The 65,096-nt window shown below is 45.2% G+C and overlaps 4 protein-coding genes across 7 annotated transcripts; 2 read left to right on the plus strand and 2 right to left on the minus strand.

Moving 5' to 3' along the window:
* The first annotated feature begins 2,977 nt into the window (after positions 1-2,977).
* LOC129626033 (putative zinc finger protein 840) lies at positions 2,978-9,747 on the plus strand. Of its 2 annotated transcripts, none has more exons than XM_055545172.1 (5): positions 2,978-3,085; positions 3,290-3,398; positions 4,210-4,336; positions 4,879-4,974; positions 8,649-9,747. In XM_055545172.1, exons 2-5 carry the CDS (start codon positions 3,354-3,356, stop codon positions 8,753-8,755), a joined length of 375 nt encoding a protein of 124 aa, XP_055401147.1. In that variant the 5' UTR covers positions 2,978-3,085; positions 3,290-3,353; the 3' UTR covers positions 8,756-9,747. The 2 variants fall into 2 exon arrangements, 1 of the variants encoding a protein (XP_055401147.1); XR_008701698.1 differs by having other exon boundaries at positions 2,980-3,104.
* Positions 9,748-16,698: 6,951 nt separating this feature from the next.
* On the plus strand, positions 16,699-29,037 carry LOC129626034 (putative zinc finger protein 840). 3 transcript variants are annotated; one of them, XM_055545173.1, is made up of 5 exons: positions 16,699-16,761; positions 17,057-17,152; positions 20,820-20,946; positions 21,351-21,446; positions 26,560-29,037. In XM_055545173.1, the coding sequence occupies exons 2-5, from the start codon at positions 17,096-17,098 to the stop codon at positions 27,813-27,815; spliced, it is 1,536 nt and encodes a 511-aa protein (XP_055401148.1). In that variant the 5' UTR covers positions 16,699-16,761; positions 17,057-17,095; the 3' UTR covers positions 27,816-29,037. The 3 variants fall into 3 exon arrangements, with proteins under 3 accessions (XP_055401148.1, XP_055401149.1, XP_055401150.1); XM_055545174.1 differs by lacking the exon at positions 16,699-16,761 and adding an exon at positions 16,813-16,925; XM_055545175.1 differs by lacking the exon at positions 16,699-16,761 and having other exon boundaries at positions 17,057-17,140.
* A 6,390-nt stretch (positions 29,038-35,427) lies between these two features.
* LOC129625125 (thyrotropin-releasing hormone receptor-like) lies at positions 35,428-40,424 on the minus strand. Its single transcript, XM_055543270.1, has 3 exons — positions 39,693-40,424; positions 36,126-36,493; positions 35,428-35,556 (listed from the first exon to the last, which is right to left on the minus strand). Exons 1-2 carry the CDS (start codon positions 40,422-40,424, stop codon positions 36,179-36,181), a joined length of 1,047 nt encoding a protein of 348 aa, XP_055399245.1. The 3' UTR covers positions 35,428-35,556; positions 36,126-36,178.
* Positions 40,425-51,745: 11,321 nt separating this feature from the next.
* OCSTAMP (osteoclast stimulatory transmembrane protein) lies at positions 51,746-58,365 on the minus strand. The gene is made up of 3 exons (XM_055543271.1): positions 58,322-58,365; positions 54,364-55,369; positions 51,746-52,578 (listed from the first exon to the last, which is right to left on the minus strand). Exons 1-3 carry the CDS (start codon positions 58,363-58,365, stop codon positions 52,213-52,215), a joined length of 1,416 nt encoding a protein of 471 aa, XP_055399246.1. The 3' UTR covers positions 51,746-52,212.
* Positions 58,366-65,096: the final 6,731 nt, after the last annotated feature.

The following is a 65,096-nucleotide window of genomic DNA, read 5'->3' on the forward strand; positions in this document are numbered from 1 at the left end:
CTGTGGACTGCAAATAAAAAATGCAATGGTTTAAATACATTTTTTTGCCTTTACAGTTGGCAAAGATGATAAAGAAAAATGATATCCAGGGGAGCATACATTTGGGGAAATGTTTATTCTCATAAATTTCTCTTTGGAATGTAATTTATAAAACAATTTGGAGGCTACTCTGTACCAAGATTTAAAAATAGCCTGCACTTTAATGGAACAATTCTATTATTAGAAATATGACCTAAGAAAATAATTGTCCAAAGATACACGTATAAATACATTTCTTAAAGTTTATGTTAACAAAAACACACTGTCAAAAGTCTAATGTAGGAAAAAAAAAAGAGAGAAAAGAAATGAGCTTGTAGGAACCTATAAGGTGGGGTATTAGGTAACCATTAAAAATCTTAACAATGAGATATATTAGTTGACATGGGGGAGTTTATATCTTTATTGTATTTTTAAATAAAATGCTCTTTACACAAGAATTTAAGGCATTGATCTTTTTTGTAAAAATCATCAATGTCTCCTAAGAGTATAAAAGCAAATGTAAAAATCAAATGCAGGAACAAAACTGAACCAAAAAAAAATTGGAAATTACCTATATACATGAGAATGGAGCAGTCTAATGTCCCCATAGGAATAGATGGAAGATAGGAAGAATGGATTCTCAGGGAGCATAAATTTACATCCATTGTGGAGTGTTTCTGTTCTAATGCTGTCTTTTTTAATTCTCTCAGCATTAGCTCTGATGTTGTATTGACTGTTCACCACTAAATTAACTGCAGAGTGTGATACGGTGTTTGTTTAAGTGTCTTTGTAGTATAACATCTAATTTCCACTTCAAAGTAATTGGTCTTCATGAATTTTTAAGCCCCCTAAGGGCCCTACCATTTAATGAATATTCGGATGAGACTGGAGTAGTAGTTAAAAGATTTAAAATTTTTCATAACAATGAATGTTAAAATAATAGTCAAAATTATAAAATCATCCAAAATATTCTACAGCATTAGTAAGTGTGCCCACTAGCCAGGACATTAGCAACTCTGACTTGATTATGAAACAGGTATGTTGCAGTTAATGTGCTAGAGTGATACAGCCAAATCTCAACAATTTAAACACAGCTCACAATTAGTGCTTTTTACTGTTTATAAATTTTGTGGTTCCTTACAGTCTGTGGAAACTTTGAAAGACTTGTATTATATTGAAATTTGTACCTAATTTGTACAAACTTTGAAAGTTATGTGGTTATACTGAAATTTGTACTTACTTTGTACAAACTTGGGCTGCCCTGGTGGCTCAGATGGTAAAGAATCTGCCTGCAATACAGGAGACCTGGGTTCGATCCCTGGGTTGGGAAGTTCCCCTGGAGAAGGGAATGGCTGGCTACCCACTCCAGTATTCTTGCCTGGAGAATTCCATGGACAGAGGAGCCTGGCGGGCTACAGTCCATGGGGTCACAAAGAGTCAGACACGACTGAGCAACTAACTTTGCATAATCTTATAAGTTATATGGTTTCTTAGAATCTGTGAAAACTTTGGAAGACTTATATTGAAATTTGTACCTATGAGATATTAGTATACTGGCTGTAGGTTTCTTATTATCAATTACAGGGAATTCTTTCTGTTCCTAGTTTGCTAAGGATTTTGAAAATCATATATTTAAAATAATGAGTAGATTTTGAGTTTTAACAGATGCATTTTCTATATTATTTTCTATATTATTGATAGACCTTTATCTTGCTAATATAACTCACCTCTTAACTCTTGTTTAAGAGTGAAACAAATATTGCATTCCTAGACTAAATCCAACTTGGTTAAGATATTTTACCTTGTAAAAATACTGCTTTTTTTGCTACTTATATGAGATGATGGATAAACTTGCGTGGTAGTCATTTCACATTATATGTGAGTCAGGTCCTATGCGGTACACCTTAAGCTTACACAGTGCTGTGTAGTTTCCATCTCAATAAAACTGGAAAACTACTGCCCAATTTCATTTGCTAATATTTTATTTATAACTCTTATTCAAGAATGAGATTTATTTTTAATTTCATACTTATCTTTTTTTTTTTTAAAGATTTATCTGTTTAGGGCTGTGCTGGGTCTTCATTGCTGCCCAGGCTTTTCTCGAGTTGTGGAGAGTGGGGGCTACTCTCTAGTTTTGGTGCACAGGCTTCTCATGGCAGTGGTTCCTGTTGAGAAGCATGGCCTCTAGGTGCATAGGCTTCAGTAGTTGTGGTTTGTGGGCGCAGAAGTTGTGGGCTCTGGAGCACTGGCTCAGTAGTTGCGGTGCAGGGGTTTAGTTGTTCCAAGGTATGTGGGATCTTCCCAGACCAGGGATTGAACCCATGTCCCCTGCATTGGCAGGCAGATTCCTTACCACTGAGCCATCAGGGAAGCCCCTTCTTTGGTTTTGATATCAAGGTTATGCTAGCAAATAGAATAAGTTGGGGAATGTCTTCTCTTTTACTAGTCTCTAAAACAATTTCAGAAAGATTGGGTTACTTCTTCTTTATGTATTTGGTAGAATTAATCAGTGATGACATCTGGACCCCTAAATTTTCAATTATGGATTCAATCTCAAAAAATAATTTAATATAGTTCAAAGTTACATAAATTTTCCATTTCTTCTGTTGTCAGTTTTGGTAATTGATGTTTTTCTACAAATTCGTTTATTTCACCTAAAAGCACTGGCAGGGGCTTCCTCTCAATTTCTAGTTTTAATTCTGTCACTAACATTATGCATGGTCCTAGACCTACTGATTCGGAAAGTCTGGGGAGGGGACTAGCAGTTGATGTTTTTTTAACAAGCCCTCCAAGGGAGGCTGGTGCAAGCTCAAGTCTGAGAATCACAGCTTTCACTCGCCTCTCCTCACCACACTCTAAGCCAGAAGGCTGGGAGATACACAGGCAAGTGACCGGCCCTGATTGAGGAACCAGAAGATCCTGGGTGTGTTTATCGGAGCTCCATATAAGCAGGTGGGGGGGGGGGCGTGGTTTGCCACAGCAGCTGGATTTCCAGTTGTAAGAAAGAGTGATCACTCCCTCCCTCTCTGTTGGGAGTAGCAGCTTGGTTTTTTTCAAGGCAGATTTGGTGAGGATGGTTCTAGACGGTAAATCATTAGAGCGGCCTGCTCTACCCTAACTCCTGGCTTCCAAGGCAGCCTTGTGGGGCGTCCCTGAGGGCTGATGAAGAGGGGGTGAGGGTCAGAGCTGGGGAGGCTGTTGCAGTTTCCCCTCTGTGTGCTGTGCTGGGGAAAGGGTCGTGGACTCTCATGATTCTGTTTTTGGTTCCAAGGTGTGGTTTCTCAGAGTTCTGCTCTTTGCTAGTGAGAAAACTACAAGAGAAGGGGGAGGATAAAATGACGCTTTCATTTTTAAAAATCATGTCCCAAGTGATGACTCAGGTGAGTTCACTTCTTGTCTCCTTTTCTGAAATGCCGATATTCAGCTCCTAACACATTAGCTTTACACATTAGGTTTTCTAGAATTTCATACTAAGAGGCCACATCTAGTGGCATGATTTCCACATCTGAAACTAGTCAGAAAGCAGAGGGTTTCTTCCCTTGCCTTCTCCTCTAGTCCAATATTCACATGTTTATTCAACAAAGTACTCAAGGAGGTACTAACCAAGGGGTCTCAGAAGATGTACTTTAACCATTTAAAAATTTTATAAATTATTTATTATCTCAAAATCTGAATTATGAATTCAGTTTCCTTACTCTTGTTGTTCAGTTGCTCAGTCATGTCCGACTCTGCAAACCCATAGACTGCAGCACCCAGGCTTCCCTGTCCTTCACTATCTCCTGGAGTTTGCTCAAACTCATGTCCATTGAATTGATGATGCCATCCAACCATCTCATCCTCTGTCACCCTCTTCTCCTCCTGCCCTGTTCAAATGATCTATTTCATATTGGGTGGGCTATAAAAGTTTGTGCTTTTTGAAGTACTGAACCATTTAAGTTGTCTAATGTATGTATGTAGAATTGTTCATACTATTCCCTTATGATCCTTTTGATCTCTGGAGGGTCTTCAGGGATGGCCCCTCTTTTGTTCCTGATATTGACAATATTCTTTACCCTCTGAATCCACCATGGTATCAAGTTTAGACTCACATACAGCCTCCTACTTTTTATATCTCAAATATTAAGACTAGTATTTCTATAGAACTATTCGGCTATATGGGCAGTTGGAGAATCAAAGTACTTGTTTTTTCAGGGGTCAGTAAAATTCAAAGATGTATTTGCTGACTTCTCTTGGGAGCAGTGGGAATGCTTAAACACTGATCAAAAAAACCTGTACAAGAAGGTGATGTTGGACAACTACAAACATACGATGACTTTGGGTAAGAATACATTTTCTCAGTTGATAAGCTGCCTATTTTGAGGCTTTTTCTTGCTATTTTACTGATATCTATAGAACTCGAAGTGCTGACCTAAGTTCCTTAAATTAAGAGCTTTCTGAAGGGAGAAATGAGCACATTCATGCTTCAAACACTCAAGCTTCATGCACCCAATTTCCTCAAATCTTCATACGTTTCTCAAAGACAACTGTCCTAAGGCTCTTGTGGACCCCAGATCACTGGTAGAGCTACTTTTAAAGCACTGGTAAAAAAAAAAAAAAAAAAGCACAGGTGGTTTATGGACTGAACTGTGAAAGAATGCTGCTTCCAGGCTTCCCTGGAGATCTCTTTCCTTACCAGGTATCAATATATAACTTCTCTTCCATCCTAAGTGGTGTTGGAAGTGAAAGAGAATGTTACAAATTATGCTGGGATAACTAAAGCAAACTGAGACCTGTAGACATCTCGCTTATGGCCAAAAGATTGGGTTTAAATTCTCTGGCAGTTAAAGCACTGAAAAGATCATTTTGCTTCCCTATATGCAGGGCAATGGGCTTTTAAAGCAAGAGCAATGTCATCTTTGAAGCAAGAAAGTGATCCCTGGATGCTGAAAAGAGAGGCAACAGATGATCCATGCCCAGGTAATTGACATGCAGTGAGCAAGGTGAAAGTCATCACAATTCCCACCCCAACTGGTCAGAGTAACCTGGGTCCCTGAGGTGATGACAGATGAACTCTGTGCACAGGTTCCCATATAGGACAGAAAAGAATAATCTAGTGGATCTTTTTATCCCATCACTATTTTTCTAGAGCCCTTGTCATCTCTCTCTTTTTAAAGAGGCAAATACTCTTACCTGTCTATGTGTATATATATATTTAAAATTAATTTATTTTAATTGGCTAATTACTTTACAATATTGTAGTGGTTTCTGCCATACATTGACATGAATCAGCCATGGATGTACATGTGTTCCCCATCCTGAACCCCCCCTCCCACCTCCCTCCCCATCCCATCCCTCAGACCTTTGACATAGGTCAGGATCTGGGAAAAATAGACTCTGATATCTGAGATTTGCATGCAGGAGGTTTTGGAGTTCTTTTGGGAGCACATCTGTGAAGAGGGGAAACTAGATTGAGCCAAGGGAGAAACTGAACTACTGTGCTACTGCAACTCAGGCTTCATATCCAATCCTACAGGGACTTGTGAACCTCAGATGGCCCTTCAGAGTGGTTCTGAATTGAGGCAGAGAAGGTGGACTTTTGCACCCCTTACACTTACAGGAGGAGTGTAACTTCGGGTGAGGCGGCCATCTTCATTCAAGCACAGTGGTCCAAAAGTTTACTCAGCTGTGAGCCATAGGCAGCCTATCTCTCAACAGGTGGAACGAGCAGTGACTTAATCATGAAAGAGCATTAGGACTCAGGACTAAGTGATGGGTGATGGACCATCATATCCAAGACCTCCTTAGACGTTGATTTTTTTTCATTTTTAACATTTTTATTTGACTGAAAGAACAGATACATGAATTGCTCAACTGGATAACAGTTTCAGTGGGCAAAAATGAAGGAGAGAAGGATAATCCAAAATCCACCAAATCACAAGTATCACAAATATTTTAACAAATGGTTGTGGAGGAGTTTTAAAAAAATGTTTGTGGTAATGCAGTAAGAAAACTGGAGACTAAAACTTCATAAGTTAACAAGAAGTTTATGTCAAATGGAGGAGACAAGCTATGATCATAAATATCAATGTGGAGGACTTCCCTGGGAGTCCAGTGGTTAAGCACCTACCTGCCAATACGGGGAACACGGGTTTGATCCCTGGTCCGGGAAGATCCCACAGGCATCGGGGTAATTAAGCTCCTGCACCACAGCTTCTGGAGCCATGGTCTGCAACAGGAGAAGCCACTGCAACGAGAAGGCCTTGCTCACTGCAACTAGAGAAAGCCCGTGTGCAGCAAGAAAGATGCAGCACAGCCAAAAATAAAATAAAAAAAACAATGTAGAAGCGAGCAGGATTTCTAATCAGGTAGAATGTAGGTCCAATACAGAGTTCAGAAACAGTAAAATATAATTTCCTCTTAAAGTTTAAAGAATTTTGGAAGAAATAACTGTCCATTAATTCCAAAAAATTAAGGGGAAAATATGGCAGGGGGATATTTTTATTTTGCATCTTAACTAGGTTCAAAGAATAGGAAAGAAATGATCAAATGTAGATAAGCTGTGATCAGTTTGTAATGTGGGCTGGGAACCTAGAAGTAAGTTAAACATAAGAGAATCAGATATAGTAAAAATGTTGAAAAAAAATTTAATGATCTGAGAATCATTCATTGAATTCTAAATAATATCTAGATATTTATTTCCTGGGTTAAAAACTGTTCCCTCAAGGTGACCTTAATAAGCTTCCCATCAATAGTCAAAGTATAAACATGATTGCAAGATAGCAAAATCTGAGTTGGGATCATTTATGTAAAATATGAGAAAATATTCTTTTCCTGAAATATATTTTCAAAAGATTCAACCTACAAAGTTTCAAAAAAGAAAATGTAAGAAATGACTCTAATCTCACCACTCATTTGGAACTGAAGTATTGGGTTGGTCAAAACATTCTTTCATTTTTTAAGTACGAGTCTTGACTATACCATGTCCCTGCCCTTCCTACCCATCTAGTTGTGGCTCCTTCTTGAAATCTTTTAGAAGATCTTTTCCGCTAGTCTTCTGATCTTTCTCATCAATAGTTGCTCTTTAAACAATTGTAATTTTGGTGTGCTCATGGGAGGAAGTGAACTCAGGGTCCTCCTACTCTGCCATCTGGGCCATGCCTCGGTGGTAGAGAGTTTTATATTTACTTTATACTTTTGTAATTTGTTTTATCTCATAAAGCAAAACCCAAATATCTAAGGTTATTAGATAACCTTAGTTATCTAATAAATAATAACCTTCAAAATGAACCTTAGTTCAGTCACTAAGTTGTGTCCGACTCTTTGTGACCCCATGGACTGCAGCACACCAGGCTTCCCTGTCCTTCACTATCTCCTGGAAATAAAAAGATCAGTGATAAAACTAAGTATCTGATTAGCAAAAATATAAAATACCGGTAGAACCCAGGGCTATAGAAAGTGATAGCAATGATTCATACATGTATTAGAGTTCAGAATTCAAACTGGCAACTTACTTGAGTTTTATGCTTTAACATGTGGAACATACATAATTGAGATTCCTCTTTGAAAGAGTAATTCTGTGACTTTAAACATAGTATGCAGGAGACCTGGGCTCGATCCCTGCGTTGGGAAGATCCCCTAGATGAGGCCATGGTAATCCACCCCAGTATTCTTGCCTGGAGAATCCCCATGGACAGAGGAGCCTGGCAGGCTACAGTCCATGGGGTTGCAAAGAGTTGGACATGACTGAGCGACTAAGCACAGACACACATACTGGTGATTAAATTCACAGAGGTCTATACACAAGTTAATGGACCACTCTTTACATTAACAAATGGATACAATGCAAATTCCTTGTAATAAAATCGATGGATAAATCTAGTATGGCACTCTTAGTATTCAAGAAGCATTCAAATGAGTATACTACTTATATTGAGCCACATATTAACTCGGGCTTCTCAGGTGGCTCAATGGTAAAGAATCTGCCTGCTAATGCAGGAGACTCAAGTTCAATCCCTGGGTCAGGATGATCCCCTGGAGGAGGAAATGGCAACCCACTCCAGTATTCTTGCCTAGGAAATTCCATGGACAGAGGAGCCTGCTGGGCTACAGTCCATGGGGTCACAAAGAGTTGGACACGACTGAGTGATGGAACATGCCCGCACACATTAACTCATCAAAATCTATGGCTAAAAGAAAAACATAGGTGTAAAACCCTATGTCTACTGAGTGTAACTTCTTAGGGTACATTTAATAGGCAATTCTTAGAGAAATTATTCCGTTCAAACTATGTCAGTGCCTTATTTTTAAAAATACTGATGTTGCTTTTATTTTTTTAAACTTTATTTATTTATTTGGCCATGCCAAATAAGAGATCTGAGTTCTCCGATTGGGGATTGAACCTGTACCCCGCCCAGCATTGGAAGCACAGAGTCTTAACCCACTGGACCATTAGGGAAGTCTCCTGATACTGCTTTTAAATAATAACCTTTGAAATGCACAGCTGCACTTACTCTTTGCCACTTCCCAATCTGCCACCTTCCAATCACATATTGCCACTGTATCTTTCTATTCCCTGACACATGCACAAACAGCTTGTGATTTATACTGTGTTGTGAGAGTCTAATTTCATTTTCTTTTTGTCTTCCCATTAGCCTGCCAACCAACTTTTTCTCCTGAACTTCATGAATCCATGGGTGCCTTCCGACAGCTCACACTCGAGTGCACAGCAAAGATTTTACACATTAAGGCAAAGCCATGAGTGTGATAACTGGGGAACAGCATTCAGGCATCTCTCACTCTTAATTCAACATAAGGAAATTCATACAGTAGAGAAATCATATGAATATGACGGGCATGCAAAGACCTTTAGACATCCATTTACTACTCATCAAAGCATTCATGCTTTAGAGCAACTCTTTGAATGTCATAACTGTGGCAATACTTCTACTAGAGCTTTAAGGTTTATGCAGCATCAGAAAAAGCATACGGGATCGAAACGATACAAATGTGATGCATGTTACAAGGCCTTTAATTTTTATTCACTCCTTATTCAGCATCAGAGTTCACACTGGAGAGAAACCCTTTCAGTGTGATACGTGTGGAAAGGCCTTTAGCCAAAAGTCAACCATGCAACGACATAAAGAAACTCATACTCTAGGGCAAAGCTTTGAATGTAGCAGATGTGAAGACATCTTTGACAGTCATTCAAAGCTTATGGAACACCAGGCAACGCCCCGGGCAACGCGTACTCATCGGGCTACACATACTCAGTCAACAGCAAACAAATGTGACACCTGTGAAAAGTCCTTAAAGTTTTACTCACACTTTAGGAGACATCAGAGAACTCACAGTGGAGAGAAGCCCTTCAAATGTGGTGTATGTGAAAAGACCTTTAGCCAAGAAGAGGTCTTGAAGCGGCATAAAAAAATCCACACTGGAGAGAAGCCTTTTCATTGTCAACTGTGTGGACATAATTTTATCAGTAACTTTGAGCTTATCCAGCATGCAAGAATTCATACTGGAGAAAAGCCACATAGATGTGCCCAGTGTGGCAAGACCTTCAGAGTTGCATCTGTTCTTAGAATTCATAAAGTAACTCACTTAGAAGTGAAACCTTTTGCTTGTGATCAGTGTGAAAAAACTTTTATGAGGAAAGTTTCAACATACCTTGTTCAACATCAGAAAATTCATAGGAAATAGAATTTCTAAAATCATGGTAATATCGAAAAGGCCTTTGGGTATCACATGGTCTTTATTAAATGTCTGAGAATTTATCCTGAGAAACCCTATTTATAGCTAAATAACTTTCTGTGTTGATTATAAGGTTCCATGCTTGTTCCTCAGAATGCACACTGTGTGAAAAATCTTAGGATAAAACTAGTATATGAAATTTAACATGTTTTTTTTAACATGCAAGGAAACAGCATCATCAGATCAGATCAGATCAGTCGCTCAGTCGTGTCTGACTCTTTGAGACCCCATGAATCGCAGCACGCCAGGCCTCCCTGTCCATCACCAACTCCCGGAGTTCACTCAGACTCACGTCCATCGAGTCAGTGATGCCATCCAGCCATCTCATCCTCTATCGTCCCCTTCTCCTCTTGCCCCCAATCCCTCCCAGCATCAGAGTCTTTTCCAATGAGTCAATTCTTCGCATGATGTGGCCAAAGTACTGGAGTTTCAGCTTTAGCATCATTCCTTCCAAAGAAATCCCAGGGCTGATCTCCTTTAGAATGGACCGGTTGGATCTCCTTGCAGTCCAAGGGACTCTCAAGCGTCTTCTCCAACACCACAGTTCAAAAGCATCAATTCTTCGGGGCTCAGCCTTCTTCACAGTCCAACTCTCACATCCATACGTGACCACAGGAAAAACCATAGCCTTGACTAGACGAACCTTTGTTGGCAAAGTAATGTCTCTGCTTTTGAATATGCTATCTAGGTTAGATTTAATATTTTCTCTTACTTTGACCATGATTCTTGGAAATATCCACTAGAAAAATGACTGAGAAGGTTCAGCCTTGGATTTGAAATAAGCCAAGGCATTGCTTTCATCATAGTCCCTACATTGAGAGTAGAAAGGGAGGAGACTAATGTAATAAGAAAAAATAAATTTAGCTCATAATCTTATTTCAGTGGATGAATAAATTAGGTCAGGAACAAATCTTTAAAAATAGAGGCAACATGGTCAATGATAAAAAGACTTGTGAGAGAAAACTGTATATCGGATCCAAGTGGGCATAAGTGATGTGAACTCTCTTCCTAGGATTAAAACCAAAGAAAATTCCTATCTACAGAGACTAAAAGCCTTAACTGACTTGCTCCTTAATTCTGAAACTAAAATAGGGGTTGGTGATGGGTATTGGCATCTGTAATAAAAATTAAAATACAGAGAGTGACAAAATGTTTCTGCTGTCTTGTCTGAATGGATGTAATGCCTGTGATATCTGGCCTTGTGCAGTTATTTAGAGAAAAATGAAGTATTGCAACAGAAGGCTGTTGGACTTCCATTCTGAACATGGAGAATCTATGGTCATGTTTTACTTGGAAGGAACTACATTTCTTAATGGATTAATAAGTAAACACAAAGCTTTTGAGCATCTGCTGTGTAGCAGATTTCTGACACAAAGTCAGAAACCATCTCACATTGCTCGATGAATTCCTTCAACCATTAATGACAAAGTTCCCCTGTCCAGCTTAAGGCAGAGGGTATGGTTTAATGTTTCCCAGGCCTGTTTCATTGCACAGACAACAGGGGAATATGAGCCTAAGTTATTGTTTCTTCCCTGTCACTCCTCTCTCTGATATTATGATGGCTTTTTCAAGGAAAGGGCTTGCCAGGTGGTGCTAGTGGTAAAGAATCCGCCTGCCAGTGCAGGAGACACCAGAGATTTGAGTTCGATCCCTGGGTCAAGAAGATCCCCTGGAGAAAGAAATGGCAACCCACTCCAGTATTCTCGCCTGGAGAATCCCATGGACAGAGAAGCCTGGTGGGCTACAGTTGATGTGGCTGCAAAGAGTCGGACATGACTGAGCACCCAAACAAAACATAATCTCCAAAGAAAATTTGGCTTCAGGTTTCCAGATGAGCCTTGCATGCCCAATTCACTAATAGCCTAAAGAGTAACATGCATGATTCTCTAAGTCACAGTTGAAACAGATCCTCAATTCTCTTGCCTCTGCAGGACCCATTCCACTTTGATTGAATTCAACTTAGAGGAGCTGAAACTAATTGCACTTGGCTGAAAAATATTAGAGAAATAGCTAAGAACACGGAAATGAGATTATAAACATGGTCATGAAGATAGATACATTACTGGCCTAGGTAACTCATGACTTCCTCAGTTAAGGAGACAAAGGAAAGACTTAAGACTAATGTGTATCACAACACCTTCCCCATCTTTGTTTCCTTTGCTGTTGTTTAGTCAGTTAGTCGTGTCTGACTCTTTGTTACCCCATGGACTATAGCCCACCAGGCTCCTCTGTCCATGAGATTTCCCAGGCAAGAATACTGGAGTGGGTTACCATTTCCTTCTTCAGGGGATCTTCCCAACCCAGAGATCGAACCTGCGTCTCCTGCATTGGCAGGTGGGTTCTTTTACTGCTGAGCCACCAGAGAAGCCCCATCTTTGATCCCTAAAATCCTGCAAATTAAATGGCATATGTATAGTGATGACCCAAGAAAACTTCCATTGGTCCACCACTCCAACACCTGAATCCAAATGACGGGAAAGAAAACAAAAGAAACTGAATATAACACTAAAGAAACTTGTTCTGAAAAGCTGGAATTCACAAGTAGGCTATTAGTACACGAGCAATAGGCCCATCATTAAAAAAAAGTCAAAACTCATATTTTTCTCCTGTCCCCACTTTGCCATGTTTGTTTGGGGTTTTTTACTGACTGTAAGCCAGTCTCAGCCTCTGAATTAATCATTTGAACTTAATTGTTGAAGAGGTAAAGAAAAAGGCACTCATGAAATTTTGGTCATCCAAAGACATCATGATTGAGAAAATCCCGGTAAAAATCACTTTATGCTTTTAACTTTTAACATACCCTTTATGTTAACTTTTCCTTTATGTTTAACATATGCTTTTAATTTAACATATGTAAACTTTTTAACATATCCATTTATAAATAATGGATTTATTATTTATTATACATATGGATATGTTTGATACATTTAACACAATGTTTCAATACAAAAATAATAGTCATGAATGACATATTTATCTTGAAATATCTGATTATAACAGTATTATACACACGTCCACTTTTTGTCATTTAATCTTTTATATTGGATACTTATGGTCACCCTTTTGAGGAGCTATTAAGCTCCAACAAAGTTGCTCTAGTCAGAGTGGGGCTGGCCTGTAGGAAGAATGGATTCAGATTCTAATTCCATCACAAAGAGTTGGGGGTCTTGATGGTACAGAGGTGAACACAGCTACCTTCTATCACAAAGAGTTGGGGACCTATACTATCTAGTCTAACCTATATGTTCTAAACATCTCATTTAAAAAGTTGATTAGTATTGCTCTTGCTTCCAAGTAACAGGACCAAGATGATGAGATACAAAAGAACTACAGAGAGATATCTTTGCAGGATGGTGGGCAGAATTCTGAGAATCAACTTCAATTTTCCAGCATTCTCCTATTCTAGCATCTGGTGTGTCTTTGCAACTTAAGTCTGAATTTACAGTATATGTTTGATTGTCTCTATTCCTGCGCCTCTGCCCTAGTCCCTGCTGCATTATCTGTGGCTTGGACATCTGTAAGAATCACAGACTTCAAACTTGATCTGAGCAGTCTCTTCACGCACTCTCTCTAGGAACAGCATAACCATCTCCTAAACTGCAAACCCTTAGGCAACACTGAAGTAAGTCAGAGAGAGAAAAACAAACATTGATGCACATATGTGGAATCTAGAAAAAATGGCAAAGATGAGCTTATTTGCAAAGTAAAAACAGAGACACAGATGTAGAGAACAAACATATGGACACCGAGGGGAGGTGGGATGGAAGCAGATTGGGACTGACACATACACACTACTATGTATAAAGTAGATCGCTAAAGAGAACACCCTGTATCGCACAGGGAACTCTACTTACTAATGCACTGCGGTGACCAAAATGGGAAGGAAGTCCAAAAGGGAAGGGACATATGTATACATGTGGCTGCTTCATTTCACTGTAGAAACACAGTAGAAACTAATACAACATTGTAAAGCAACTACACTCCAATAAAAATTAATTAAAAAATAAAGATGAGAAAACAGAGGTGAAAGCACCTAAGCCCTTAAAGATTGTGAATATTAAGGAGATGATCATGATTTCTGCCTCTATAATTACAATGACAGAGCGTCTGGTGGCAACTGTCAAGATATCCAGCCCTGGGTTCAAAGAAATTTGGGATATATCCCATCAGTACTACAACTGTCTGGCTGTGTGATAGAAAAATAACCAGCTTGGATTTCCTCTCACTAAAATGAGTTAACAACTGTATCTACACCAGTAGGATATCAAGATACTGAAATAATTCATGCTAGCACAATGGACAGGTGATAGGATACTCTCAAAATAATGTCCATTGAGGGCATATTAAGCACTGTTCACTGGAATGAAAGGTTTTGTATAGAAAGAGAAAAGGCACAGTCTCTAGTCCATAAATGGAGGCTTGGAAGAGAAAATAATATATTTTTTAAAAACTGTGCAGCACGAAGTATAAAAAATAAGTGGGTGTCTAGGATTGGTGGTTGATGAGCCAGGCTAAGGAACAAATGTGTCCAGGTGAGGAAGGCACAGGCTCAGAAAGCGAACTTAGCCCAGGATTAGGCACTTAAGGGTGTGCCAAAGAGCCCAGTCTTTCAAAGTTGGCCAGATCGGGAAGCCCTGTGCTGCCCCCCAGCGCTATGTGACCTTGGGCAAATAGCTTATTTCTTGAATCCTCCCTTTTGTCTCCAAAATAAGAACAGTGATTTCTTTAGAGGGTGACTGTGTCAGGGAATGTGATCATGAGTACAGAGTGACTTAGCATGGGCTATGTTCTCAGTATCTTTCCGTAGCTGGCTAAAATGGCCACAGGCTACATAAAAGGTTCACCATCTTTACTTGCAAGCACAAGCTGGAATCAAGACTACCAGGAGAAATATCAATAACCCCACATATGCAGATGACACCACCCTTACAGCAGAAAGCAAAGAGGAACTGAAGAGTCTCTTGATAAAAGTGAAAGAGGAGAGTCAAAAAGCTGGCTTAAAACTCAACATTCAAAAAACGAAGATCATGGCATCTGGTCCCATCACTTCATGGCAAATAGATGGGGGGAAAAATGGAAACAGTGAGAGACTTTATTTTCATAGGCTCCAAAATCACTGCAGATGGTGACTAAAGCCATGAAAATAAAAGATGCTTGCTCCTTGGAAGAAAAGCTATGACCAACCTAGACAGCATATTAAAAAGCAGAGATGGTACTTTGCCGACAAAGATCTGTCTGGTCAAAGCTATGGTTTTTCCAGTAGTCATATATGGATGTGAGAGTCGGACTATAAAGAAAGCTGAATGCTGAAGAATTGATGGTTTTGAATTGTGTTGGAGAAGACTCTTGAGAGTCCCTTTGTCTGCAGAAGATCAAACCAGTCAATCCTAAGGGAAATCAGTCCTGAATATTCACTGGAAGGACTGATGCTGAAGCTGAAGCTCCAATACTTTGGCCACCTGATGTGAAGAACTGACTCATTGGAAAAGACCCTGCTGCTGGGAAAGATTGAAGGGAGGAGGAGAAGGGGACAACAGAGAATGAGATGGTTGGATGGCATCACCAACTCAATGGACATGAGTTTGAGCAAGCTCTGGGAGTTGGCGATGGACAGGGAAGCCTGGTGTGCTGCAGTCCATGGGGTCACAAAGAGCTGGACATGACTAAGTGACTGAACTGAACTGATGAAAGTGTTAGTTGCTCAGTTGTGTGACTCTTTGTGACCCCATGGACTGTAGCCCATCAGGCTCTTTTGGACTGGGCAGAATAACAGGCAAGAATACTATAGTGGGCAGCCATTTCCCTTCTCCAGGGGAATCTTCCCAACTCAGGGATCGAACCTGGGTCTCCTGCATTGCAGGAAGATTCTTTATTGTCTGAGTAAGAGAAGCCCTTACTTTCTGTCTAACCAACTCTATTTGCTCAGCCACAAATAACGGCAGGAAACATATTCATCACTCCAAGGTAGTTTCACATTTTGGTTCTTTTTTTTTTTTTAATGAGCAAATTTTTATTACACTTTTATTTTCATTGTTAAATCTTTTGGCCTTGCCTTGAAGCATGTGGGATCTTAGTTCCCCAGCCCAGGACAGAACCTGCACTCTCTGCATTGGCAGCATGGAGTCTTAACCACTGGACCATCAGGGAAGTCCCCACATTCATTCTTAAAACAGACTAGTCCCACATCCTCATTCTTAAAACAGACTCTTGTGAGATTGTCAGTTGATTGAGAAACAAGGTTCTGATCTCAAAGATGCTCTCAGGCACATCCTCTCCCTGTGTGTTCTTCCTCTTTCCTCCTCTTGCGCCTGTGAATCAAGTGTTCCCTGCATGAGGGCCAGATAAGAAGTGAAGGAGCAGGGGGCATCTCAGGGCTGGGTGCGGTCCTTGTGCTTAATCACACCCGCAAAGACCCTTTTGCCACATAAGGTAATATAGGTTCTGGGAATCAGGATGTGGTCCTCTTGCTGCAGTGGTGCTGATGGTCATTATCCTGTGGACCACACCCTGAATCATTCCCAGCCCCTGTCTGGGGCAAGCGGCACATGGGATTCTCCCGTGCCTGCTACCGATGATGGGCCATGGGGAAGAGGAGGTGCTATTAGATACCATCTTCCTACTGAAAGCAGGTAACTGTCTCTCCTCCTCCATGCAGCTGCCTCATGTGGGGCAGGGGCACCAGGTGAGAGCCCCTTCCCCTCATCTCAGAGACTCAAGCGGGAAGAGAATCAACCAGAGGGTATGTTACATGACACAGTGGGGGTACATGGTAGGGGGGGGTGAATAAGACCACTAGGGAATTTCCAGCCTAAATCTTGACCTACACACCACATCCCCTAATCCTTCCTGTGTCTAATATACTCAAGATCAGAAGGGCTGAGAGTCCTGCAGGTGAGGATGGGCCTTGATTGGGAAATGAGAAGGTTCTGGGTGTGATGAGCTGGGCTCTATATAAGCAGGCCCTAGGTGCATGCTGGGCTTGCTGGCTGTGCTGGAGCTGGTCTGTCTGGGACGGTGAGTTCATGCTCTGTCCCACTGGGAAGCAGAGGACGTTTTGTGCACTGCACACCTGGGAAACAGGGCGGCACACTCTGGCACATGGGCACAGGCCCCATATAGTTGCTGTTCCAGCTGCCGCAGGCTCACGCATGGACTCCTTGTGGAGCCTGGGAGAAGAGGTGATGTGTCAGGCTGAGGCTGGGAGGCTGTCGTGCATTCCTGGCTTCCTCTGTGTATGTGGTTGACGTGGTCGGGATTTGGGGTGGGGATGGGGGTTTGGACCTTTGGTCTCACGTACTTCTGCTCTCAGTTTTAAGGTGTGACCTCTCTGGAGTGTTTTGCCCTGAGAATGGAAGGAGGAGGAGGAGGAAACATGGTTCTTTCATTTCTAAAGGTGATATCACAGGTGAATCAATTGCTTACTTCTGAATTCCTTCCTAAATACCAATTTACCGGCCTAATAACCCTTGGCTGTTTGGAGCCATAAGGGAGTCTGTTGCAGGTCTCTCCCCTGGCTTCTGGTGGATGCTGGCTGTCCTGGGCGTTCCTTGGCTTGTGGGTGCCTCGCTGCGGTCTCTGCCTTTATCCTCTAATTGTCTTCTCCCTGGGTCTCCTCACACAGTGGTCCCTCAGTGCATGTCTGCCACTGTATCCAGATTTCCCCTTCCTAAACCATTGGATTAAGGCCCATGTGAAGCTCATTTTGACTTGATGACTTCTGCAAAAACCATATTTTCAAGTAAGGTCACATTCTGAGGTCCTGGGGGTCAGGACTTCCATGTATCGTTTTTGGTGGTGGTGGTTTAGTCACTGAGTCGTGTCTGACTCTTCGTGACCCCACTGGCTGTAGCCCGCCCGGCTCCTCTGTCCATAGGATTGTCCAGGCAAGAATACTGGAGTGGGTTGCCATTTCCTTCTCCAGGATCTTCCTGACCCAGAGATCAAACCCAGGTCTCCTGCACTGCACAGATTCTTTACTATCTGAGATCAAACCCAGGTCTCCTGCACTGCACAGATTCTTTACTATCTGAGATCAAACCCAGGTCTCCTGCACTGCACAGATTCTTTACTATCTGAGATCAAACCCAGGTCTCCTGCACTGCACAGATTCTTTACTATCTGAGATCAAACCCAGGTCTCCTGCACTGCACAGATTCTTTACTATCTGAGATCAAACCCAGGTCTCCTGCACTGCACAGATTCTTTACTATCTGAGATCAAACCCAGGTCTCCTGCACTGCACAGATTCTTTACTATCTGAGATCAAACCCAGGTCTCCTGCACTGCACAGATTCTTTACTATCTGAGATCAAACCCAGGTCTCCTGCACTGCACAGATTCTTTACTATCTGAGATCAAACCCAGGTCTCCTGCACTGCACAGATTCTTTACTATCTGAGATCAAACCCAGGTCTCCTGCACTGCACAGATTCTTTACTATCTGAGATCAAACCCAGGTCTCCTGCACTGCACAGATTCTTTACTGTCTGAGATACGAGGGAAGCCTATCGTTTTTTGGGACTACTATAAATGTACAGGCTTCCCAAGCGGCTCAGTGGTAAAGAACCGCCTGTCAACGCAGGAGCTGCAGGAGATGTGAGTTCGATCCCTGGGTCGGGAAGATCCCCTGGAGGAGGAAATGGCAATCCACTCCAGTATTCTTGCCTGGAGAATCCCAGGGATGGAGAACCTGGCTGGTTATAGTCCATGGCGTCGCAAAAGAGTTGGACATGACTGGGAGACTGAGCATGCACACGTGAATGCATAACAGCTCGACACAAAAAACTAACAAGGATTCTTCTGGGAGAGAATTTCTATTTCTGTTATGGTCATTCATTGTTCAATTTCCTTTCTGCTTTTTAAAAAGCATTCCTTTATTTGGCTGTGCTGAGTCTTAGTCGTGGCATGCAGGGTCTTTTTTAGTTGTGGCGTGTGAATTCTTAGTTGCAGCATACAGGATCAAGTACCCTGACCAGGGATGGATCCTGGGCCCCTTGCATTGGAAGCTGGGAGTTTCAGCCACTGTACAACCAGGGAAGTCCCTGGTTATTCAATTTTCAAGTCCAAATTGATGTGTTTATTTCTGCCTTCATTTTTAAAGGATGTCTTCACTGGGTATAGAACTCCAGATACACGGCTTCAACCAAATGCCCCGTTACTCCATTTTCCACTCTGGCTGGAACCCCACATTCTTACCAGCACCACGTGACCTTCAAAACTTCTGTTTGACTCAGTATCCCAGCAGCTGTTCTCACAAGTTTGGCCCTGTGGTCAGCTATGGACCCAAGGGAAATTTTCATATCAGTGTTTAAGGCTCCCTGTCTAGCACCCTGCCCTCCAAGCCCAGTTGTGTTGAAAGGTCCAAACTCTGGTATCCAATCCCTCCATCCAGCAAGGTCACTGGTCTCTACTTGGGTTCTATGTCCTTGCCCTGTGGCTCTAGAAACGCCGTGAAAGAGAATGTCAGGATGATACGTGCTTTTCCTCTGTCAAGGATCACAGCCCTTGAATACGTTGCTTTCCAGTATGTAAAAGTAAGGGTATGTTTATTTATCTAGCTTTTCCTGCTCTTTCACAGTGAGAGGGTAACTAAAGCAACTACTCCATCATTGTTGCTGTTGTTCAGTCACTAAAGTCTTGTCTGACTCTGCAACCCTGTGGACTACAGCACACCAGGCTTCCCTGTCCTTCACCATCTCCTGGAGTTTGCTCAAACTCATGTCCATTGAATCAGTGATGCCATCCAACCATCTTGTTCCCTGTCATCCCCTTCTCCTCCTGCCTTCAATCTTTCCCAGCATCAGGGTCTTTTCTAATGAGCTGGTTCTTCACATCAGGTGGCCAAAGTATTGGAGCCTCAGCATCAGTCCTTCCAATGAAAATTCAGGATTGATTTCCTTTAGGATGGACTGGTTTGATATCCTTGCTGTCCAAGGGACTCTCAAGAGTCTTCTAGTCTTCTCTAACTCCACAGTTTGAAAGCATCAATTCTTCGGTGCTCAGTCTTCTTTATGGTCCAACTCACACATCTGTACACTCACATCCAATTCTCACATCACTCCATCATGGGTAGAACCAAAGGTGTCAGTTCTTTCATGCAAAGTACAGATCAAGCTGACTTCCAGAGAAGGCAATGGCAACCCACTCCAGTACTTTTTCCTGGAGAATCCCATGGACAGAGGAGCCTGGTGGGCTGCTGTCCATGTGGTCGCAAAGAGTCAGACATGACTGAGCAACTTCACTTTGACTTTTCACTTTCATGCATTGGAGAAGGAAATGGCAACCCACTCCAGTGTTCTTGCCTGGAGAATCCCAGGGATGGCAGAGCCTGGTAGGCTGCCGTCTATGGGGTCGCACAGAGTCAGACACAACTGATATGGCTCAGCAGCAGGAGCAGCAAGATGACTTCATTTTTGAAGGTCTGCCTTGATGCTTCAGCCCATATAATCTCAGTCCTTATCAGTCCACACTCTCTGACACTGATCAAGTGACTGTATTAATCAGGGTCCTCTGGAGAAACAGAACCATCAGGATCTCCATATTATCTATCTAAATAAATATAATGATTTATGATAAAGCTGAGAATAATGTGATTACGAAGGCAGAGAAGTCCCAAGATCTGCAGTCAACCGGAGATCGGGAAAGCTGATGGTGTAAGTTCCAGGTCTGAAGCCTGCAGGCTTGAAACTCAAATAGAGTGGTGTTTCAGGAATAGACTGATGTCCTAGTCCAATGGTCAGGATATTGTCCTTATCATCCCACCTGCCTGGGACTCTGACTTGGAGGCCTGCAGTCATAATCCCACAGATGGTAGCTTCACCCCACTGACTCCTCAGCCAAACACATACACCAAAGGCATGTTTCTTTAGCTGTTACTTTTCCATAAGGATAGGTAATTTTGCCCTCCAAACTCTCTAAGGACAAAGTTTATTTCTTACAGTTTCTGTTGTGTGTGTGTGTCTGTGTGTTCATTCCTTGTTCTGCCTACCTCCCTGTTATGGACAACTTGAAAGCTGTCTACCAAGGGCCACATAGAAGCATGTATACTTATATAGTATTAACTGTTATTTCAGGAGTCAGTGAAGTTTAGAGACGTAGCTGTGGTCTTTTCTCCGGACCAGTGGGCTCATCTGAGCCCTGAAAAGAGAGAACTGTATCGGGATGTGATGCTGGATACCTGTGATCACCTTGTGTCATTGGGTAAGAAGATCTTTCCTTGTTAGTTTAAAATTGCCCAAGGTGGAATTTTTCCTTCCATGGAAATATCTGCAAAGGCCCTAGAAACACTTGGCTGAATTCAACTTGATGTTCCTCAGTAAAGTACTGGTGCTCTGTGACGATAGGAGAGGGCATTATCATTTGGTGATGATGGATTCTTCATATTCTCCATCGTTTTCCAAACCATCACACTTTTTAAAAAAACATCATGTCTCTTAGGCTAGTGTGTGCCTAAGAAATACCAAAAAAAAAAAAAAAAAAAAACCTAAAAAAAAAACCCAAAACAGCTCCTGAAAGATTTTTGAGGTGATAATGAATCTCATTAGAAGTCTAGGTTGGATTTCTGTAATTACTACAGCATGGTGAAGATCATTTATTTTTCTTAGGACGCTGGGCTTACAAAGCAGAAGTGATGTCCTCTTTGAGGCAAGGGAAGGAGCCCCGGATGCTGGAGAAAGAGGTGACGAGTGCTCCATGCCCAGGTAATTGACAAGGAACAAACATGTGGAGGCTGTCCCCACTCATACCCCAACTGGTCAGAGTGACCTGGGCCCCCGAGGTGACGAGAAGCGAGCTCCCCAAAGAAATCCTATTTTACCCCACATTCATTCCTCTCCCTTGTTGTATCTCTAGCCTTGTTGTATCTCTAGTCTTAGGATACTAAATGGTGTGCTGGTAAAATTTTGAAACTTAAATGACCACATGAAGGGACAGAAGTATGAATAGCTGAACTGGTCAAATAATTTATCAGTGATTAGAATGGATGGGCTCAGAAGAGTGTCCTGAAAAGCTCCCCCACTTTTTTTCCCAAGAAAGAGTTAGGGAGATTGTCTTCTCTCTGTATTCAGATAACAGGTTAATTAGACACTGAATAACAGATGAAAAAAGTAATCAAGTTTACCATCTAATTGGAGAGAAATGACAAGCCCATCACAAATAGAAAGTAGAAATTGCCAGAATGCAAGATGGCCCAGAAATTTCAGAGAAACTCTAAATTTCAGTGTATAATAGAGAGCATAGCTCACTAACAGACCTCTGAAAGTCAAGGGACAAAAAGTTAAGTTTGCCCAGAGGGTGATCTGGGCTTTGGACATCCTTAGAGCTGAGTAAGTTACTGCTGCTGCTGCTGCTCAGTCACTTCAGTCGTATCCGACTCTGTGCGACTCCATAGATGGCAGCCCACCAGGCTCCTCTGTCCCTGGGATTCTCCAGGCAAGAACACTGGAGTGGGTTGCCATTTCCTTCTCCAATGCATGAAAGTGAAAAGTGAAAGTGAAGTCGCTCAGTCTTGCCCAACTCTTAGCGACCCCATGAACTGGAGCCTACCAGGCTCCTCCGTCCATGGGATTTTCCAGGCAAGAGTACTGGAGTGGGGTGCCATTGCCTTCTCCGGAGTAAGTTACTAAATGCTTCAAAAAATACTAAACGCTTATAAGCTGTAGGCGTTATGGAAAGTGAGCCTGTAATTCAGGAAGAAATTAAAAGGTTTTTATAAGAACTGTTCACTAGAATTCCAAGTAATCCTGGGCTTTCTTTGTTTTTAAAAACTTAATAAGCTGACCCCCAACTTCTCTCCTACCCCCAAATTATCTATGCAGATGAGTCATCTTTTGAACTTTCACTTTTATTCCATTAACATGTTGGTCTGTCTTTATCCTTTGTCTGGCAAAGTGACAGGAGGGCTAGAAGTTTTAGGTACAGAGAACGGAGCCAATCATATTGTTCAATCCATTCTTTTGTGTTCCCTTCATCTGTAGCCTATGATTTCATTAATCTTCCTGTCCCATGACAACCAGTTTAATATCTTTTCTATGTTGTTAAATATGCACACCTTTTTTATAAAATACACATCATTGTTTTATATATGGCATTTTAATTTAAATGGCATGCTGTAAAACTTATCACCAGTTATCTTTGAGATCTTTACATGTTCAATATACACGTTTTCTTTTATAGTTCAGTGGCTTAACAGTGTTAAGTTTTCCTTAACAGTGGCTAAATCTCTCCAACTCATTCTGATCAAAATCTCATATGTTCCTTTAAGAACCTGTGTAATAATTTCTCTGGGTCACAGGGCATATCTAAACAATTTCACAAATATTCCCAGATTTTTTTCTGGACATTTGTTAATTGTACAAGCATTAACATCTGTTAATTGTACAAGGTCCTCTTCCTGCGTCTTACCAATGCCTGGTAATAATCTGCATTTTCATTGTTCTATTTTGATAGTAAAGTGTTACCTCCTTGCTTTAATTCTACTTTCTCTAATAGTAAGATGAAGCTCCCATGATATTCTTGCTATCCACTCAGTATTCAGCTTTTCTGAATTGCCTCTTTGTATTCTTTGCCCATTTCTAATGGTTTTCTCTATTCTTTGTTGGAAATTAAATTTTCTTTTATGTTCTAGATAATTTTTGCTTGGTTTAAGACATATGAAAACTTCCGCCAATCTGTCATTTGCCTCTTGATTCTGAAGCTTTTCTTGACCAGAAATCCTTCATTTTGATGTAATGGCATCCGTCACATTTTTGAGGTAGCTTTTACTTAATATCTTTTTGTCATTGTTTAAGAAGCCCATTCCATCCTAGGTAACACACACAGTTCCGTGTTAGCTTTGCGTGCATGCTCAGTGGCTTCAGTCATGTCTGACTCTTTGTGACCCCGTGGACTATAGCCTGCCAGTCTCCTCTGTCCACAGGATTCTCCAGGCAAGAATACTGGAGTGGGTTGCCATGCCCTCCTCCAGGGGATCTTCCCAAACCAAGGATCGAACCTGCAACTCCTACATTGCAGGCAGATTCTTTTACCACTGAGCCACTGGAGAAGCCCCTTGTTAACTTTTGAGGCTTAAAATTCATACTTATATCTTTAATCTCCCTGGTTTTGAGAGAGAGATTTTTGTACACAGTGTAAGAAATCAATCAGCCCCATTTTTTTTCCTGGATAGTGAGCCAGTTTTTATGACACTATCTACCAAGTCATCTCTCCTGTCCTCACTGACTTGCGATGCCATCCTTATCACATATACGGCTGCTGCTTACCTGCTCAGTCGTGTCCAACTCTTTGCAACTCCATGGACTGTTGTTCGCCAGGCACCTCTGTCCATGGGATTTTTCAGGCAGAAATACTGGAGTGGGCTGCCTTTTCCTTCTCCAGGGACATATAAGATATCTATACAGATAAGTCATCTTCTGAACTTTTTCTTTTATTCCATTAATGTATTTGTCTGTTCTGTGTTAGTACCATACTCTTCCTATTAGTTTCCTAGGGAGTATTCATTCATACTTGGGAGGTATTCCCATTGGTTCTTTTGTCTAAAATCAGTTACCTATCCATGGAATGGATTCTTCCACTGATGTTTGTACTGTGTTTTTAATACTTTTACTTTATACTTTAAAACTGAGCCTCCTCCTGCTTTGGTTCTTTTATTAAAACTATTCAACATAACACAGTAAAGGCCAATATTCAAAGTCTCATCAATAACAATTATGACCATAACAAATATACATGACCTAATGTGTGCAAAAGTGAATTGTTTTATGAACTAAATTAAGTGGCTATGATAGTTGAAATTGTGTGCAGTGTTTTATAATGATTACTCATTTATGAATGATATGGGAAAAGACCATGTTTTTAAAAGAACTGCTTGAAACACAACTAAGTTTATACAAGTGTTATTAATTTAGTCAAATAAATTTTCTCAATAAGGAAAAAAACTCAATAGAATATGAATACCAAGTCTGTAAGTGCATAAACATTTAAGATTGCTATGCTTCAGATTAACTGACCTCTTTATCATTATTAAACAAACTTACATATTTAGCATATAGGTATGGTCTTTGATTTTTTTTTCATTCCTTTGGTTAAACCCAAATTTCATATGAGAGAAAATGTCTTTTTTTTTATTTTGCTTTCATTTTTGAAAGGGTATTGCTGGGCATGAACTCTGGTCAACAGATTTTTTTTTTCTTTTAATACATAAAAGATTCTCCTTTTTTTTTTTTTTGTTTGCAGTGTTCCAGTGAATAATCTGATGTACATGTACAGCATCTTTTTCCCTCTCTGGCTGATTCTACAGTTTTCTCTGCATCACTGACTTTGAGCAGTTTGACAATGATGTCTTGGTGTGATTCTCATGTTTCCTATGCTTGACTTCACTGGACTTCTTGGATCTGTGGGTTTATAAGTGTCCACTGGGCTTGGACATTTTTTGGCCATTATTTCTTTAAGTATTTTTCTCTCTGGTCCTTCTTTCTCCATTTCTCATCTCTTTTCAGAGATTCTAGTCGCCCATATATTAAGCCATTTGAAGTTGGCAAATCTAACATTTTTATCCCTCTTTGGGGACTTATATTAATGGATGGTAATACTTCTCTTTGAATCCTGAGTGTTCTAACTTTTGCGTTACACACTCTATTTCTTCAGTCCTTTTCCCTCCGGGTTCTCCAACAAGGTTTCCCATGTTACTGTGTTGTCTTTGACTGTATAATTTTGTCTTTGGCATACAATGTTTCTATGCATGTGAATTATTAGGTTGAAATACTGTATTTCCAAACCAGTTTTCATCACTAGATTTCATCTTATGGGGCAATGTCGTATTGTTTAGACATATCACTCGTGTGTGTCTTTAAACTGTTCCTCTGTATTCATACATTTTCTAATAACTTCAGTAGCATTTTAAGATCTAGAATGATAAAGGTAACAGAAACCCATGCTAGTTCTCCATCGTCAATTAACTTTTTTAATAAAAAAAAATACTAGCAGTTAATCCATTTTATTTAGATTTTTTTATTACAAAAAAAAACCCTGGAAATTTGTCAAACTGGGGGTCATAAGATTGATAAAGTCTACAGTGATTAAGATACTGGAAAGTAATGATGAGCTCACACAATGTAAGAACTTGAGTAGGTGTGGGTATATATAAACAATAGGGCTCCTTTTCATTTCTAAGAATCTATGTCTAGAATACATTTCAACAAATTAATAGAGATGTGTATATGTGACTGTTCTTAGCGTTCTCAGAAATAGCAAAATAAACAGAACTCAAATATCCAAGTAGAGCACTGGCCCAATCAATAATAACCCTGTCCTGCAGTAAAATATTAAATATTAATACAACGGATAGGCCAGGTTCATATTTACTCACAGAGAGACCCTCCCCCAGTTTGTTGCTCAAAGGAAAGTATTTAAAGTCTAATTACTTTCACAAATTGCTGTATCTCTAGAGAGAAATTTTGAAGGACCTTAATGAAAGTAAAACTTTAATCCTTGCTTAGAATCTCCTGTGGCTGCTTTTAGAGTCTTTAAACATTTCTGTTTTGGTGATTACAGTGGCAACAAATCATTTTTCAGTTATATAAAAAAGAAGTATTTCAAGTTTAAAGAAATATTTCACTGGATATATGTTGATCACTTAAACTATTCTTGTACTCAGAGAACACTTCTCTCGTTCCTCCTGGCAAACTCCAGCTTCTCGTCCCACCCCTCCCAGGTCCCCAGTCACTGAGCCCTTCTGTCCCCGTCACCCCACTAGCAGCCTCGTTTGTTGTGATGCCTGGCTTTAATTTTATTTTTCTCCCGCTGTCTTCCCACTAGCATGTCAACCAGCATTGGTGGATTATCATGCCTTTTATGAATCTATGAGCACCTTCAGGCAGAACCCTCACCAAGCAAAAGATCGAGAACTTTCTGTTTTTGTCCAGCAGTATGAATGCGAGGACTGCAGCATGGCTTTTAGTTGTAGCTCACAACTTGCTGAACACCAGCGAATTCACCAGGTAGAGGAAGCCCCCAGAGATGATGAAGAGACAAAGGCCTTCAGGCATCGCGCATCGTTTCCAAGGCTCCAAAGAATCGATACTCTGGATAAACACCTTGAATGTGACCAGTGTGGCAAAACCTTTAACAGAGCTTCAAAGTTCATTCAACATCAGAGCACACACAGCAGACTGAAACCGCACAAGTGTGACGTGTGTCAGAGGGCCTTCCAGTTTCTTTCATCCCTGATTACACATCAGAGATTTCATGCTGGCAAGAGACCACAGCTGACTCAGCATCAAAGAACTCCTACACAAAAGAAACTCTTTGTCTGTAAGTTTTGTGGAAGGGCCTTTCACAGTTTCTCAGAAAAAATTCAACACCAAAAAACTCATACTAGAAAGAAATATTACACATGTAATCACTGCAAAAAGGACTTCAACCCCTATTCACAGTTTCTCTTACATCAAAGAGTTCACTCTGGAGAGAGACCCTACAAATGTAATGATTGTGAAAAATCCTTTAAAAGCCAATCGAATCTTAACAAACATCAGAAAATTCATACTGGAGAGAAGCCCTTTTCATGTAATGAATGTGAGAAGACCTTTACCCAGCTCGTAGATCTTAAGCGTCATAAACAAATCCACACTGGGGAGAAACTTTACAGCTGTGATGATTGTAAAAAGACCTTTGTCCGTTTCTCAGATCTAACGCGACATCGAAGAACCCATACTGGAGAGAGACCCTACAAGTGTAATGTTTGTGAAAAAACCTTTAAACATCAGTCAAATGTTATTAGACACCAGAAAAGTCATTCTGAAGAGAGGCCAGAGACGCCCTTTTCATGCGATGGATGTGAAAAGACCTTTCGCTATTACTCTGACCTTAACCGACATAAAAAAATTCATACTGAAGAGAAACCTTATAAATGTAGTGAATGTCAAAAGGCTTTTAACCATAGTTCAAATCTTAGTAAGCACATGAAAATCCATACTGGAGAGAAGCCCTTTGTATGTGATCAATGTGGAAAAGCGTTCAGTCTAAATTCGAAACTGTCTCGACATTTGCAAACTCATGATAAAAAGAAACCCTGACTGTAGAAGAGGCAGGGAGGCATTTAGAAATCACTTACCTTTTACTAGAAATCGAAAATCTAAACCAAAGAGATCAACGTGGAAAGGGTGTTAGCCAAAGTCCAATTCTTCTGCATGAATTCATCCTGTGTGGGATATTTTAGAAATTTAAATACAAGTTGAAGAAACGGGGAGATGCGATCAGAGACATATTTTCTGTATTTCACTGACTCAGTTCTTTGAGCAAAAGCAACTAAGCATGCCCAAGCAAAATTTGAACCTGAAAACAGCAGTTCCTATGATGGGAAGTAGACTCATAGGCAGCTTGAGGGTGGAGTGAAAAGAACAGACTCATTTTGCTGATTGTTCATTATCTATTTTCACTGGATGAGTAAAATCCTAGTTTTAACAGAGGTGGCTCTCTATTTTGTATGGAGGGGATACAACTCTGATCTAGGCGTAAGTAAGGACCACAAAAGCCATTTCTTTGGAATTAAAACTTCAGAGAAGAAGAAATGTTGCCAGTGGACAATGAAAACAAAAGGTGGGTCACGATTTTAAAACCTAAAAGAAAGTTAAGAGGGAAGACATGAGAAATTGAAAGGTGGTGGGTCACTGGGCTACAAGACGATGTTCCTGCTCCTTGTCTAAATGGATAGAATTCATAGACATCCAGCTTCCTGGAGTAGTCGGCACCATTATCGAATGTATCCAGAGAACCAAGAGGAGACAGAGAGATGGCAACAATTCTATGACTTAGATTCAGGACTTGGAGAATCCATAGTAGTGTTACTCAAAATAAGTTGATTTCCTGTGTTCCCTGATAAATAAGTCACAAGTTTTCTAGGGCCTGCTAACACTGATGGGAAATGTTGCATACATTCAAGTCTTGTGTCAGAAATCTACACTTTTCTGAATCGGTTCCTATAATCATCGGTGGCACCTTAGCCCTGTTCAGTCAAGTGGGGTTGGGCGTAGTCGAACATGTCTCTTTAGGACTGCTCTCAAGCCATAGAAATTGATGGAAAGGCTTTCAGTTTCTTCTTTGTGGGTCGTTCTCTCATCTTTCTGACCTCTGCTTTCCCAAATAGTAGAGTATTATAGTGGTTGCCACATAGCTAAATTGTTGTGTAATCATTGGAGGCAGCTCCTCATCCCATGTTCATTCCTTATGTGCTTTTTTTTTTTAATCTCTAAGAAAGGGTATGGACATAAGCTCACTTTTTGCAAATAATCTATAAAATTATGTGTCTGTTGAGTTATATACAATGAAAATGCAACTGAATATGTTTAAAAGATGAGTATAAAATAAATGTGATCAATGCAATTATGAAAATGTAAAATGGTTATTGGGATAAGGAGGGGAAAATTGGGCAATTACTCCTTCGGTCTTTAAAATTCTGGTTTAGAGTCAAATTAAATGGGAACTATTCTATGTGTTTAAAATATATTAAGAATTTCCAACATGGCTCTTAACTCTGGAGTCTATATTATAAGGAGGAAAGAAAGAAGCTTAACCAAACAGCTTGTTCTAAAAAGTCTAGTATTCCAAATTTGCTAACAGATTCAATAGAAACCTAGATTCCAATAAATGTCTTTTTTGAGGCGGGGGGTGGCTTTCCTGGTGGCTCAGAGGTTAAAGCATCTGCCTGCAATGTGGGAGACCTGGGTTCGATCCCTGGAGAAGGAAATGGCAACTTTTTAATATCTGTTGCCATGATTCCTGGGAATAATCACTATAAATCTTAAGTCTCTAATTACACGAAAAAGGAAAAAGTTAGAAAATAAAAACAGGAAATAGCCATTATGCAAAAGTTAGGCCATTCAAGACATTCTCATTGGAAAGTTTCAGCTGAAAAAATTTCCTATTGGATTTTAACATTAAAACCACATAAGATATTTCTACTGTTTAAGAAAATAATAAGAGTTGTTGGTATGATAAATGGAAAGAGAGCAAGAAATGCTTATATAGAGATTTAAAATGTCATCTAAACACTAACTTTGTGTGTGCAACTTTTTCTTTTTGTTTTTAATAATTAATTCCTTATTTAAATTGAGTTTTCACTGTCACACATTTGAGGATAGAATCCAACAGGGTGTTGACGTGAGCTACCCCCTGGCCCCCGATGAAAGATACATTAAGTCTTAACCCCCGCGTGCAGGAAAAACTCAGTTCACCTGTGTTCTCCTTTACTCTCTCACTACCACCACACTGACACTCCTTGCACCAGATATGTGGGGGGTTTTCCCACACCAAGCCATTCTGTGATATTGCTTGGGGGTCATAATTCAGCCCAGTTCTGACTATCTACCTGGGGATTGTGTCAGATACCACAGGTTAAGGACCCAAATCCCAAAAGACTGCCCCTCATCCCTAACTTCAAATCCCAAGTTTAAGTGTGCTTTGGTAGTTTGGCTCTAAATCAGAAGTTCCTCTGACCACACCCCACTCCCTGCTAGAGTTTGCCTGAGAAATTCACAGAACTTGCTTGAGCAAGTTGCTAGAGCAACTCAGGTGAACAGCTTATTGTAAAAGGAAAATAGGGATACAGATGAACATTCAGATGGAAGAGATGTGTAGGGCAAGGTATGTGGGAAGGGGCCTGGGGTTTCTGGGCCTGTCATTCAACCGGCAACTCTACTTGGAAGCTCTCCAAACCCCATTCTGTTGGGATTTTTATGCAGGCAGCATCATCAAGCAGGCATGATCTATCCATGACCAACTCCATTTCTCAAATTTCTTGAGATCCACTCCAAAACGTGGGAAGTAAATCCCTAAACAACTTACCTGGGATTTGTTCATCTTCGAAGAAGGGAACCAAGAATGATGACATCAAAGCTGGATAAGAAAGAATGAAGAATGGAATCATGAGACAGCTAACACAGCAGCTCTTACTATTATTTACCAAGAAAATGGCCCTTTGATCCACCTGGTCCAAGAAGCACAGGAAATAACACAGTGAGGGAATATCCACTTGTCAGAATTCTGAAATGATCACGTAGAACTTTTTATACTGAGAAAATGTAAGTAGTGGGCTTGCTTCCCTGGTGGCTTGGTGGTAAAGAATCTGCCTGCTAATGCAGGAGACTTAAATTTGATCCCTGGGTCAGTAAGATCCCCTGGAGAAGGAAATGGCAACCCACTCGAGTATTCTTGCCTGGGAAATCCCATGGACAGAGGAGTCTGACGGGCTACAGTCCATGGGTAGAAAAAGAATCAGAGGCAACTTAGCAACCAAAGAACAAATGAAAGCGATGGTTTTCTATGGAATGAATCCTCACGAAGTGTCTTTTTCTCTTTAACACATCTGCACCCTTCCTTTCCCCTACTATTGCAATGCACATTTTTTCTTCTGAAAGCTGAACTGAGGCTTTCATGAATCACAATGATCATTCAATGGTCTTTGAATATGGTGTGATCTCCCAGGTTTTGCTCACCCTGGAGAGGAAAATTCTGGCCCCCAAACTCTTCTTTCAGGGATTTTTCTGTTTCTGCCTTAAAATCCTAGGGAGGGGTTTCAGTTTAGAAATATGTTTTTCCAGGTGTGATTTCTGTCCTTGGGGCCCCCTGCTTTTTCCTTCACTGGGATGGTTTTGTTTCTACGTGGGCATAGCAGCCACATTTCCATCAGCTGGACTCTGCATTTGGACTCCCAGTGTTGAAGTGCCTGGTGAGCTGGACCTTTTCTAAAGTCCATTTAAGACTGCAGAGTGAAAAAAGCTGCAGGAGGCAGAACGAGCCTAGAAGCCTCGATTATACCTTGTGACTAAGGAAAATAGGTCCAATGCTGTGACTATCAAAATACATAGTATAATTGCTTCCTAGGGCACACAGAAGGCAAGTCATCATGCCAGAAAAAAAAACCAATGAGGGTAGGCAGGGGGGAATATATATTACAAAGATCATGCATGTATGCTAGGTTACTTCAGTCATGTCTGACTCTTTACGACCCCATGGACTCCTGCCAGGCTCCTCTGTCCACGGGATTCTCTAGGCAAGAGTACTGGAGCGGGTTGCCATGCCCTCCTGCAGGGGATCTTCCTGACCCAGGGATTGAGCCTGCATCTCCTGCATTGGCAGGTGGGTTCTTTACCACCAGTGCCGCCTGGAAAGCCCCACAAAGAAAGCCCCACAATGAGACGGGGAGTAAAACAGACCTCACTAAAACAGATTTTTAAACAGTTTTAAAATTTACTCATTTACCAGGGAATAAATCACTTTAGCTCTCTGTAAACGAAGTTATAAAATGTGCTCCTAAAGGTGCGGTAATGCCAACTTCATAGCCTGGTTGGGTGGACTGAGTGAGATATCTAAAAATCTTTGTAACATTGATTGCAAGGGATACAAGTCCTGAGTGTATTGTATTCTGGCTTGCTCCCTGCAACATACTTTTTTTTTTTTTACTGCACCAGGAGGCATGTGGGTTCTTAAGTTCCCTGACCAGAGATCCAACCCAAGCCCCCTGTGGTGGAAGTGTGGAGTCTTAACTCCTGGACTGTCAGGGAAGTCCCATGGGCTTGCTTTTTACAAACGCTATCTCGTTTTACCTCAGAACAACCCAATGAGGCAAATATTATTCCTAGGCTCACTTTTCAGATGAGAATACATGAGGAGTGTAAATAAGATGCTCTGGGAAGCAGTGCTCTACTGTGACAGGACCTGGTCTAAACACAAACATCGTGCTCTTAAAACCTCATGCGGCACAGCAGACATCACCCCAGCCTCCCAGCCCCCTGAAATCTTTTCCAGTCAAATCTGCTCCCTGGCCATTCCCGCCAACTGAAGCTCACATTTTTTCTTCCAATATATGCACAGTATAAAATAACTAATACAATGATTATAATATTTGTTTCTATAATAAATATTCCTTCCCTTCCCTGCTGTTCTCCACTACTCTTCAACCCAGCCCAACAGGCTGCAGATCTAAGTTGCATCAGTGGAACTTTGGGGACAAGATTTGTTTAGAGGCTCAGTTGTGTCAAGACTTTCTGCAACCCCATTGACTGCAGCACATAGGGCTTCCTTGTCCATCACCAGCTCCTGGAGTTTGCTCAAACAAATGTCCATTGAGTTGGTGATGCCATCCAACCATCTCATCCTCTGTCTTGCCCTCTTTCAGTTCAGTTCAGTCGCTCAGTCGTGTCCGACTCTTTGCGACCCCATGAATCGCAGCACGCCAGGCCTCCCTGTCCATCACCAACTCCCGGAGTTCACTCAGACTCACGTTCATCGAGTCAGTGATGCCATCCAGCCATCTCATCTTCTGTCATCCCCTTCTCCTGCCCAATCCCTCCCAGCATCAGACTCTCTTGCCCTCTTTAGCCATGTACAAACCTTGCACCTTCTCAGAGAACCTTCTTTTTAAAAAGGGGGGGGGGGGTGCTGCAGGGAGCGCCAGTCATGAGGCCTGCAAGTCAGGAGCTCTGCCCTCTGTTGCCTTGCCCCCGACCATCGGGGAACCCACCTCAGGGAAGGGATGCTGGCAGAGAGCGCGTCCACTCTCCGCGGACCAAGGCCAGCTCCGCCCAGCCCTTCGCCCCCAGCCCCGAGGGCTTGGAGCTCCCTGCCAACCCTTTAACTTGCGGGTGCACCCGCTTCGCCCAGGTGACCGCGGAAAGGCGGGTTCCAGACGCTGCAAGACTCTTTCCCCGGAACAGCCTACAGAACTGGAACACGGACTAGGCAGAAAACTGAAAAGCACGGTAGGTAGCGCACTGGCAATGGCACATGCGCAGAAGAGGCCGCCGGGCAGTTCTCCCCAGGGTTCCCCAAGGGGCGGTCCACTCTTTTCCGGACTACATTCTCCATAAGGCGCCGCGGCCACCGCCCACAGCAGGAGCTCCTTAAAGGAGCTTCTGGTGTCATTACCCGGCTTGGGGGGATTGCCCGGAACCATTAATACAAAAAGAGTGCATATGAACTCATCGAAGACTACAGATGAGAAGTGAAGATGACAGACTATGAAATGTACCCCCAAATGCAAATGATTCCTCAGGCCTTATCTTTCTCTTAAACTTCTAGGAACACCAGAAGTGCTTCCCAGGTGGCGCTACTGGTAAAGAATCCGCCTGCCAACGTAGGAGACATAAGAGATGCGGGTTCAATCCCTGTATCCGGAAGATCCCCTGGAGGAGGGCATGGCAACCCACTCCTGTATTCTTTTCTGGAGAATCCAATGGACAGAGGAGCCTGGTGGGCTAGCTCAGTAGTGTCGCACAGAGTCAGACACGGCTGAAACGACTTAGCAGCAGCAGAAACACTAAAGGCTGATAGTCCCTTATTCTTCCTGCTGTTGTTCCCACTCAACATCAGAAGATGCACTGGGGAGTATGCCCAGTGAGCATTTCACATGTGAGAAAGCCTTCTACCTTAGCCTGGATCTCATAGGGGAGCAATCAGAAAAATGTGTGTTGCATGGTTGCCTGGCTTAGTAGTTTGGAAAGAGTAGGATTGAAGGATTGAGTGCAGACAAGAATATTAGAGGGAAAAGAAGGAATTTATGGCGCTGGGTAAAAAGTGTGAAGATCTTAGTGTTTGTATTAGTTTTCTATGACTGTGTAACAAAGTGTTAACGACCAGGGTTCTTGGTCTCCTTAATCAATAGGAATCGATAAGAAGCCAGACAAGAAATTCAGGCAAGGCTTTATTGGGGCCTCTGCAGCAGCAGTGGGGAGTGAAGGCAGAGGGCACAGGTTAGATTCCTAGTCGGGGAGCTAGAAGTCCACATTCCTCTCAGCCAAAAAGCCAGACTATAACAGCAAGAGAAATATTGTAACAAATTCAATAAAGACTTTTAAAATTGTCCACACATAATATTTTTTAAAGAAATAAAACATAAGACAAATCTATTAAGCATAATTCTGTTTTTTTTTTTACATATACACGTTTAGATAAAGTTATGTACATTAAATACATATGATTGTGTAAATTTAGATAAAATTTAGAAAGATATTGCAAGAATGAGGGGAAAACAGGGAAAGGGGCTGGGGTCTTGAGTTCTATAGCTTCCTAGGTCTCCAACTCCAAGCCTCAGTCCTGTCATCACAGAGCTCAGGGACTGCTCCTCGGAAGTGATGATTAGTCAGGGAGTCTAGTGGGAGGGGAGGGGAGAAGTAGGGGAGGCGTGGGAGAGGAGGGCAGATGGCCGGAGGGAAGACAGGAAAGAGAAGAAACCAATAAAAAGGCAGACGCGCAAGCAGATATTGGATAATGCAGTTTCCACTGTGACCACTAGGTGGAGATATCAGCACAGATCAGCGGCCATTGAGGGCAGGTGAACTTCGTTGCCCGGGCAGAAGGCTCCTCTGCTGTTAATCTGCGTCGACTCCTCTGTGGTTGATATCCATTATTGTTAGTTGTTTCGCTTTTGTTTGGTCCTCCTGACATCTATACCACTTTTTCCTGATAACAAGCACTTCCATTTTTCTTTGGGGAACAACCCTATTCCCATTAAGGTCTACCATACACATTCACATAGGTGTGCACTGCACAACCTCATGGGATCTGTCCATTTTAGACTGCTGGGTGGTGCCCACTGGAACCGAGCAGTACTCAGCCTGCGTCAGTGTCAGCCATTGAATGATGGTCCAGTAAGCTACCCATCCTACTTCTGGTCTAGGTGGAGTGGATTCATTCTGATATGGATGCCATGAAGTCACTGCCCAATTAACTCCTGCCAGGTGGATCCCTGGAGTTATCCTGGTTACGATTCTTTCCAGCTCCAACCAATTCCTTTCTGATTTCCTTAGGCAGAGATAATTTCTGTTGCCAACAAAGAACAAGTCACAATCTGGACCTCAAATCTTCCTCAAACTGGAAGCCAGATCTCAGCAACGGGTCTTGAGTATTAGGATTAAAACTTGTTTTTATTCATTATCTATTCATTTGTGGCTCAGCTGGTAAAGAATCTACCTGCAATGGGGGAGACCTGGGTTTGATCCCTGGGTTGCAAGGATCCCCTGGAGAAAGGGAAAGGCTACCCACTCCAGTATTCTGGCCTGGAGAATTCCATGGACTGTATAGTCCATGGGGTCATAAAGAGTCAGACATGATTGAGCAACTTTCGTTTTCATTCATTCATTTATTCATGTAATAAATATTTGGGAGCACCTCTTAGATTTGTATATTTATTGAACTGGGAAACTGTTTTACTAAACACACAAATCTAGGCTGTCTGTGATGTAAATAGTGATCCCTAGGGTGGTGTAGTGCTCAGCTTGTGCACCTCTCCCGAACAGCCCTGGACACCACTCTCTCCTCCAATACCCATGTCTCCTCAAATGCATGGAGACCCCTTCACCTCAACAGGGGTAAATGGGGGGGGGTCTCACCGTGAAGCGGCAGGATCCCCTTCCTGTCTGGACATCACGTCCCCTGGTTTCTTCTAAGAGCCCAGTCTGCCCTGGGAACAGTCTCTGATGACCCTGTTGTAAACAGGGCTGGCCTCCTGGGGCGGGGGCTTGGGCCGGGCCATGTGGCACTGAAACAGTCCACGGAAGGCCTCCCGGAAACGCTGGGACATGAGGGCATAGACGATGGGGTTGATGGCGCTGTTCACGTAGATGCAAAGGCGGCAGAAGAGAAGGAAGCCAAGGTTGAGGTAGGGCGGGCTCAGGAAGGAATTCACCACCACCAGGGCGCGGTAGGGCAGCCACAGCAGAGCGAAAAGGACCACCACCACAGCCAGCATCTTGGTGATCTGCCGAGTGAGACAGGAAAACAAGAAACGCATGGGTGCCCAGGGAGAATCCTGGCTTCCAGGGTGCTCTGTAACACAAGAGTGTCTGGGCCTGGCCAATCTGTGATTGCACGCACATCCTCACTTCAATTCCATCCTCACCGAGAAAACCGCTCTGCATCCTCTGCTCTGTTCAAGGCTTCAGAAACCTCCCAGCTCCAATCCACCTCCAAAGCCTTTGAATGGGGCGGCTCCCACATACTGGGAGCAAATTCACTCATCCACTGAGCTTCAGGACATCTGCTGTCATCATAGGTGGACACCAGAACTGAAGGCGTTCATGCCAGTAAAGAATGTAGAATAGTGCCAGGCATATGAGAGGTGCTTTTGTGGTTTATTGTGGGTTTACTGCTGCTGCTGCTACTGCTAACATAACCTCCACTACCACTATTGCAACTGCGTGAGGTTCAGAGCAGGCACAGCTGGGTTAGAATCCTTGCTCCACCGCAAACCAGCTGTTTGGCCTCGGACTGTCCCTCTCTCCAGTCGCTTCTCCCCAACAGACCCAGCCACACGCTTCCTTCTGGCTCTTTAACTCACCCTGCCCCCTCCCTTCTGACTCTCCTTCCTGCCTTTGCTCTTGGCCACCTGTTTGCCTCTCCCTGCTCCCTCCTCTTCACTTCCTGAATCTTCAGATCTCCGCAGCACTTCCCTCAAAGCACAGACTAAATGAAGCCTCCAAGAGGAGTGCACACTGGAAGGTGTTTCAAAAGATGCAGTTTCTAAATTCCGGAATGAAATCGCCACAAGGGGGCGTCTGTCGAGGGAGCCGGGACATCACTAACACTGCGGAGGCTAACAGAGCACACGAGCCCCGGACCCTGGAGTCCTCAGTGATCTCTCCAGAGACCAAAACACGGCGGCAAACGTTATGAGCTTCAACTGCTCAAATAGTCTTTAATGAGCTTAATGAGCTGCAACTGCTCAAATAGTCCTGTCACCGGTTCTGTGACCAGCAAACCCTGGATACATTCAATCAGCTCTGGGGAACAGGGGAGAGACAACTTTCTCATCAAGCTAGCCTGGTTTTCCAGCGTAGGATTACTTCTTAGAGTCTGTGAGTTTAGTTCCTCTCCTAAGAGGCTTGGCTCTGGCTGAGTCAATAAATTCATGTTATACAATATTCTCCAGGAACCATGAAAAATCACAGGAATTCCCTAGAAGGTCTTGACTTCTGACTGTACCAAATTCAGATCCTGTTCCATTCTATTTTACATTCACTTGGGTGAGAAATACCAGCAGGGTGGTGGGCTCTGGAGCCAGGTTTCCTGGGTTCAAATCTTGGTTCTGTCATTTACCAACTCTGTGACCTTGGGCAGCCTTTCTGTGACCCAGTTTCCTCTGAGATGATGACATATGATACATCATGGAGTTGGTGTAAAAACTCAACGTTATAAAAATAAAACATAAATGCCCCAACAAAACAATAGCAATAGGTACCATATATTGAACACTTACTATATGTCAGATTTATGTTCACTACCATCCATTGAGGTAGATAGACACTATAATTATTTTTTATTTTCCAGTGGAGGAAATCAAGTCTCAGCAAGGTGAAGTGACTTACCCAAAGCCACACAGCAAGACATTAACAAAGCTAGGGGCCAGAACCTAGGTCTAGAATACTCTTTTCACTTCTAGAAGTTTCACCTACAGCATAGATGAGGCAGGATTTTGATCCCAGTCCTTCCAGGTTGAGCCTGAGAGCAGTAACAGTAGTAAATAAGTGGGAGGGCAGGAGTTGCATTTGTCTGGAACCTAAACTTTCTATTTCAGGCCTGCTCAGCCCGTGTCCTGCCACCTTCCCTCTAAAAACTACTTTGATCTAAGTTGTCTGCAAGCAGGATGGGCCAAAGGGTCTTTTGGGGGCAGCTGGAAGAGCCCCCCAACAGCGTGCCCATCCCAAGAGGCAGGGAGATGGCACAGATGGTTCTTGCCTGGCTCAGGAGTGATTCAGCCAGGACGAGGTGCCTCTGCCTTCCACACGAGCTGTGGGTCAGGGTGGAAGGCTGAAGATAAAGACCAGCTGGACCCAGAGAGTGCTCCTCCCACCTCCATTTCTGGAAACCCTGTGGTGTGGTGAAACTGCTGGAACAGGGGTGAAGATACAGGGATGGGCAGTTGGGTTCCTGCTCCCAGGTCCCCTGCTGTGTCACCTTGGTCACTCCCTTGTCTCCTCTGCCTGTTGCCTTGTCTGTAAATTCAGGTAGTAAACCTCCCAAACAGGAGTGATTTCAGGAACCATCAGATAATCAGGCACACAGCAAGCGCTCAGTAAATGCTGGATTCCTCCCCAGGATCCTTTCTCCTCTTGTGCTTTCAGACTGTCCACTGAAGCAGCTTTAGCACCAGAGGGTGTGGAATTGTCTTGGAAAGTGACTTCACCTCTCTGAGCCTCACTTTCCTCATCAGTAGAAGAAGGGGAATAACGGGTATGGTGGAGGGACTCACTGAGGAAGTTTAATAATAAACCAACGTGAATTTAGCCTTTAGTGTCCGACTCTTCGCGACCCCATGGACTGTAGCCTGCCAGGCTCTCCTGTCCATGGGATTTTCCAGGCAAGAATACTGGACTGGGTTGCCATTTCCTTCTCCAGGGGATCTTCCCGACCCAGGGATCGAACCTGGGTCTCCTGCACTGCAGGCAGACTCTTTACCATCTGAGCCACGAGGAAAGCCCAAATTTGTGACATCAACTCTAAATGAATTATTCCATTTCTGTGGGCACTCCAAAGTGCTCCACATTGCCCTTATCTCGTACAACAGGAGAGGAAGCAGGCTCAGAAAGGCAGAAGTGATCTCTCCCAAAACAAGCCCAATAAGTGTCACGACCTGGATTTGAGCTTGACTCCAGAGGGCTTCCCTGGTGGCTCAGACGGTAAAGAATCTGCCTGCAACGCAGGAAACCTGGGTTCCATCCCTGGGTGGGAAAGATCCCCACCCTGGAGAAGGGAATGGCTACCCACTCCAGTATTCTTGCCTAAAGATTTTGGACAGAGGCGCCTGGTGGGTTACAGTCCACGGGGTCGCAAAGTCAGACACGACAGAGCCACTAATCTGTTCACTACATTTTTGACTCCAGAAGGGCCCAAGGTGCCATCCACCAATCTGCTGCAGGCTCAGTACAGGGTCTGAAAGAGCGGGGGGAGGAGGGCCCTACCTGCTTCCGGGAATGGAAGGCACCCCTCCTGCCGTTGGAAGACAAGCGCCCTTGGCCAGCGGGGCCGCCCTGGTGCACAGAGCCCGACCGTCCGGGGTCGCCAGGAGGCAGCGGCCCCGCGAAGAGGACGCGCGCTATTAGCGCGTAGCACACGGTGGCCAAGCCGAGGGGCAGCGCGTAGAAGAGCGCGAAGTCCAGGAAGTAGACAGGCAGGTAAAGGGACCGCGACACGCGGTAGCCGCACTGCACTTGCACGCCGTCGGCGTACGCGGTCTCGCGCGTGTCCACCAGGAAGAGCCAGAGCACGCAGTAGGCGCCGGTGCCCAGCCACACCAGCGCCGCGATGCGCTTGGCCCGCGCCGCCGTGCACAGAGCCTGGGCGCTCAGAGGGCGGCAGATGGCGAGGTAGCGCTCCATTGTGAACGCGGTGATGGAGCCCGTGGAAGCGTTGATGCCCACGTACTGCAGGTAAGTGATGCCCAGGCAGCCGGCGTGGCCGAAGATCCAAACCCGGGCGGAGGCCGCCTCGGTCACAGCGGGCACTCCAGCCGCCAGGAGCACTAGCAGGTCCGCGGTGGCCAGGCTCACCAGGTAACAGTTGGTGGACGTGACCATGTGGCGGCTCCGGACCACCACCAGGACCACCATGGCATTACCTGCCACACCCACGGCGCACACGAGGGGCACCAGGGTCAGGGTCACTGCCTGGACAGTCAGTGGGGGGCGGGGCATGAAGCTCGGTCCCGATGAGTTTGCGCTCTCAGAGTGCTCGGTGGGCTTCTCCATGTGCCCCGGTCCGCGCTGCCCCGCGAAGGCAGCAGCGAGTTGGAATGACTCCCAGGTGCAAAGGTGTCCTGGGAGAATCTCCCTGAAGGAAGCTGCGCGTCCCGGGGAGGAGGGGCGGGTCTCGCTGCTGTCTCCAGCTTAACTGGTTTCTCCAACTCCAGGCAGGGTCTCACTGCCACTGTGACGCTGGAAACTCGGAGGCATCAGGAATTAGGCTTGTGCTGCCCAGTTGGCGCGATCGCTCCCAGGGTGGGGTTGACTGCAGCAGAGCATTCTGGATTGTAGGGTCGCGCTCTAGCAGGGGACCGGGCACCCGAATGCCGCTTCCTTCAGGACCAGCTGCTGGAGCGCTCAGTTCTTACCTTTCCTCTCCAGTTCTGGAGGCTCAGGACTCTAGACTCGGGGATCCAGTCGATGAAGCTCGGTGCGCGGACTGACCGATCCTTTGCCCTTCTAACCTCTTCTCTCGGCTCTGCACGACCCCCCCCCCCAACCCCCCAGGCAGGCTTCTCTACTGTTCCCTTGTCCTCTCCACTAATGCCACTTGGCTCATTCCGGTTGCCCCAGCCCGGCACCAGTTCTTTCCACCAGCTCCTGGCACCGCACGAAGTCAGATGGGGGACGCAGGGTGCGGTGGGGAACGGAAGTTGAAAAAGGAGCGGTGCTCCCTGCTCGCGCGTCCCTACCCTGGGCTTTGCTTCCTCCCTTCTTTCTCTACGGGAGCATCTCCTCTGGACCTGGAGGGGGCGGCGGGGTAGGGGAGGAGTCGGAGACCCGCTGGCTTCCCAACACAGTTCCGGGATCCTATCCTGCTCTCCCTGGCAGAAACCTCAGCCCTAATCCTGACAAATGGGGATCAGAGACCCAGAGCTGCGGGAAAGGAAAGCTACTTGCTCCTCTGGGCTTGGGCTGCTCCTGTCTCCTCCTAAACGTCTCATCTCCTTGTCACCTTTTCACTCTCTCTTGCTTGTGAACCAGTGAAGTTGCTCAGTCGTGTCCGACTCTTTGCGATCCCATGGACTGTAGCCTACCAGACTCCTGCATTCATGGAATTTTCCAGGCAAGAGTACTGGGGTAGGTTGCCATTTCATTCTCTTGCTTACTTTTCCCAATTTTCTTTCCTTCCTCCTGAAGCTGACCTGTAAATTCTTGGAGGGTGCCCCGCCCCACAAGAATCTCTCCCGTCTAGACAGTGCCATTCACAGGGCACAGACCTGTTAGGAATCTTAAGCTCTGTTCCTGCTGCCGAAAAGATGCTTAAGGGTAGTTGAATGAATGAAAGGACTTGCCTCTTCATTAGAGGAAGCTCCTTGAAGGTGGGACCACACTAAGCTTCATAAGGGGCATAGAGGCTGCTTCCAGGGAGCCTAGCTTCCTGCCTGCACCTAGCAGATGCTGACAGTTGTTGCTGCTGACGATCCGTCGATTATGCTCTCTAAAAATTATTTGTTCATCTGTGAAATGGGATAATAATGATAGAACCCATTTCGGAGTGTCCTTGGGAAGCTCACATGATTGATGTGGGAAAAACCCATGTGAAACACTTAGCTGGGCTTGACTGTGGCAAGGGGCGGATATATGGGTAGTTACAGTTCTCTCTCTGTCTATCCATCTATCTATCATCCATCTATCTATCACTCTATCCCTCTCCTCCCCCTTCTTCTTCCCCTTCTTCTCTGAAGAGCTTGCTCTGTCTACAAATCTGATAAATGGACAAAGAAAGAATGAGAGGGAACTTGCCAGGGGAGTATTCTGGGAGCACCAGCCAAGATTCCATTGTCCCCATTATCAGTCTTTATCACAAATGATGACTAATGTGTATGAAACACCAGGTATTGCCTGGCGATGCTCTGTGTGCTTTACAAATATGTAATTCTATACTCTCTGTGTCCTATGGGGAAAGTATTATTAGATCCCCACTCTGCCCTGTTCAAATTTCTGACACACAATCCATGAGCTTTATAACATGGGTGGTTGTTAGATAATGATAACAGAACACAAGTGAATCAAACTGTCCTCAATTATCAGAAAGCAAAGACTATCACAGTGGGAAGGGAAACCCATTCAATAATTTTACACATGTGTACCAATGGTCTTCTGTTGTGTTAGGGACTGAGCTGGGTTGTTGTTATGAATAGTCAACTTAGAATTAGGCCAAGTGGCTTGATTGCTCCCATTTTACAGATGTAGAAACAGGGTTTTAGAGAGATGAAGTGATCTACTTGGTGTTAATTGACAGTAGAGATAAAGTAGGTGTTGGAACCAGATCTATCTGGTTCTAAACCTTTCACCAGACCCTGCCCTTTTGAAGGCATTTCAGTTAGGGGGCCCCTATGAACACATAAGACTTGGTCCCTGGCTTCCTAGCACTTACAGTGTAGTAAGGGAGGAAGACAGTAAGCAAACAGATAATTACACTTGTCATAAGAGTTTTGAAGATACTACAGCAGTGTGAGTTGGAGAGCCATAGTTTTTTTCTTTTTATTTTAGGTTTTGACCACACCGTGTACAAGTGGGATCTCAGTTCCACAACCAGTGACTGAACCCACACCCCCTGCACTGGAAGCACAGAGTCTTAGTCACTAGACCATCAGGGAAGTCACGGTAATGCATCCCCAAGAAAGTGACATTTAAGCAGAGTTCCTGGTCATTCTATTTGTCCATCATCAATTCTATCCCAAACAATTCTAAGTTACTAGTTTTCTTTTCACCCAGTATCCACAGAAAATAAATTTTATATAGTATCTCAGTATACCTCACACTCACACACACACACACGAGCTGAAACGATTTTTACAAAATTATGCTTGGACTTACTATGAGCAACGTGTGCTGGTATTTTCTATTCTATTTTATTTTTTAGAAAGACTGGTTGCCATCTGTTAATTTGGTTCCTGATCCACATTTTGTGACCCATCTTTTTGAAAAACATTTCAGCCAGTCTTGCTAGTCCCATCTCCCCTCCCAGTGCTCAGGGCGGAAAGAAGCAAGAGACTAATTCTAGTTAATGAATCATGAAGAAATCTTGCTGGTGGGGGGAGCTCTGGGGAGGTTATATTCTTATATAACCAGCTCTAGTGGAAGGGAGGGGTGGGGCAGAGAAAGAGAGAGAGGGAGAGACGGGAGGGGAGAGAGACAGGGAAGGAGGGAGGGAAGACTCTAGGAGAGTCATGGGAGGAACACACTGGGGCCATCTGTGGTCCGATGGTGGTGATGGTGTTACAAGAGGGAGCCTTCTTCCTCTCACTCCTGTTTATTGCTGCATGCAGAACCTCTGGTCTGAGACCTGAGCACAGGTAGGTGGTCTTGGTGTTTCACAGACTTCTCCCACCCTCCTTGGCTTCCTTCAGATCAACAGGGAAGAGACAAGAGCCCCTGAAAGCTGATGCTGCAGAGTCGCCCAGTCCTTGACCCGAGTTTGGAACCCAGTACTTGAACTCATGTCTAGGATCACCTTGGCATTTCCAGGTGGGCACAGAGAAGGCAATGGCACCCCACTCCAGTACTCTTGCCTGGAAAATCCCATGGGTGGAGGAGCCTGGTAGGCTGCAGCCCATGAGGTTGCAAAGAGTCGGACACGACTGAGTGACTTCACTTTCACTTTTCACTTTCATGCATTGGAGAAGGAAATGGCAACCCACTCCAGTATTCTTGCCTGGAGAATCCTAGGGACGGGGGAGCCTGGTGGGCTGCCGTCTATGGGGTCGCACAGAGTTGGACATGACTGAAGCGATTTAGCAGCAGCAGCAGCAGTAGTGAGGTAGGGCAGCAGAGTCGTTGGCCTTACCTGGTACCTTTTCCTCCTGGCGCTAATCCCGAGGATAGTCCTGTGGCAGCCAGCAGAGGGCGTCGGCTGCTGCCAGCTTTCCAAGTCCCTGGACCATTCACCGTCTCCGGCTGGAGACCCCAGGGCTCTCTCCACCATCTCAGTCAAGGGAAATTAGCACTGCCTCCCCCATCTGACTTGCTTTGAAGTCAGGGTAGGAGAAAGGTCAACTTTCACATTTGTGACTCTGGGAAAAATCACATAATCCTCTCTGAACCTCAGGCTTCTCATCTGTAGACTGAGGATGACAATGGTCCCTTTGCTCATGTCACAGGGCTCTTGGGATAGAAGACAGAAGGAGGTTCCAGCCCTGTGTTTCCCAGTCTCTAGGCCAAAGAGGAAGGGGCTCCCGAGGTAAAGTGTGGGACTGTCAGGAGGGCTGGAACTGGCCTTCACTCTGCTCCGTGCTTTTGGGCTGGGCACCCAGCAGGGAGCCCGGTGGGTGTCCTGAAAGGAGCTGAGCCTCAGACAAGTGATCTGATGACCTCCTCCTCATCATTTCTGTCCTTCAGAAACATCAAACTTGTCACCACTTAAGGGCCTTTGCACTTGCAGCTTTTCCTGTCTGGAATGTCCTTTCCCTTTCTCTTTGCAGGTCTGGCTCCTGCTTATCCTTCAGGCCTCAAATCAAAAGCTATCTCCTTAGAGAGGCTCTCCCTGGCCACCCCATCTAAGATTGCTCACCACCCTCTTTGTGACACGAGTCTCCAGGTGAAATTATCTTGCTAATTTATTTCCTTGTTTGTTGCCAGTCTCTCATCTAGGATGTAAAGTTCCATAAGGAGCTTCGTGTGTCCCTTTTACCACTGACCTCAGCACAGGGCTTAATATACAGAGTTGTCCAATAAATATTTGTTGAGTAAATGTAAGAAATGTTGGACATCTCAGGTGGTGCTAGTGGTAAAGCACTTGCCTGCCAGTGCAGGGGATGTAAGTGACGTGATTGTGATTTGATCCCTGAGTTGGGCAGATCCCCTGGAGGAGGGCAGGGCAACCCTCTCCAGTATTCTTGCCTGGAGGATCCCATGAACAGAGGAGCCTGGTGGGCTACAGTCCATAGGGTCACAAAGAGTCAGACAGGACAGAAGCAACTTATCGCAGTACAGCACACAGCACATGAAATGTTGGTGAATTCCGTCTATTCAACTGGGCCAGATGCTTCTTTCCATGTGTGTCTCACATGGATAGGAGGAAAGTTCTGTTAGCCCCACTGAAAGAGACGGAAAACGACGTACAGAGAGACAGTGATCTGTTCAGTGTCACGCAGCTACTAACCAAGTGGTTGAATCCGGACTCTGCTGTTTGTTAGATGTGTGACTTTGGGGAAAACAGTTAACCTCTCTGAATCTCAATTTCTTTGCCTCTAAAAAAAGATAACAATACCATTGATCTCATACACTTCTGTGAGGTTTAATCCAGATGATGTACATGGGGGTTTTTATAGAGTTTGGGGCACATCTGATGGCGTGCTGGAGCCAGCTCATGAGAGCTAGTTGCAGTCATCTCTTCTTAAGTCCTCTTCGAGTGACAACATGTGGGTTGCTTGAAATCACATGGTAGGAGTATTTACACCATGGAAATCAGCAAACACTGTATATGAGGGCTTTTTTTTTTTTCTTAAAGAACCAGTTGTTAAGCATTTACTAGCAAACTCCCCACACATTGCAAGCACCCAGCAAATGCTAGCTATTATTATCTGTAATGCTCTCATTTTTATAGGGGCAAAAGTTCATGTAACACTTGGGAAATTTTTAAAAAGTGTGTGGGTGAGTCACTGCCCACGCAAATGACAAGGCAGCTTTGTGGGAATGGATGTGATGGGGGCTGGGTGTCGTGGGAGACCAGCGTGCTCCTCGGGGATGAGGACAAACACCTTTGGGGAGTGGGTGGAAGAGTGGCTGGAGCGTGGCCAGCTCAGTGCAATTGCTGACTCACAGCCGAAAAATACGCCAGAGCTGAGGGCGTGGGGGTGGAAGGGGTGGATGGCAGGATTTCTGTTCTCCATCCTTGTGAAAACCCAACCACTGGGATGTGCCTTTGGATGTCAGTTCCATTAAAGGACGGATCAGAGGTGCTGGCTTGAAGCTCCACCCATGTGTCCTCCTCCTGTAATGACATGTGACTGCAGGGAACCCAGCTCACTGAGCTCGCCTTGAGTCCTGGCATTCAGATAAACACTTTGGTAGCAATGTAGAGTGAAAGGGAAAGTAATTTTATTTTTAGTGGCGTTTCTGGAGAATTACCCCAAGGGGGGTAATGCACCACAAAACCCCCTTTTCTCATCTCTGTGTCTCAGTATTTCATCCTCCAGGCAGCAACGTTATGAATATTTTCTCTTTCCCTCTTATTTCTAACCTGCCTGCCTCCCATCTCAAAAGTATCCATCTCTAGGGCAAATATGATACCCAATCCACTCTTCTTCCTAATATCCAATCAACCCTCCTTGTCAACGGGGTTTTCAATTGGGTAAAACATTAACCTGTAGCATTCAGTGGAGTAGAGGAGACCAGAATGGAATAAATAGACTGCGCTAGAATAGAACAGAATCAGATATGATTACATGGACTGGGGACAGAATAGGACAGGATAGAGAATATCAAAGTGCGTTGCACAAATTAAGACGAAACGTGGGGTCTTCCCTGGGGGTCCAGGTTTGATCCCTGGTCAGGAAACTAAGATCCCACGTGCTGGGGAGCCACCATGCCTACATGGGGCAAGTACTGCGGCTGCATGCTCTGGAGCCTGCATGAGAAGAATGAGTCCACAAGCCACAACAAAAGACCCCGAATGACACAAGGAAGATCCCACACGCCACAACTCAGGCCCAACACAGACAAACAAATGAATAAATAATTTTTAAAAACTGCTTTTCATTAAACTTTTATTTCAGTTTGTGTGTGTGTGTGTGCGCACGTGTGCACACGTGCATGCTCAGTTGCTTCAGTCATGTTCAACCCTTTGTGACCCCATGGACTATAGCCCGCCACGCTCCTCTGCATGGGATTCTGCAGGCAAGAGTACTGGAGTGGGTTGCCATTCCCTTCTCCAGGGGATCTTACCCATCCAGGAATCAAACCCGGGTCTCCTGCATTGCAGGTGGTTTCTTTACCACTGAGCCACTGGGGAAGCCCGTGTGTGTGTGTAGTTGCAAAGAAACAGGTATTTCCTGTGTGGACTGAGGTCAAAGAAGTTTCAAAGTCATTATTTTGGCATGTCTTCTCGGAGTATAGTTTTTCAGTCTTTGGAAAACTGAAATCTGTTTCTCAGCCTCCCTTACAGATTTGATTCAAGTGTGATTGGGGTTCTCTCGCTAGCGGTAAAAAAACCCACCTGCCAATGCAGGAGATGTAAGAGACATGGGTTTGATCCTTGAGTCAGGAAGATCCTCTGGAGGAGGGCATGGCAACCCACTCCAGTATTCTTGCCTGGAGAATCCCATGGACAGAGGAGCCTGCTGGGTCAGAGTCCATGGGGTTGCACAGAATCAGACACTGCTCAGGCTATATAGAATACACGTGCAATTTGTGAAGTAAAAGTAGAGTTGCAGTTTCATTGCTTCTATTTCTGTTGGTAAGCAGTGTCCAGAAAGCCCGATCACTGTGTACAGCCATGCAAGGTAGGGATGCTCAGCCCTTCACCTGGGGATGCATTATTCATGTGGCCCGTGCTATGGACCACTGGACCACTTCCCCTAGAGGTGCGCCTGTGGTAGCCCTGCTGGAGGTGCAGGGATCTCAGTATTAGGGGACTAGTATTTTGGGAGTTGAAAGGCCAAGCCTAGGCATCCATGTTTTTGAGGGGCAAGTCTCCCACATGCAGCCTGGCTCTGGTTACAGAGGCATCTTTCTCATCCGTGGACACAGCTAAGATAGTGCATCCTGAGAGCCAGCAGTTTGAACTGTGCTTCCTGATTTCTTACCTTCCTGATTATCCCAGAGCCAAGTTCCCTGGTTAAGGCAGCCCTGGACCCTCATTCCTGGAAGTCCTTTCCTCTAGTACTTCCAACCTTTCATAAGGACTCATTCCCTGTGTTAAATATCTCCTGGCTTAAAATATCTAAGGAATTTTCTTTAATCTGTAATCAAACCCTAACTGAGAGGGCACCCAGTTCAGGTCACATTAGTTCTTTTCAAATTAGATCAAATTAGTTTCATATTTCTTCTTTTTTTTCAAACTTCAAGCTTTTTATTTTGTATTAGGGTATCAGTTCAATTCAGTCACTCAGTCATGTCTGACTCTTTGCAACCCCATGGACTGAAGCATGCCAGGCCTCCCTGTCCATCACCAACTCCCAGAGTACACTCAAACTCATGTCCATCCAGTTGGTAATGCCATCCAACCATCTCATCCTCTGTCATCCCCTTCTCCTCCTGCCTTCACTCTTTCCTAGCATCAGTGTCTTTTCCAATGAGTCAGTTCTTCACATCAGGTGGCCAAAGTATTGGAGTTTCAGCCTCAGCATCAGTCCTTCCAATGAATATTCAGGACTGATTTCCTTTATGATTGACTGGTTTGATCTCCTTGCAGTCCAAGAAACACTCAAGAGTCTTCTCCAACACCACAGTTCAAAAACATCAATTCTTCAGTGCTCAGCTTTGTTTATGGTCCAACTTTCACATCCATACATGACTACTGGAAAAACCATAGCTTTGATGAGACAGACCTTTGTTCGCAAAGTAATGTCTCTGCTTTTTAATATGCTGTCTAGGTTGGTCATAGTTTTTCTTCCAAGGAGCAAGCATCTTTTAATTTCATGGCTGCAGTCATCATCTGCAGTGATTTTGGAGCCCAAGAAAATAAAGTCTCTCACTGTTTCCATTGTTTTTCCATCTATTTGCTATGAGGGGATGCCATGATCTTAGTTTTTTGAATGTTGAATTTTAAGCCAGCTTTGAAGTCAGGCATATACATGTAACCACACTCCACTCCCCTCCAGGTTGGCACATAACATTGAATAGAGTTCCACGTGCTATACAATAGGTTCTGGTTGGTTATCCACTTTGAATACAGGAGTGTGTACGTGACCTTATCTACCCATTACTCAGATTGCACACAAAGGAAGACCTAGAAACTGACTCAGAAGCAAGAAAACTTTTTTTAGATGTTTAGGAATGATGATGAAAAGATTGCAAACTCCTGTTTTGTTTTTTAAATTGCTATTGTTATAAACAACAACAAAAGACAACTCATGGCTTTATGATACTTAATCAGGATTTATGTGCCCCCCAGATCCACTCTAGCCAGAATTTGGAGGGGAGCAGAGGCCATCAGGGGAGAGAGGAGTGCTTGGCCCTGGGGAACCCACAGCCCCGCTTTCTCCTACTCTGCCAGCTTGGGACGAGAGGCTGCCCACACTCCTTGGTTCACGGCTCCTTCCTCACAACAAAATCACCCAAACCTCTGCTCTGGTCATCATGTCCCCTCTTTCCAACTCTCTCCTTCCTTCTCCCGCTTATAAGGACATTGTGATGACATTGCCCTCCCCCGCACACAATATTTCAGGATATCTCCCCATTTCAAGACCCTTGACAGTCACATCTGCAAAACCCCTTTGGCCATGTCAGGTAACATACTCACAAGTTTTGAGGATTAGGGCGTGGACCGCTTTGGGGGGCATTATTCTACCACATGCTTGGTCCTGAGGGAGCTGGCCTTGGCACGCAAAGCTGATGGCTGGAGTCTGATACATACTGGCTGTTTAAGTGGAAACACTTGACTTGGGATGTGCTTTTACTGCTTAGCATCTTCCCCTTTGGCCACAAACTCAGCCTGCTTCCAGGGCCTGACCGTCCCCTCCTGCAAGCCCCAGATCTTCAGGAAGGAGCTGAGACCAGAGAGAATGCAATTCTACCTCCTGGGACTTCCCTGGTGGTCCAGTGGCTAAGACTCCAAGCTCCCAAGGCGGGTGGCCTGGCTTCGATTGCTGCAGGGAACTAGCTCCCACATACCTCAACTAAAGATCCCGCATGCACCTAAGACCCAGTGCAGCCAAATAAGTGAATAAGCAAGTATTTTAAAACATTCTACCGCCAGGTATCTGGCTGTTTAGGTAATCATTACTGAGCCCTTGCTCAGCTTCTGCTTGAGATGCTAGGAAAACTGTGGAAGACCAGACAGATAGCATGGAGTTTGCATGCTTGTGGGCATGTCATGAAACACAAAGTAAACAAACAAACAAAAGGAGAGAGCTAAATATACAAATGCATATGTAAGACAATAAAGGATATTGGTAGAGTTATGTATAAAGATGATGGACCAATTTGACATGAAAGATCAGGGGTCAGCAACCATTTTATTTAAAGAGCCAGATGATAAATATTTCAGATTTCCTACACCATGTCTGAACTACTCATATGTCCCATCATAGCAAAGGAAGTCAGAGACTACTTAAATAAGTGTATCAAAAGTCCAATAAAACCTATTCATGGAAACAAGCCTGATCTGGCCCACAGATCGGAGCTTGCTGACTCCTGTGATAGAGGAGAACTCCTGTGATAGGTGGGATGGCACAGTTTTAGGTAGAATAGTCAGGGAAGGCTTCTCTGAGGAGGTGATATTTGAGCTAATGTCCCAGTGATGCAAAGAAGCCGGCCGTGCTTGAAGGAAGAGTGTTCCAGGATGTGGGAATAGCAAAAGCATCACCCTGAGGTGCAAGCCAGCCTCTGGGGAGCTTAAGCCCATGCAAGCGAGGGAGAGCCTGACTCGGTCAAGAATTTGTAACCCAGGCAGGAAAGAGATCTCAAAGGGATAACTTAGGAGAGTTTAATGAAGACACAGAGAGGCGGGGACTTGGTGAAGGGAAGGATGGGGACGCCCCCACAGACCTGTACCTGGTAGACTGGCACCTCTGGGAACACCATAGGAACTGCAGCCATGGGACAGGGATCACCCAGAGCGGGAACATGGGCCTCTGCCAGGAGGTCTCCCGGACTAACATCCTGACCTCTCTCCCCGCTCCCACGTTAGACCTCCTGCCAGCACATGCTGTTGGCTGAGCCCAACCAGAGGTCAGAGGTCAAGGGAATGACAGAATCACTAAAGGTCAGATGCCTGGGAAAGGGAGCAGGTGAGAGAAGGGCAGAAAATGACCTAGAGGGAAAGACAGGGAGTACCAAGCCCACAGGGTAAGGAGTTGTGACGGTATTATAATTTTGATAGGGATGTAGTGGCCATAAACTACAATTACCCATCAATTTGAATTTCAGATAAACAACAAATATGGGTCTTATGTAAGTATCTTCAGGATGTACTTATACAAAACCTATTTTGGTGTTTATCCAAAATTCAAATTGAACCAGGTATCCTGTACATTTATTTGCAAAACTTGGCAACCCTAGGTTGGAAACCCCTGAAGGAACTGGAAGGAAAGGAATAACAATCTAATTTAGAGTTTAATAAATACAATATATTTATAAAACTGAGAAAATTTTAATGACTATAAATAAGTCCAGAGGATTCAGGAACATACAGATAAGTTCCAGGGGCATTTCAGACATAATCAGGGTGCAAAGTCTCCAACTACAGGGGACAGCAGCCGATGCAGCAGGCAACCTGGACAGATGCCCCCCGACTTGCCCAGAGGAAGCTTGTCTGCACTGTGCATCATCCTTTTCTGTTTATCCAGGCCTTTGCTGCCCACCGTCTCATTCCATCCTTGCTACGTTTCCATGCGCAAAGCAGGTCACATTAATTGTTGCTATGCAGTCCTTATTCAGTTACAGAAACCAAGGCTCAGCGAGGGGAGCAATCTACCCAAGGCTACGCAGGGAGGCAGCAGAGGGACCAAGGTTACAACTCAGGTCTGGGTGATGCCAAAGCTCCTTCCCCTCAGTCTCACTGCTCCATGTCCTTCCAGGTGTCCAGCAGGTCTGTCTACCTGTGCTGGGCGCTTGCTGCCCGGCCTGGGGGTCAGGAGCAGGAGGAAGCGTCTTGCGGCTGCTCCGGCTGGCCTCGGTGCCTGTCATATCTTCGCTGGAGGCGGGCATGAAGGTGGCGGACCCTCTTGGCCTCCTGGGTCCTGAAGAAGGAGGCAGCGATGCTGTGCCGCAAGCGGCGGGCGTAGGTCTCCAGGAGGACCGTGGAGCAAGCCGCGAGCTGCAGGGCGCCTGCAGCCAGGGGCGCGGCCGTGTGCGGGTGCCGGGCGGGCAGCAGCGGGCAGCCTGGGGCAGTGAAGCGCAGCTCCCACTGGAAGGAGTTGTGGGCAGAGAGGTAGGGGTTCTCCAGAGGTGGCCGGTTGAAGAGGAAGGGAAGGAAGCCCAGGATGGTGTACGCAGCCTTCAGAAAGGAGGGAAAGGTCAAGTCAGCAGACACCCCGGCCATTCCCTCCCCCACAAACAGATGCTTCTGGGCTGGACGGGTCCAACTTTCCCTGCCCGCATGTCTGCAAAGTGGGCGCAGAAGTAACCCCTACTTCCTGAGCTTGAGGAGGGCCGAATGAGATCAGGAATCAGAAACAGGCTTTTTGCTGAATGAAAAGCACTGGACGAATGCTATTTTTTATTATTATTACTCTCTTTGCAGAGAATGCTTTAGAGAAAGCCAATTCATGCCTACAGGCATTTTTCTCTCCTCTGAGCCTTTAGTGAATACTTCAGATATTCTAATTCATCAAATAAACAGTTGTATGAGGTTGATTCTATCAAGAGCCTCATTTAAAAGATGGGAACCTAAGGTCACATTGAGAGTTACATGCAGCCCATCGAGGGATCGGTCCCAGCTAGGGTGGGTCCCAATGTCCTGCTTCTATTAATATGTATGTGCATGCTCAGTCATGTCTGATTTTTTTGCGACTCTATGGACTGTAGACCACCAGAGTCCTCTGTCCATGGAATTTTCCAGGCAAGAATACTGGAATGGGTTGCTGTGCCCTCCTCCAGGGGATCTTCCCGACCCAGGGATCAAACTCACATCTCTTATGTTTCCTGCATTGGCAAGTGGGTTCTTTACTACTAGTGCCACCTGGGAAACCCATACAGAATAAGTACTCAATAAATATTAACTACGAATATTATTAGCTCAGAGTCTGATATTTTGGCATGTTTTACACAATGGACTTCTGTGTGAGATCTCACCATTAAAAAGAAAAGGATTTGTGGCCAAAGATTAAAAATCACAAAAGTAGATGAGATAGTAAATTTTTCCAATAGTAAATAGATGGTATTTTATATACCACTATTAAAATAGTAAATATTTCAGGCTTGGCAGGTCATACAATCCCTCTTGCAAATACTCAACTTCGTAGAGCAGGCATAGACAATATATGTACATGGCTAATTTGAGTCCAATAAAACTCAATTTACAAACACAGCAAGCTGGCAGAATTGGCTTGTGGCTATTGTTGGTGGACTCCTGATCTTGACCATTGGTAAAGTCACCTCTAGTCTATTATCTATAGATGTGAGATATTAATAATAGCCACTATTTATTAAACATCTCCTATGTGGCATGGAGCCTACTAGATACTTCCAGAGACCACCACTTTTTAAGGCTCATGGTAATATTGTAGGGTAAGGCGGACTGATCCAGTTTGTACACATGAGAAAAATGAGGCTGGGACATGCTGTCACATGTGAGGAGTGACTCTGGGGGGCAAGTTATTGTGAATGTCTCTGGGTATCAGTATCCAGAGTGATAGGGGTGAAAACAGAACCCACTGCTTTAGTCTGTCCTGAGAATTAAATGCATTCATCTGCCAAAGCCTCTGGATCTCATGCTTATCCAAGGACAAAGACCTGCAGGCAAGTAAAATTCCATATGAGTCAAGGGTTTAACAAACCCTATCCTTTCCCTTAGGCTTCCCTGATGGCTCAGACGGTAAAGAGTCTGTCTGCAATGCAGGAGATGCAGGTTCGATCCCTGGGTCAGGAAGATCCCCTGGAGAAGGAAATGGCAACCCACTCCAGTACTCTTGCCTGGAGAATCCCATAGACAGAGGAGCCTGGGGGGGCTACAATCCACAGGGTCGCAAATAGTCCAACACGACTGAACGACTAAACAACAACAGCAATCGTTTCCCTCAAGGAAATGACTCTGGTCAAACCTTCCGGTCACAGCACTTACATTGTACTTGATGGTTAGCGTGACGGGCACAGCAGGCAGCTCCCGAGCCCAGTCCACGGCTGCCTGCGCCAGGAGGAAGGCCACGTAGTCCATGGCCACCGTCACCGCCATGGCCATCAGGAGCAGGGTGAACAGCCCTAGCCTCACCAGACAACTCAGCAGTTCCGCCTGGGACAGCCTCGGCCGGGCTGCCCAGAGCAGCCAGGCTGGAGGGGAGGCCGTCAGGTGGGTGGCTCCGACCTCTGCCAGCCGCTGAGTCAGCTGCCGGGTAGCATAGATGTTATCAAACCGCAGGTCGGTCAGGTAGCGGTGGAGGTACCAGGCCGAGTCCAGCAGGAGGCCCAGCATAAAGAGCCCAGTGACCACCCTCTGGGTCCCCAGTGCTACCATCCGGGCCGAGGACTCCAGGCCGGAGAAGTCCTCCAGGACCTGCTGGGTGACCCTGAGCATGTGGAGCCGGAAGGCGGCAGCGCTGTCGCCCTGGGCCTGGAGCGTCAGGCCTTGGCTGCCCACCTGGCCGTCAGGGCTCAGGGCCTGGGATGCTGTCTGCAGCCAGTGGGTGGTGTTGAGCAGACTCTCCAAGGAGCCCTCCGTGACGCACCTCAGCACCTGCCCAGTGGCACGCAGGTTGGCCAGGATGTTGGGCACCACAGCAACGGTCAGGGTGGCGGTGCTCCAGGACAGGAGAAGCCGGCGGCCCTGCTCTGTGCCCAGCGTGGGCACACTGAGCGCAAACAGGCAGCGGGCGGGGGGCACCAGGACCAGCCCCAGGAAGGCCAGGAGGCCACAGACAGTGGCCACCACGGCCGAGGGCCCGAGAGGATAAAGCAGCGAGGACGCCAGCCAGCAGTAGGTCAGACTCGTGGCAGCAAGGGCCAGGGAACCACACAGGAGGACCTGGGTCAGCAGCTGGCCACAGCTGGCTGGGACGGGCTGGGAGTAGGTAATCCAGGTGGCCTGCAGCAGGGCAACGGCCTTGCGGAGCCCCAGGTACCAGTATCTCCACCTGCATAAAGGTAAGTCGGGGGAACCTCTATCAGGAGGGTTGGAGGGTTGCCTGTTTCCCTAGGGGTCCTGTCTTAAAAACTCTTCAACTGTTAACAGGCTCCACCCCTTTAGCTACAGAGGTGGGCCAATCAGAGTAACCCATCCCAAACCCACATGACCCAAGCTGAGCCAATCAGAGCCTTCCCCAGGACTATTCTCACTGAGTTATCAGGAAAAGAATCCAGATTACTGAGGATATGTATCTGGGCTGTTTATGTCCTGTGAGGGCAACTGGTGCAGGGGAATGAAAGAGTCATGGGGAGAGAAGCACAGATTAAAGAGAAAATGCACAAGAGAGAAATAGGGAGAGGTGCTGGGTGTGTTAGTCACTCAGTCGTGTCCAGTTCTTTGCAACCCTATGGAGTATATAGCCCCACCAGGCTCCTCTGTCTATGGAATTCTCCAGGCGAGAATACTGAAGTGGGTAGCCATTCCCTTCTCCAGGGGATCTTCCTGACTCAGGGATCGAATCCAGGTCTCCCACATTGCAGGCAGATTCTTTACCATCTGAGCCATCAAGGGAGTCCCAGGGAGAGGTGCTATTTCACTTGACTTCATAGTTTTGGTCAGCTCACTGTGTGACCCTGGACATTCCTTCTTTATAGACCTCAGTGTCTCCTCTATAATTTAGAGGATGGGGAGAGTGGACCAGCTGATCTGAGGAAAATTTCCCCTCTATTATACTCTTATTTATTCATTTGACAAACATTTGTTAAGCAGTTACTATGTGCTAGTCATTGGAGAAACAGGAATGAATAAAACAGAAGAGAATTTCTGACCTCATAGAGCTTCCTTTGAAGCGTGACAGCAGAGGAATAGTAAGGACAGCCGGGTTCTGGATACGTTTTGTTGGAAGAACCAACAGGACTGGCAGACTGATTGATTGGCTGTGGGTGGGAGAGAAAGAACGGGGGAGTCAGCACGGCAGGGAGGTCTGTGCCTGATCAGCTGAAAGCCCTGAGGTGATGTTTCCTGAGACGGGAAACCTGTGGTTGAAACAGGCTTGAGTGGAGGGGGCAGAGGGGAAACTGAGACACCGATTCAGCCATTTGGCAGAACTGCCGTGTGTGATTGAAAACACAGTCTGGGATTCAGAGGAGAGACCAGGCGGGAGATAGAAAGCTGGGAGTCATGGACTGATAGATGGTCTTTAAAGATGGGGAAGATGAAATTCTTTAAGACTGCATGTAGCCAGGAAGGAGAGAGCTGAGGACGGACCCTCGTGGCACTCCAGAGTTCATGGGCTGGGAGGTGAGGAGGAGATTGAGAGGAGACCAGGCCAAATGGGGCTTGGGAAGCCAAGTCAGTGAAGTGTTTCAAGAAGAAGGGGGTGATCCAATGTGCCAAGTGCTGCTGGTGGGTCAAGAAAGATGAGGGCTGAGCAATGACCATTGGATTTAGCCACCTGGAGGTCACTGGTGATGAGGACAAGGGCAGCTTGGAGGCATGTTGGGCCAAAACCTAGCTAGAGTGGACCCATGGAAGACTGGACCGAGAAGAACATGAGACATAAGTGCAGACAGCAGTTTAGGTCATTTGTGCAGTAAAGGTGCTGAGAAATGGTATAGTAGCTGATGTGGGAAATGGGACCAAGTTCATTTAAGTTAGACAAAGTCTAGCATGTTGGCAGATGGAGGATCCAATCAAGAGCGGAGACAGTGATGAAGGGGAGGATCCCTGGAGTAATATCCTTCAGTGGGTGGCAGGGCGTGGAAGCTAGGGCTGGTCTTAGAAAGGAGCAGGGGCCTTTCATCCTCAGTAGTAGGTAGGACGGCAGAGAAAATGGGTACAGGTGATGATGAATGGACAGGCAAAGTGTAGGTGCATATGTATCAGCATCATCCGATCCACACAGAACAGAGCAGCTTGCCCAACCCCCTGGGAGGTGGACCCAAGCAGGGCGGGACAAGGCTCTCAAGAGCACTTGATTAAGGGCAGAAAAGCAGAAGTGACCTCCAGGCTGCTTGGGTTCAAATCCCCACTTCACCACTCACTATCTGTGTGACCTTGGATAAGTTTCTTAACTTCTACATGCCTTAGTTTACTCATCTGTAAAATGGTACAACCTAAGTGGTACCTCACAGGGTCGTTTTGTGTCTGGCACATAGCAAGTACCATGTCAGCCATGATCTATCATGAGAGCATCAATTTCACCAGTATAGGGACTTGGTCTCTTTTGATCACTGATATACACCAAGTACCTAGAATACTGTCTGATGTATAGTGGGTGCTCTGTAAATATTTGTAGACTGTTACATGTTTGTTTCTGTTTGTTCAGGGTAGCAGGAAGCCAGATCAGCATTGATGGTGAGAATGCTGGAAGAGTTGATGGAAGTTTGAAGATGGACAAGAAGGTGTAAAGTATTTATCCAGGAGAGTCAGCGAGTAAATGAACTAGAGAAGTTATATACATGCTGGGCAGGGTTGAGGACCCACTTGAGATTACAGATGATGAATTATGGTCTTCCCAGCCCCTGATGGCATTTTAATTTGGGACTAAGCTTTCTATTGTATAATTCATATTCAGAACATGATAGCTGTTAAAATGATAGCTAATAATTTAAATGATATTGGAATGGAAAACCGGTTCTAAGTCATATTGTGTACCATGGTGTGCATTGACTGTTGTAAAGGATAAGGAATCAGCTGCCATTCACTGGGTGTTTACTCTGAGCCAAGCACGATGGCAAGCAGTAAGCTTGCATTTTCTCATTCAGTTCTCAGGACAGTCTCACAGATATTATTATTACTCCCATTTCACAGCTTAGAAAAGTGAGGCTTACAGAGGTGAAGATTTCCCAGGGTCACACTGCCGGGGAACGGCAGACCTTGAGACCTAGGCTCATACCCATCAGGCTCGTTGACTGTTTTCTTGGCTGTGGTCCCCAGTGTCCAAAGTCCCCAGACCTACCCGGTCCTGACGAGGTGTTCAAGTGTTCCCCCGGGGGGCCTCATGCTTCCTGAACAGCAGCAGATGTGGGCAGGCGGACTCAGGCAGCGATGGCAGGTGGAGGGGAAGTGGGGGGAATTGCGTCCTCCAGGACTTGGGAAACCCTGTCACTTCTGCTTTTCTGCCCTTAATCAAGTGCTCCTGAGAGCCTTGTCCCGCCCTGCTTGGGTCCACCTCCCAGGGGGTTGGGCAAGCTGCCTCATCCTCTTCTGGCCGGCAGGAGCTGGTGGAAGGTGTGGGAGGAGAGAAATGATCTTTTACAAGCAACACTACTAACCCTGATATCAGGAAGGTAGAATTAGTCCCATTTCACAGAAGAGGAAACTGAAGCTCAGGGAAGCCATGCAGCTCATTGGTGGTGGTGTTGGGGATAGACCTCAGCTCAGCTTCTCCTTTCCCTCCCACTGAACAGTTATGTGCCCCCAGAGGAGCCTGGTCCCTAACTCTTAGCGGGTAGAAACCCACAGGAGACCACTGGACCTCTGCTATGACTCTTTCTGACTATCAGTGGCTCTGGACCCTCTCTCAGCTCCCTTCCTGTCCTTATTCCAACATGGACCTGGTTTTGAATCACAGCTCTGTCCCGCTGCCACTACCCCCCACCCCCACCCACACCCAACCAGCTGTGTGACCTTGGGCAAGTGACCTCACCTCTGTCTCAGTTTCCTCCTCTTAAAAGAGAGTGCTTATAAGAACAGTTAGCAATTATTGAGCACTTGCTAAGGATGAGGCGTACTCCTAAGTAGCTTCTATTCATGCCCACAGAATTGCTTCTCCCAACAATGCTGTTATTTCCATTCTTCAGTTCAGAAAATTGATCCAGAGACTTAAGTCCCTCAACCCAGCCGCTTAGCTAGTAATAGCTAGAGCCACAGTCTATAGTCAGTAGTCTTGCTCCAGAATTTCCTGGTCAGCCTCTGGGCCCTACTGGTGGGGAGGGAAGAATTCACAAGATTCACATTGACCTTGGGATGCATCGGCCCTGGCAAGAGCAGGCATTCAACATGAATTCCCTGTGTGTGGGCTCTACTGTAGTCCCTGCCCTGCAGGTACACTTCCAGGCTTTTCTGAAAGCCAGTCTCTCTCTGGAAAGCAGATGCCCCTCCCCTGCCCCTCACCCGACCCAGGGTCTCTGTGCCCATCACTGCCAGCAGGACCATCTGCCCCTGGAGGCCTCTCCTGAGCCCCCAGTGTCCCACCCTGCAGGACAGACTGGTGCAGGGGGCACACCTAGGTGACATCCCAGACTCCCTGTCATTTCCCTTCTAAGGACATTGGCTGGGTCACTGCTCAGGCCTGAGGGAGGGCGTCCTACGGCTCAGATAAGGGAAGTGACATTCTCATAGTCACACAATTGGGATGAGACACCTGCAGCCCTCAGAAGGCCTAACACCCTTCCTGGATCACAACCTAGGAAGCTGGGCCACTGTCAAGTCTGCCAAGAACTGGGGACCCAGAGTAGATCAAGAGCGGGAAATGCAGGCACCTGCCAGGTAAGGAGCAGGGTGAGCCAGATGAAAAGAGTGGTGAGCTGCCACGTGGAGACCCTTCGAAAAGCGTAGCTTCTACTCTGCTCCCTGAACAGAGGGTTGAAGCCCCTTGAAAATGAGGCCCAACATTACCAGAGTGGCTAGTTTTTCCAAAGATGCCACTCATTCCCATTTTTATATGACAGTCCCCCGATTTAAAAGCTAGCATTTTTTAAAAAATGAAGGACCATGTGCAGGCCAATCTTGGTAGGTCTGTGGGCCCGCATGAGGGCCACTGGATCACAGGCTCTGCAGGAAACCCCAGTGGGCCGGTGCAGGGAGCTGTCTCGCTGTTTCTCTGCTGCAGGGGCCCTGGGCTGGAGGCCGTAGACCTGCCCTGAGATGCCAGCTGTGCACTTAGTGTGCTGCGTGACCTTGGGAAGGACACTGTCCCTCTCTGAGCTTTAATATATTCTGCTATGAAGAGAATACTGGTACCTACTTCTTAGGGTTGAGAATTCAATGTGATAATGTATGTACAGGGTCCAGTAAACAACATATAAACTTTCCAGGCCTGTTCCTTTCAACCTGGGCTAACAGCTTGGCCTGAGTGAGACCCAGGCTTCTCATATCAGATTGTACAGGCCTCTGCGGTGCCCACTGGGCCAGAGCCCTGGCCTGGGCCTCATCACAAAGGAAACTTCAGATCCTTGTGGTGGTTGGAAGGGAGAGTCTTGGGAAGACATCGTCATTTGCTTAGTTCTCACACTGGCATCAAGGAGCTGATTGGTTAAGAACCATGTTGGTCATCTCTCCAGGGCCTCTAGTGGATGCATAAAATCTGGGAGGATGGGAGCAAAGGGAGGGAAGGGGCAGAAGGTATTTTTGGCTTTTTTTCAGCAAATGTAGGCAGTCAATTCTGCCTATTTAAGTGCTAGTCTGAGTTCGGAGAAGGCAATGGCACCCCACTCCAGTACTCTTGCCTGAAAAATCCCATGGACAGAGGAGCCTGGTAGGCTGCAGTCCATGGGGTCGTGAAGAGTCAGACACAACTGAGCGACTTTACTTTCACTTTTCACTTTCATGCATTGGAGAAGGAAATGGCAACCCACTCCAGTGTTCTTGCCTGGAGGATCACCGGGACAGGGGAATCTGGTGGGCTTCCGTCTATGGGGTCGCACAGAGTCGGACACAACTGAAGCAATTTAGCAGCAGCAGCAGTCTGAGTTCAGGCCCACAATATCCGGAAGGAGTCTCTGAATCATCAAAAATAGAATGAACTTTGTTGAGGGGAATTTCTGGGTAGAGGATTCAGAGCCATAAGACAGAACAGAAAGAGGAAGTGGTAAGTCTTCAGATCTAGAATCATAATCAGAAGTCCATAGAATATCAGAGTCATTGAGTTTTATAGCTTGTGGGTATAGTATGTTGCTACCATCCATCCCGTTGGCTTGAGAAGGTAGAGAGGTGGCTAGATTCCTATCAAGTTGGCCATGCTAGCCAAGAGAAATTATGTGAGTCACACATGTAATTAAAAGATTTCTAATAGTCATACAAAACTGAAATTAATAAAATATTTTATCCAACCTACTACATCCAAAGTATTATCCTTTCAATATGCAATCAATATAAAAACTTATTGAGGACCTGGATGAGGTCCACCAAGGGAGCCCCTTGCGTTCTGGCTTCTGTTGGTGTGATAGTAAATTTTATGTGTCAACTTGGTTGGGCCACAGTATCCAGATATTTGGTCAAATATTATTCCAGGTCTTTCTGTGAAAGTGTTTCCAGATGAGATTTTACATTTAAACCAATGGAGTCTGAATAGAGCAGATTGCTCTACCTTGTGTGGTGGGCCTCATCTAATCAGTTGAAGGCCTGCATAGAACAAAAGACTGACATCCCCTGACTCCCTTTAGACTTGAACTGCAACTCTTTCCATATATATGCATCTTGTTGGTTCTGGAGAACCCCGACCAATACAGCTGGGTTGGGGAGCCCCAGGAGAGCTGGGAGAGAAAGGGGAGGGGGGAGATCCAGGGTGGCTACCTCCCTATGGGGTCACCAAGGACTGGATATGCCCCTGGACTAAAGTTTCCAGCTCCAGGTCAGCATCTGTTCTTGAGCCCCAGAGCTGGAAGGTGCTTCTCCATGGCTGGTCCTACCTCCCATCACCACCAGGGTCCATGCTTTTTCTTGTGGTTTCCATAAGCAACCATCTGCTCACACCTTGCAACTAGACCTTCTACTAAAATCTCCTCATATGAGCTACTTTATGTGTTTACCATCTCTTTTTGAGACCTTGACTATGATGCCCATCTCTCAGATAGGGAAACCAAAGTCCAAACAGACAAGGATTTGCTTAAGGTCATACAGATGATATGGGTGGAGCCAGGTGTCCAGTGCAGTTCATTGAACTCCTACTCAATGATTTTTGTTCCCTTCCCTTCCATTTCCCACCAGGGTTTCCATTCCTCTGCCCACATGACTCTGCTCTTCCATTTGATGTACATGCTGAAATCTGTCCATTTCCTCTCTATCACTCCACATTTCCTCACTTCCACCTGTGGCCATGTTTCCCCAGTGTGAAATAGCCCCCCATTCTCCAGTGATGGCCTCCAGCTCCTTGGCACCTCAAACAACACTGGCATGAATATCCTCCTATATTATCTCTTCAGGGATCCAGGGGGTGATTTTGCTGGGATATAAGCCCAAGAATAGGATGGGCCACAGGGAATGCCGATAGTGGATCTTCCTGATTACTGCCAAGGTGCTTGCCAGGATGACAATGATAGTCTGCTGTCTTGCCAACAGAACATGAGGGTTTCTGTGTCTTCCCATTTCACCATCACTCACTGTCTACTTCTCTAGCTTTTGCTAGTCTGGGTGCATTGTTGAGTCTTGGTTTAACTCGCACATATCTGATTACAAGTGATTTGAGTATCTCTTTAGAAACCTGCTGGCCACTTTCACATCCTTTTTCAGAACGACCTATTTGTATCTTTCACTCAGTTTTCTCTTGAGTGCCATGATGGAAGGCTTCCAAAGTTGGTGGCCAGCCATCTTCTCTCCTCTTTGTGGGTGACACGCCTCCCATCAAGGAGCGAAGTTATTTCCCTCCCATTGAACCAGGCTAACCCTGTGACCTGCTTTGACCAAAGTGTGTGTGTGTGTTAGTCGCTCAGTCATGTCTGACTCTTTGCGACCCCACGGACTGTAGCCCACCGGGCTCCTTTGTCCGTGGGATTCTCCAGGCAAGGACACTGGAGTGGGTTGCCATTTCCTTCTCCAAAAAGGCTGATGAAAGTAAAATCAAGATGATAACTGTGCTTAGCAGCACAGTCGCAATACGCTGTGACCTGCTTTGACCAATAGAATGCATTAAAATTGATGTTTTGGACTCCCAAGCCCAGGCCTTAAGGGGCCCTGTGGCTTCTGCTTTTGCTTTCTGAGAAGTCCGCTGTCATGTACAGCAGCCCAGGCTGAGCTCCTGAGAAGCCACATGACCCTTGGGGTGTCAAAGCCACCATGGGCATTCCAGCTCCAGCAAAACCCCCAGATGAGTGGCCCCACCCTCACCATGTACAGCAGAGATAAAACCATACCTGCTGAACTCTGACTAAATGCAGGAATGTGTTGCATTTTTAGGCCCTGAACTTTGAGCTGATTTGTTATGTAACCACTGGTAAGCAATGTTTTTTGTCTCTTTTGACTTCTGGGTATTTCTTGTGTGTTACAGATGAGTTACTGGTATATTTCTAATGCCTCTGTATCACCCCTGCCATCCCCCTTCCTCCCACAGTACGGTGAGCATATGGCTGACTCCTACTGGCCTTGGTCCAGTGCCGCCTCCTCAGAGAAGTCTTCCCTGACCACCCCAGCTAACAGAGCCTCAGAGTAGGTTTGTCACACTGGCCAGTTCATTTTCTTCTTAGCCCATGTTATGACCCAGGGTCACCTTATTTGTTTACCTGTCTACAGCCTGTCTCCTGGGATAAGTTCTATGTGGCTAGGGACAGTGAACTAGCATAAAATATGTTCTAAATAAATACTATTGGATGAATAAATGGAAGAATAAATGAATAAAGAAATAAGCCAAATAAACCCTGGGTCAAAGAGCAAGATTGTTTTGTCATAATTTCTAGCATAGATTTATTTATCAAATATTTACTGAGCACCTACTATGTGCCAGAAACTGCTCTAAGTATTGGACGTACAACACTGAACAGAAGAAAGTTTGCATTCTCATAGGGTTATATTCTAGACGGTGATAAAATTAATAAAAAAGAAAATAATACAGCATCCTGACTAAATACTAAGAAAACTATAGCAGGGCAAGGGGTTAAAAAGTAATGGGGTGATATTTAGACCCAATGGTGAAGGAAGCCTCTCTGGGGAGGTGACATTTGAGCAGGGACCCGAATAAAGTGAGGAAACAGGCATATATTTGGGAGCAAAGTGTTCCAGGCAACGGGGAGAGCATGCGCAAAGGCCCCGAGGCAGGAGAGCTGGAGTGTGTGGCTGGAGTGGAGTGGAGAAGGAAGAGCAGTAAGGACATGAGGTCAATTCTGTGACACCCCAAGTTCCAGAATGTGGGGCTCTGCAGCTTTTTTATGGCTATCAAGGCAAATGATTTCCAGGCCCAGGGTTGATTAACATTCTTTATTTTACAGCATTTTTCAATCGGAAGTATTTGAAATCACTATTCATCTGGTGATAAGCCCCTTGGGTTTCTCTGTGAATGAACTTCTCCCCTACCCCTTCCTATGGGAGGGCATCTCCCACCCAACCCTATGGGAGGGCACCCCCCAATCCCAGTGGGCTGTAACTGTGACTAAATCCTGAAGGACCCCCCTACAGGAAGGACGGGAGCCTCCTCTCCCTCCTCCCTGCCGCTCCCAGGGAAAGGTCCATGACTCACACGTACTGTTCCAAGAGCAAGTGCAGTCCCCAGGGTGCGGCTCCCCAGCCGGGCTGCTCGGGGGAACCGCATCCCCTGTAGACATAGGAAGGGGGCCCGTGAGCTTTCTGGGCTGATTGCATCCAAATTGCGCTGTTCCTGGGGGTGGAGGTACCTAGATGCTCCTGCTTGAAACATGGAAGGAGCACATCCCTTAGGACGGGCCCCACCAGCCCCCGGCTCAGGGGACATTATTCTTGTTTGTAGAAGAGGATTACGGGATTTCCCTGCCTAAGACACTGGATGTTTTACAAGGCCTTGATTTCTCTTTTGACTTTTCTCTCTCCCCTGGAAAACGTGGCCCTTG

The sequence above is a fragment of the Bubalus kerabau genome, chromosome 13 (genome assembly GCF_029407905.1).
Source record: "Bubalus kerabau isolate K-KA32 ecotype Philippines breed swamp buffalo chromosome 13, PCC_UOA_SB_1v2, whole genome shotgun sequence".
NCBI classification, from domain to species: Eukaryota; Metazoa; Chordata; class Mammalia; order Artiodactyla; family Bovidae; genus Bubalus; species Bubalus kerabau.

What these genes read in the sequence shown, in the direction of transcription:
- LOC129626034 (XM_055545173.1), top strand. Translation starts at nt 17,096, where the DNA reads ATGGAAGGAGGAGGAGGAGGAAACATGGTTCTTTCATTTCTAAAGGTG. An exon ending in TTCTAAAGGTGATATCACAG is followed by an intron (nt 17,153 to 20,819) that starts GTGAATCAATTG and finishes CTGTTATTTCAG; the next exon opens with GAGTCAGTGAAGTTTAGAGA. An exon ending in TGATCACCTTGTGTCATTGG is followed by an intron (nt 20,947 to 21,350) that starts GTAAGAAGATCT and finishes TATTTTTCTTAG; the next exon opens with GACGCTGGGCTTACAAAGCA.
- OCSTAMP (XM_055543271.1), bottom strand. Translation starts at nt 58,365, where the DNA reads ATGAGGCCCCCCGGGGGAACACTTGAACACCTCGTCAGGACCGG. An exon ending in GAACACCTCGTCAGGACCGG is followed by an intron (nt 55,370 to 58,321) that starts GTAGGTCTGGGG and finishes ACCTTTATGCAG; the next exon opens with GTGGAGATACTGGTACCTGG. An exon ending in CGCTAACCATCAAGTACAAT is followed by an intron (nt 52,579 to 54,363) that starts GTAAGTGCTGTG and finishes TCCTTTCTGAAG; the next exon opens with GCTGCGTACACCATCCTGGG.
- LOC129625125 (XM_055543270.1), bottom strand. Translation starts at nt 40,424, where the DNA reads ATGCCCCGCCCCCCACTGACTGTCCAGGCAGTGACCCTGACCCTGGTG. An exon ending in CCTTCCATTCCCGGAAGCAG is followed by an intron (nt 36,494 to 39,692) that starts GTAGGGCCCTCC and finishes CTCACTCGGCAG; the next exon opens with ATCACCAAGATGCTGGCTGT.
- LOC129626033 (XM_055545172.1), top strand. Translation starts at nt 3,354, where the DNA reads ATGACGCTTTCATTTTTAAAAATCATGTCCCAAGTGATGACTCAG. An exon ending in CAAACATACGATGACTTTGG is followed by an intron (nt 4,337 to 4,878) that starts GTAAGAATACAT and finishes CCCTATATGCAG; the next exon opens with GGCAATGGGCTTTTAAAGCA. An exon ending in AACAGATGATCCATGCCCAG is followed by an intron (nt 4,975 to 8,648) that starts GTAATTGACATG and finishes TCTTCCCATTAG; the next exon opens with CCTGCCAACCAACTTTTTCT.